Source organism: Anser anser (assembly GCF_964211835.1).
Source record: "Anser anser genome assembly, chromosome: Z".
NCBI lineage: Eukaryota > Metazoa > Chordata > Aves > Anseriformes > Anatidae > Anser > Anser anser.
In genome coordinates, this window is record NC_139723.1 from 68498140 (window position 1) to 68570228 (window position 72089).

The following is a 72089-nucleotide window of genomic DNA, read 5'->3' on the forward strand; positions in this document are numbered from 1 at the left end:
TCTCCATACCTTGGCATGGCAGAAGACCAGAGTCAGTGTCTTTGTCCTCCAGGTTACTTTCACACTTCCTCCAGTTGTTTGCAGTGCCCAATATTTCAGGTCACACACTCGTGCTTTGGAACAAGCAGCACATCTTGCACACAAAATCTTTCACGTTCCTAAACCCTGGGAGACAAGACCTGAACTAATGTCTGCAAGCTCTTTGAGGGCACTAGCTCTACCTTCTCTGGTCTTAAAGGATATTTAATATCACCACATCTTTAGGTGCTACCACCACTCCAATGCAAATATTAGACCCACAACTTAAGCATTTCACCGTCTGCCAGTTCCAGCTATTCACAAACTTTTTCCCAAACTGTGGTAGTTTTGTCTTATTTGGGGGTTGGGTTTGGGGGAAAGAGGGTTGGTTTATTTTTGGATATCCTTTTTTGTCTTAGCAAAACCATCCATGTGTCTACAGTCAAATTTTCAAGAACCTGAAGTAATCTAAGACATTTGTCTTTTTATCCATCATCTTAAGGTTGTCACCTCCACAGCTGGTATCACCCTTCGGGACAGGGAATATGAATTTCCTTCCAAAAATCATTTCCCAATCCCCACCACCCACAGGATGAGTTATCATACAGCTAACAACAGAGCACTATCGGATATCTAAACCCCAGAGAGCAGCTTCATCTGGAAAAGGACCACCTCTGAGGGGGACAAATGCCAGGCATTCAGGCCTTTTAAACATTTTTCCTACAAACTTTTCAGAGACAAAGAAAGGCCTGTTCCTCTGCCTTTGTTTGCTTCCCCTGCTTTGTTCCGTAGCCCGGTGGTAAGCACGGAGGGGGGCTGGCAGCAGTGAACACACAGCTCCCTGCTGCGGGTGTTTGTCCAGCACCTTGTGAGGACCAGGGGCTCAGCAGATACAAGCCACTATTAGGGCCAAACCCTTCTCTGGCTCCAGTTGTGGCAGAGCAACAGCCAAAACCAGACACCCCATAACTGCCAGGGTGGGTTTTTAGGCTTTTGCATGCAGCAATAATTGGGCCACTTCAACCAATCTGCTGCAGTGAAGTCAAGAGGAGTTTAAGCCTTTTGGAAAGATTTGGCTCCATTCTTCTCATTGCAGATGGGATGCATTTCAGTGTCACACCCAATGTACAACAGTGCAGCACGGTGATGCAGAGCCTATAGGGCTATGCACGGCTCTATCACAGCCACTTAAATTGGCTGCACCCACACCACAGTGGCACACAGCCCCAAGCTCATCTCCAGCTTCAGGTGCCTGGTACCACCACAGAAGGAACCTGTGGAGCATGGACCAGAAGATGGCACCCCTGGGAATGTGGGAGCCCAGGAACGCATTAATTCAGCAGGCAAAAGTCATTGTGACAAATTCTAACCCATTGCCCACCTTCAGAGATCTCCCTACATTCAAAAGCTGTATGGACGTGGTCCTGGGCATCCTGATGGCCCTGCTGTAGCAGGGGGCTTGGGCCAGATGGCCACCAGTGGTCCCTGCCAACTTCATCCGTCCTGGGAGTCTGTGAAATCTGAAGATCTGGGCCTTGTCAGTTCCTGTTGAAGACAATGGGATAACTTCAGTTCTGCTATGCTATAAAATTCAGAAAAATTAAAATGTGACCAACTCTATCTACCCAGTGCCGCTGGGGAGGGATGTAAAACCAGAATACAGTAAGAGATTTAAAACTCATAAAAAGTAAATTGTCATACTCAGATGAACACTGCCAGCTGGTGTCAGCTCCAAGAAAACCTTGTCTTTGTATGTAAATATGTGAGGAAATATTTCCGTTCATACAGGGTTCTTGAGAAGTAGGAAAGAAAAACGTTTTAATCAAGCTGCCTGTGCATGGCCAAAGATCAAGTATTACTCTCGTGCATGGGAACTGTGCAGTAATGTAACCTGCCTGTAGGAATACCTGAAAGACACAGGAAGACAAGTGAAAATTGCTTAGGTCGATACGAACACAAAAATGCTCAAAATCAATAAGAAGCAAAGTGACTTATTTTCATTGCTCAATAAACAGGGAACAAAATGAGGCTTTAACACCTGCAGGTAATGAGTTACAGCAAAACAGGCTAAAAAATTGTCTTGTCTCCACATTCCCTCTCCCCTCTCCATCCCCCCCCCCCTTTTTTTATGTGATGGGTAGGAAAGAATACAATAATATCAACACAAACCTAAGTATTAGCAAAGTGTTTTTGCATTCCATTTAGTAAAGATCTAATGCACGAAAGCCAAGAGCTGCTGATTGCTACTTCTGTTTCATGAACGTAAACCCACGTCCATTGTAGCATCTATAAAGTCAACAAACAAACAGAATAAGTTCATTGAACTAAGCATTTGCTTTAACCCCAGAATATATTAATCTGTATGTACAAACACTGCAAGAGGAGCTCTCAATTTCTAAATTACACATTGTGGCTTTTACACATATGGTAAATAACCTTTGGAAAGTCTGTCTCTGATTTCCCTGCGTAGTAAGCCAGCTCTCTGCTCAAACACAAATACAAATCACATGCTTCAGGAAAAAGGAATTGGCTTTCTTGGGAAAAATCCTGAAAAGTGGAACTGCTTGTCATGCACTCAGTGCACGCACTCGGCAGCAGTGACTGCCAGCAGCAGCCTCGTGGCCTATGATGCTTCCCAAGCTGGGGCAGAACATGGCAGAGGGACAGACCCTCCTCCTCACTTTGCAAAGATGTTTGTAGAAAGATCCGTGGGTGTCACTTGTGGACTATTAAACAAGCCGCACAACTACCCATAATCTGCTCTTCCAGGTCCTCGCTCAGACTTTTTCAGTCCGTACATACTGCACTTAAAAGTAACCTGCGAGCACTTAGCCTTCAACACGGAGTATATCTTTTGCTTCACCAAGACACAGTTTTAATCTCTAACAAGCATGCTCAGCTCTGACCAGTTGTTATGGCCTGTCTGAGGTAGCCCCAGCGTGGAGGGAGGAGGAGATGTTCTGCTTACACGAGGTAGCACGTGCCACAGTTGGGCACTGCTCGTGTTTCTTCAAGCCAGGTGCCTCCAGCAGAGGCTTCAGATACCTGTGTCTTGGTGACTGCAACGATGGTTATAAAGAGCTGAGCAATATACCCTTTAACAGGGAATGCAGAAGCAAATGAAGCACACCAAGGAAAACGAGATGGTTCAAGTGACTTAAGAACCGAAACAGGACCAGGTCTCGGAGTCTTCATAGAGCTTAAAAATATATTTGTTTACATACATAGATGCACACAGTTGTGCATTGGCTTTGAAGAGTTTTCTGTGGGGTTAAAAACCAGCAAAACCACAGTGTATATTTTAGGTATTTTTTTTAATAGATCTCCATCTCCAACAGAAGGTTACAAAAGGTTTAACAAGAAAAAAACCTCAAGCCTTCAGCAGAAGAAAGGTACGTTTCCTACTTCAGAATTCTCATCTGCAGAACATACTGCATCCTACACCACATCTCACAGTGACAGTTCTAACAGGATTGTTCAATTCTCCTATGTTACACCTTGCTCTATTGTCCAGTTTCTCTGGAAAACAGAGAATTGGAAGCACACCCAGCAGAAACCCCTTCACTCAAACCCCCTGGCAGCCTGACCCCTCACATTTTGGTCTGCTCTTTGTATTCTACTTTTATCTGTAAAGTGAATGAGTCTACAAAATGTTCTTTTGGAGGAAGGGAGAAGTTATTTGGGCCTATCTTAATGTGTCTGAAAATCATTTTGTGGGAGCGGTACTCTAGGACTTCCTTCGGGCACTGCTGCACAGTGATTCTGCCTGGTTACAACAGCGGGGTGCATGCATCGTCCATCCTGTGTGGTCCCCCTTGTGCAGCATCACTGTAACAGCCAACGTGCAAAAGATGCAAACTGCTCTGCCTCTGGCATAATCAGAATAAATCCTTAGGTTCAAAACAGTGCATGATATCATTGCTGAAGCAAAGTGAGAACAGAAATGCCCAGGCTCTTCCTACAGGGGAAAGAAGCCATTGAGCAAGTGATGGAAGATGAAGGCAGAGGGCTTGTTTTAAGTGACTATTCACAGGTGGGTTGTTGTGGATTTTTTGTTTGTTTGTTTATTGTTTAAAGAAGTGAAATTCAATGCTCTGATTTAAGTGGTGTATTTTAGATGAGCAAAATGAAGGTTTTGCTTCAGACATCTAGCAAAAACTCTTGAGTATCATCTATAACTCAAGTTAGAAGTGGGCAGATAGGGGAGTAACTCCTTCACCACAGTGGTAACAAGAATAATACCTGGAGATTTATTTCTGCCCTTTTCCCAAGGAGCTGCAGACAGCAGCAGGAAGATTTATTTCACTTGGACCCATCCCAGGACAAAACCCAGCCTCCCCTCTTGCAGTTGCAGGCTCCACGAATCCCCAGGTCTTACCATACAATACCTTTGTACCGTGGAAGTGTACAACTTCCATTACACTTGTAGCCTTCAATTTTTATTTATGGTTGTGCTTACGCAAGCTTTCCAGCTCCACACATCCCCACTCCCGACAGCAGTAGGAGTGGCTCACAGCTGCAAACAAACGTGTGAGCTGGAAATGTGACGGCATTTAACTCGGGACAGAAACACCTGCAGCATTTCTTACCTAACGCATGTGACAACAGAAGTAATTCACGAGAAGTCATGCCGTCCTGCCTCAGCTCACATCCCAGTCACAGGCTGGCATTTTAATACCTCTTACTCCCTAATTCCCTTATGCCTAGATAGTTAAACCACTTTGACTTAAAAGTCTAAAATGAAGTTGTGAAGTCTTGTTCTCAACAACGCTGATTATCTGTTACTCCTTGTGACTAACAGGAACAGTGTTGCTCTCCGTCTTTGAAAACAGAGGCAGTTTTATGTCTAAATAAAGGTGTTTCATGCTAGCCACACAGATCTGAAAGTTTTGGCCAAAAGCCACAAAAGCTTGTTATAACTGTTGATGGCTCACTTCAACAAGCATGCATTAGCATCAGAAACGCAGTGTGAGAGAGACCAAAAAAAACATCTTATAAAAATCCACTGGTAAAGAAAACTCCTTTAGTGAGCTGCAAATTGCAGTTGTTGGCTGTAGAAAGCCATCTCAGCTCAACTCCGATGACAAGCTTTCTATCTGTAAATAGACAAATAGGAGCATGTTTCATCCACTTCTTTGCCGTCCTCTAGTGTCAGCTTTTTCTGCAGAGCAGTTAGAATAAACCTGGTTTTAATTTTGATTTTTCTTTTTTTCTTTTTTTTTTTTTTTAATGAAGAAATGCCTATTCTATTGTGAACTCTGGTAGAGACAACAAAGCCTCTCTGAAAAGAGGCCAAGTTTGGATCAAAAAACACCAGCCTTCCCCAAACTCGATTGCAAAGTTTGGAACACTGCCGCCACGGCAGATGAATGTTACTGACAATTTTTAAACAGGGGATGTACTGCAGGGGAAAATCGTGGCAGAATGGAGAACACAAATGATTGTTCTCATGGCTTTTTTTTTTTTAAATCACGTATGCAGAGAGTTTGCGTAGCTATCAATATAACAGAACTGTTTCCCTCCTTGATTTACGATACACCTATGCATCCAGTGTTCTGCTTACAGCCAAACTCCATGATTTTACCAAAACAGAGCAGCTCTATGAGCAGCACAGTTGCCTCTACACAGTAAAGTACTAAAAAAAAAAAAAAAAAAAAAAGTCTAGTTACACTCGTTTAGAAAACGAATTTAACCGAAATAATAACGGCACAAAACCCGCGAGCAGACCCGCTGCAGAGGTCGGAGCCAGCCGAAGATCTCCAGCACCCTCTCCTGGCTCCGGGAGGCCACGGGCACGGTGCTCGGTGCCCGGTGCCCAGGGCACTCCGCAGGTCCGGGCGCCCAGGCGCCAGCTGCCGGGACGCCAGGGCATGCAGCGGCAGGGGATCGTTCGGCACAGGACCTCCTGGTGTCACCGAAGGTTTCCAAACGAAATATCAGCCATTGCAACGTTGTTCTCATCAGTCTGAGCAGCGCCACCGTGCCAATTAGAAGCTGTACATCCAGGGACATGAGAAGGGGCAATAAATGCACAGACAGGGGGAAGAACTGCTTTTACAGGAGACGTACGGGTGGGAAAGCAGAGGGCATCAACGTGCAGTGGGGTCTGAGACAGGCAGAGATCAGAGCAGCCCGACTTGTCAATGCTCCTCGTTTTGCTTAATTTCCTTCGGGAAGGTTTGAGGAGAGGTTATAAAATACCATCACTAGGACAGATGATGATGTAGTTTTGTTGACCTCCAGAGAAACAGCACAGAGGAAAGCATAAGTATGCCCTTTTCAAAGCTGAGTGCATGAATGACACAGTCTGACATCACTGGCCAAAGGCAGATGCCATCCTCTCAACGCCAAATAAAAAAATGACTCATTGGATGGGAGTGTTGACATTGCAGGGGGCTTTAAAGCACATTTAACAATTTAACATAACCAGGGGATAAATGGAAGGAGCAAGGAGGATCAAAACCAGGAGAAGAACCAGTGCAGTGTCAGAGACCCAAGGTAAGTTAACAATTAGGAATAAAGAATGAGGAGTGAAATGGACAGAAGATACTATTTAAAAGTAAGAAAATAGAAACCATAGCACTGATAGGTAAGTTTGTTCTCTTTGCTAAGCAGTACCACTTCTACACCATGTGGAGCCATTCACTCGTCTTCCCGTCACTCTGCTATGTCACATCCTTGGTGTCATTTGCTATGAGGTCTGGGCTACAAAACACTGAGCAACACCTTCCTCTTGGGGACCAGATGCCCCAGGAACAAGCAGCAGCAGCTCACCTCTGCTCTCTCTGACCAACCCAGGCCCTTCTTTCTCTAAAGATCCTCGAAAGCACAGACTTCCATCGCTCTGCAGAGCTAAGGTTCAGAAATGACACCACGCAGAGGTGCAGACCGAGCACCTGGTAGGGGAAGGTCACCGGCACAGCCCTCGTTTGGCCAAGGACAGACTGACCCTAGGACACTGCCAAAGTAAGCCAAAGATGAAATGAGTAGTCTGTCCCTGAGGGGTCAGGCATTCTTGCGCAGAAAAAAAGATCACCATGAGCACAACCATCAGCTCCACTTAAATTGATACCTGATGTTGACAGCAGTCAGCACATTGCTGCTGCTTGGCACTGCCAACCTTGACAGTGCTTGATCAAGTACCCGTCTTTGGTCCACTCCTGCTCCCCATGCACCACTCCAAGGCAAGGACTCCTGACCACTGACCACCAGCTCACTGCTCAGCAAATCAAAAACTATGTCACCATTTCCCCTAGCTGCTTCTGGGTTGGCTCTTTGAGTGCTTCAGTGTTGTTCAAGCCCCGTCAGACACGGACCAGTCCCTGTCCGCACCAGCTGGCAGGAGGCACAGCGGGGGTCTTCACTGCTTGCGCCACGTGGCTGTGTCACAAAGGCCTCCAGCTCCGCCACCACTGCTCATCAGCTACTGACTCATCGCTTCTTTGCTTCTGCACCACAAAGTCTGCTGAAAATCCAAGTGTGAGACCATGTACCTTTAGGATGTTTAATAGCAGCCAAGCAGATGAAAAAATTCAAGAGAAAAATGCAGATTTAACATAAGGTGCTGCTGCCCAGTTTTGCCCAAGTGAATTAAGCCAAGCTGTGCATATTCAGAAATCCAGCTCTATTTTTTAATCTGTTTTTCAGTCTCAGTTTTCCTCTCTACACAATAGGAAACTAATTTATCTTCAGGACCAGCCCTGTGAAGCAGAAAGGTATTCAGGGAAAATTAAGGTCAAGCACTTGCGCAGTAAGAAATACAGAACCTGATTGAAGGCCAGACTTGAACGCAAGACTGTGCAGCATCCAAGCTCTTGCAAGCATGTTACTGGTTGGACTTAATAGCATGAGCACATACCACTCACCTGACAGGACACCTGCCTTACTCAGCTTTTCGTTTTTCCCTACTTAACACATCACCCAAGCCATGCACAAAACACAAAACTACTCCCCTCCTTGGAAGCGTGTCTTTGGTACCCTTCACCAACATTAATTTACTTTCATGCCCTTGAGGTTAGGCCACAGTATTATCCATTGTTATCAAGATTAATTTTAAAATATTCAGAAACTATTCAGAAGCTATTCAGAAGATTTAAATCAACACCCTTCTTGCCTTTTTTTTTTTTTTTTTAAATACAGCATTTGTAGAACAATGTGTTCAAGGTAGTTTTCACAGTTCTGGATTATAGCTGACAATACAGAGTTGCTCCAAAAGTGTCTCACAGTCAACAGTTAAATTGATCTGATTTGAGCAGAGCAGCTGCACACGTCAATTCTCTTGCAAAGGCAAGGACAGGATCAATCCACATCTTCAGGAGAATTAAAGTACAGAGTGTCTTTAATCCAAGAACTACCATCTTCACTCTCCTACAGCTTCATCTGTCTTGTTAGAATAATAAAAAAAATCTGTTAAAATGTACATAGGTAATTTTAAAACTGACGTGTCCTGACGGACAGCAACCAGATGTTCTCTTAACATAGAACAGAAACATGTAAAAAAAAAAAAGAGAGAGAGAGAAAGAAATTAGAACCACACCAAGCCCCTATTTGAGCCAGCTGAGATTTTGGTTTTCTCACAGCACAACTTGAGATTATCACATAGAGCAAAGGTTGGCTGTGATCTTCTAACACAAGATTAGCCATTAAAAGCAGCGAGGAACACTTTCCAGAAAATAAGATTCTTGCTTGCAGATACAAAATCTGGATGGAAACTCATTGCAGACCTTTTATTCCCCTACATTATCAGCTTGTGCCTGCTCCTGGTTGTTCCCATTTATTCTTGCCGCAGACATTTCTTTTCCCGTTTTTCCCATCAAGCTCTTTCCAGCTCCAGGTGCCCTCAGCCTGCCTGCTGGGCTCTGCCACCCTACAGCTGCGTCCCTGGTGACCTAGTCACAGGAAAACTGTTCCCACAAAACTGAGTATTTCACAGCTAAGTGAGTGAAAACAGCTCCCTGCAGTGGGAGCACCAGGTAACCATAAACACGGCCAGTATCACCAGTTCTGCCTGCAAAAATGGGTTCATTTTTCAGCAGTTTCATTGAACAGAAGACTGGAAATTATACTCATTTACAGCTTAACAGGAACACAAGCATATTTCCAAATTGCAGTTTCAGAACAACTAATTCGTTAACCTCATCCAAGCAAAGGTTTTTCTTCTGTACAAAGATTATTTGTGCACATCCACTTTTTGGGGGGTTGGGGGAAGGGGGGGGGGGAGGAGGAGAGGAGAACAACAACAAAAAAATCAAATCAGAGATAAACACTCATGAGGACTCAGTAAAACATGCGTGCTTCACATTCACACTCAAGCTTCTTTTTGAAATAGTTTCCAATGCAGACAGAAGTATTTCCCAGATATTTTGGTAATGAAGACTAGCATAAACAGCAGCTTGATTCAGTGGCTGCCTACAGTACGTGTCAATTCCTTGCGGTCCAGCTCATTTCAAACACTATCCATTCAAACAGTATCTCTTGTTACCTAAAACAATGTTACAGGATAATAAGCAAATTTGGTAACTGATGCTCTTCAGTGTGGACATAAGTTCTGTATATCCTGGGTGGGAAAGAAAATTATACTCATGACTAGCCACCAATAACACCAACATGTAAAAACAATAATGAAAGAAAATAAATTATTGTGAACAGTTCTACGTTGTCCCTTTCTATTACATTCAAACTGCATGCGTACACGCACGTCTGTGCACATTTAGGCCAGAGCACTCAATCCTAGGTCATTTTCCATCTGTACATAGGGCAAGACTACAACCCACACTTCTTCAGCTGTCTCCCCAAACACAGGATCCTACACGAACGGCTACCTGCAGACTCTGAATAACAGGAGAAAGAAGGTGGGAGGTGAACATTCATGCAGACAACAGTTCCCAAAAATATACTACTGTAGAGCCACAGCTAGAGAAGCCATGCAGAACCCTTCACACAAATGGCAGTTGAAGGGCTTCTCTGTCATGTGTTTGACTCTAAAAATCACTCCAGTAGCACAGCATTTGGTGAAGGTGTAAATTAAGCCAGAGACAGTGAGAATGCAGACACAAGCTCAGACAGGACGCTCCACAGCTTGTGAAAGACGGCTCCGTTTTCAGCAGCCTTGCAACAGGGAGCGACATGAGATGGAAGGTGCAAAGATTAGGGTAGCACAGAGCTCCCAGATACCGAGATGTCACGCAGAAGACACAAGAATCGAAAGGAAGCCACTGTACCAAAGCTGCCACACCAGTATAAGCAGGATCAAAGCTGCACATCATTCCTTGTTATTGGCTATGCTGAGTAATAGGCAATGAGAAAAAGCATATACCTCCCTTGACCCCAGCTGAAGCACACCAAAGCAATAAACGAGGATACTGTCTGGCTTCAGAGCAGGTGATCAGGAGCTGCCTTTTGGTACTGAAGCAAAGGGGTTTGTAGACTTAGAATGTAACTCAGGACAGCACACAAACAGTCCAGTAATCTAGTAAAATGCAATAGCTCAGGCAACCAAGGTGATACAAGTCCATCTTTTAAACAATTGGAACTTGTTCCATCAGTTCTCAGGTTTGACTGCTTCCTGGCGGAGTGGACGGAGTTCAGACTTTGCTTCCAGGGCTGAAGCTCTGTAGTCCTCACCTAGCACCAGTCAAACCACGTACCTCCCTGCACCTCCTGGGGTGAACTCCAACTCTTCTGTGGACCCAGGTTCCATCAGCCTGACATGGAGATGCTTCTCCAGACATCAGCAGTCATGCTAGTTACTGACAAATATTCCCCTCCGCTTCAAAGCTGTATCCTTGACCTGTGTAGGATAAGAGAGTGAATGCCCTGCGGGATGTGGAAGGGAATGTCATTACTCTGTAACAACCATGCCATTGCCAGGGCAGTAAGTAGCTATGTACAAAGAGGATGTCCAAGGGAGAAGCATACAGAAACAAGCAAGCATGCTTTCAGGTGTCTTTGGAGTGGTTTTAGAAACACAACACTACAGGCCCTGTGAGATCTCAAATCTCCATCAAGCAATGGAAGCAGACATTGGTAAGCACTGAATTCAGTAGCAGAACAATACAGTAGCAGAACAATACTGGCAAACTGTTTGAAGGTATGATGTTAGGTGTTTGGTGTTTTTTTCCAGTCTTTGAAGGTGTTGCCTAGATGGCAACACACAGAGACAGACCCCCGAAGTCACTTTCAAATCTTTAAGAAGCACAAACCTCCTGATAGAAGAAAGCTGTCGATACCCACCAATGTTTCTCACAGACAGACCGTCTCACAAATTGCTGCCAGTGGCTGCCTAGCAAATGAGTTGCCAGCTACTTCTGGGGAAGGCTGAACAATAAGATCCAGGGAACAAAAACTTCACTCAAGCTGCAGTACAGCTCAATGATGAGGGTGCATAACAGCACGAGGAAACTGACCAGCTAGTCAGCACAGTTATCATCCTAATGAGCCAACAGTTCTTGGTGCACGACAGCCATGATCCTTAATGAGATCTGAAGTTCCATGCTGCTGAGTAAACTGCCTCACTGCCTAGCAGCAAACAGGCCAGGAAAAACAGACAGCCTTGACTCACTCCTTCCCGTTTCTAGAAGGCAGCAGTTTAAAAGTACTTCCTGAAGAACAGAAGGGATAGGAATCACTAAAGTTGAAGTCTCTGTCATAAATAAGAAGCTTTTTTTCCCCAGAGGTAATTGCGTAGGAGCACAAAACTTGATTTCATTCGTACTTGGTAACATTTTCCAAAGACTGGGAATACAAGCAGCAAAAGTCTACCTAGATTCTTGATTGGGTCCAATACGCACCAATGGACTACTTCATTGTAATCAACACTCTCTTCAGGAATGGTAGCTTCTTTTACCACCTGGGAGACAGAAAGGCCTTGCACAAATAGGTGAAGAAAGCCTCCAGTCATTCCAGATGAGGTAAAAGCCCCAGCACCCTACTATAAAAGGTACCCCTCAGAGCAGCAGACACTGCACACATCCATTGCCAACAGGTCAGCAGAAGTGATTCAGTCTTCTCTCCTTTTAAAGAGGGATGGAAAGGCGGTGTCAAGAGGAAATGGTCAATAAAGACAGGATTAGGAAGAGAAACAGAAGCAATTACTGCAAATCCTACAGCAGTGTCATGACTGCATGCAGTACTCAGTGATTACATTCATTGAAGTCAAGCTCTCCAGGCCCAATACTATCAAATTATCTCCAGCAGACAGTCTTTAATACCCAAAGCTTGAGAGAACATGCTAAAGGAATGGACAAACTTAGTCCCAACAACTTTTTAAGCTGTTAGGGCAGACATCCTTGCTGGTGTTGAGCTGCTCAGGCAGAAGAAACAAGCATGTATCCTGTGAATGGAACATGGTTCAGGTACAACAGAAGAGAAGGGCTAACTACTAAAATTGACCCGGGAAAGGAACAAAGGCAAAGAGGGAATTTACATTGATACATATCACAGAATCGAATTTCATTCTGCTTTACATCCTCATGCACAAAACGGAGGGATGCAGTGTAAACAAGTGCCTTCATGCATGTTATGAAACTAATACATGAAAATAAACTTTCTTTAGTTGGGAAGTGTCATTCAAAACAAAGTGTTTTTATTAAGGGGGGAAAAAAAAAAGAGGACCTGTGTGTTACTCAGCATTGTTGTAAGTAAACATCATAAGGCAATCCAATTCCTCAGCAGAAGCATAAAACTTCCCCACTACCACCTCTTACAACAGAGAAGGACAAACTGAAGTAACAGAGCAGACTGATAACTAGTTAAGATAAGGGTTATGCAGACCTTTGATGCCAGCTTCTGAGCCAGAATGCAAAGTCAAAACAACTTTGTCCCCAAAGGGTTAATTATAGAGATGACACTTATCATTAAACTGAAGACAAAAACAAGTAAGTTTATGTACCACTGAGATATCAAGGCTTACTTAGTAGTAAAATTAGTGTATTTATATGCAACTAAGTAGCTAGGATAGGTAGAAGATACTGTTGAACAGATGCAACAACCAAAAATGAAAAAAAAAATGGTACAAAGGTGTCAACGTTAGTTAAAAAAAGCAGAAGGGAAAGAGAAAGAAGGTGTTTAAGGCATACAAGTAGGAATGACTTCATTACTGATACAGCACTTTTCTCTTCAAAAAAACATTTATCCTCTGAAATATAGACAAGAAACCACCATATTTCAAAACATTGTGCCAAAATTACCTAGAACAACATTTACATCTGTTCCAAGAAAAAAAAAAATCTTCTTCAATAGAATCCCTTATTTAAGCTAAACCGGAAAAAAAAAAAGTATGTCTTTGGCCCAAAAGTGGTAGATGCCACATTGTAAGTCTTTCCCTTAACAATAAAAAAAAAAAGATTAAACATGGACAAAACCTCATCTTCACAACTATTTACGCTTTAGAGTTTAAAATTGTGTTACTTACTATAAAATAGTGCAATTCAAAAATACCTTGAAAGAGGAATGTCTACATATAGGCTGTGTTATAAATTTGTGTGACACCATGGAGTGCAGTTGTGCTTATGGGTTAATGCTACGTAGTTTGTACAACCTTGCAGAACACAGTTAAAACACTAAAATGATCCAAATAAACTGTACATAATACAGTATTAGCTTTAAAATACGTAAGAAGTTTGACAGAAAGCAAGCAAAACAGGTGCTTATTGCATAGACACACTTCTCCGTTGCTGTGAAAGCAGGATCTGGTAATAGAAGTATTTTTACTTCATTCTGAAATGCAGTGACTGCTGCTGGAGTACATTTAACATGAATGCAAGCAAAATTTACTAGTTTTTAAAACAATACCCTTGATGCTATGCACTGAGACAATACTCTGTAAATCAGTTTATTTTCCATGTAGTGGACAAATCCAGTCAGTGTAATTATTTTTCCGCACATGAATGGTAAATTCAAAGTGCTTATTTTTCCACAAGAGTGGGTTCATTGTGAGAATACTGGGCCTTGCAATACTCTATAAAGCTCTCAATTTAAAGGTTAGTTGTAAAAATTTGGAACTGTAACATCAAGGTTCTTTTCCATTAATAACAATGACTACACTACAATGGCTAAAGAGCAATTACGTGTGGAAGAAGTAGAACAGCACAACAGCTCAATTAAGGAAAAGAGTTTTAGTGCAGTTTGCTCATTTTAGCCAACATGCTACATTGCCCTTTTTGCATACAAAGTGGACTCTAGGATTTCCATTGTAAGAAAGAAATGACCTGGCAAGCAAAACACAGTGTCAAGCTGCCCTTTTTCCCCCTTATATATGTGGACATTTTAAGACAGAAGCTTTGCAAGACATTACACAATTCTTTTTGTTTTTATTATTAAATGAGAAAGTCTGATTTGTTACATTGTCACATTGCTAGTCAGAAATGCTGCAGTGATGAAGAAAGTCAATGCTGGGGCAACCCAAGTCCTCATTCTACAACATTCGTTAACAAAGAAATATAGTAATGTTCGACACACCCGACACAACATTCCTTGCTTTCTTCAGAGAGAAGTCCCATCATTCTTCTTCTAACAGGGTATGTTACTACATAACTTAGATTTTTTTTTTGATAATACATCCCCATATTCTCATGAGATCAAAACAAGCTTGTACAGATGGTACAGAAATCTTCACACATCGTCATCATCTGACGTATCAGTGCTGCTCGTTTCAGAATCCTCATTCTCCAGAGCAGGTTTGAAAGTGCTGTTTTTCCAGGGGCTAAATTTAAAATCACAGATGAGGCCATTTTTCAAAATGCCGTTTTTCCGGAGGCCATTTTTTTGTAACTGAAACAAGAAAACATGATACGTTTAGAGAGAAAAAGCTAAACACAATAATCTGCTGTATTTCAGTGTTCTCTACACCTTTGTCTATGGACTACATTAGATCCACAACACTACCTGTTATATACACGCACAAAGGAAAATTTACCTGAGAGCCTTCAGTTTTGGACCTGCATCCAAGAGCCTGCAACCAGACCAAGCTAAGCTTCTGCACTGTACAAGAGTTTACCCTCTTCCCATCTACCTCCTCAGATATTTTGCCCCAGTGATTACACACACACACACGGTCTCTTCTGTGATGCAGTCCCTTTTTCCAGTCTGCTATAGAAAAAAAATCAAGTCTAGATTGCCCATTCAGACTATATTACTAGTGAATTTTGTGTTCCTCAATTTACAGCAAAGACAGACAAGGAAGCCACAATAAAATCTTGCAAGAAAATTCCCTTTCCTCAGGCTGAGCTGAAGAACTGGAAAGCTTGTATAATTCTGCAACTAGCAATGCTGAAACTACTCAGAAGCCCTCCCCTCGCCTTCCCTTGATATTTTTAGCATAGGCTGTCTCTAAAATAAGCACTGCTCCCCATATCTTTTTAAAGCCACTGTTCTTCTGAAAGGGTAAGGGAGGAAAGGAAAATGGTACGAAAATGGCACTGACCCTAACCATCAGAATTACTGGAGATCCTGCTCGAAGGTAGGTATTTAGGGCATCCATCTATAAGTTCATCACAGAGTATTAACTTAGCATTACCTGTTCACTAATGACTTGGAATTCCCTCATCTCATCCTCTGTTAGTGGAGCACATGTTTCATCATTTTCAGCGTCTTCCTGCCAGCCCATCTCCTTTAACAACCTTTAAAATAAAGGGGACAACATTAAAGAATTTCTGCACACTCAGACATTTCAAGCTCTGCCTATACAGATATGTAAAGAAGTGTAATAAATATATTAGCCCACAAATATTTTTTAAACAGCCTTTTAACCTACTTTTATGTAAGAGTTTAAGAAAAGATATATAAAGCACAAAAGTTCAGAAGTCTTAAGGTCCTTCACAGCTGACCCTGTTCTGACACATTTGATTTTAAAAGCTGCCAAAACTAAACAGTAATACTTAAATCTACAGAACGCATAAGCATACATTCACTCCATTGCTTGTACATATCAAGTATTACATTTCCTGCCATCAAGTTTCACATACAAAATAGACCCTGCCACCTCTGCCAGTCCAGTGAACATACCAACACAAATGCCAAACTTCCTATTATCTCACTCCAGCATCTTTATTAATCAACTGACAGCATTCCCAGATATGGAGACTTTTAGGATAAGCTGCCCAATATCTGGAGTAAAGCCTTATGGAAAGCAGCCTAGAAAAACCCTCACTTTCTCCTAGTCTGTCTCAGTTGGATGGCTGCTGTCCAGAACTGCAGCAATAAAGCAAGCAGAAGAGAAAATAATTTGGACCATATGCAAGTTCAGCTTTTGATGCATGGAGTTTCTCTTGAAAGCTTATCTGGTGTTGTCACACCACAGTCTTTCCAGCCCATTAAACTGCATTGTCGGGTTATTTATCTAAGAAGTCATCCAAGGTAAATGAGTACAATGAAGAGACCTTGGCTACACAATGGTATCTGTCATATTCCTAAGGTTCAATCTGCAAGAAAGCAGAATGCAAGTCAACTTTCTTTTTAAGGCAAGAAATCTACGTAAGATGGAAAAGTAAGAATACATTTCCTTTGCATAAGTGCTTTGGTGGAACCATAGCATGCCTCCTCAAAAATGGTGTGGAGAGGCAAAGATGGACACTGAGGAAATGGGCAGTTTTTTTCCTGTGTAACAGAGCAACCATGACAATGCTAGCGCTGTCCCTCCATGGGAGCCAAAAGAAGAGATGGTTCTTCACCTCAAACCCACAGCATCTTCTGCATCAAGTCACAGAGACAGTGCACCTGGGAGAAGCTCCATTCCTCTTCAATAACAGAGGCATGATTCAGAATGCAATGGCCTCCTATAGTTTCTACATTTCTAACACAATTCTAGTGTCAGAGACAGACAGGCTACCATGTCTCACCTGACAGCAGATGTTGATATTACAGCACAGACAGACCACAAATAAGAGTGAGTTTGGGGATACGGGCAGGGAAAGAAACAGACACATTCCTCTGGTGATTTAGCTTGAGATATCAAAAAATGCAATAATCGAAGTGTTTTGGCTGGTGCCAGAAGTGGGACAGCAGTATCTGCATATGATGCCAGTGGTTTTAGATGTGAAGACACTGTGGTAACATGGCTATCTGATGAAGACACTGTGGTATTTAATGAAGATGGTATGTGTTCTTGCTGCAAAGTTTTTGCCAAAAGGATTAGCATCTTCCCCTGGCAAACCATTTGCTTGTCGACCTCAAATCTTAAGGAAGTAAAAGCTATTTCACGAAAAAATAAAGAGGCTTCTAAAAGTATATGCTAGAACTGGTGCAGGAAACTGACACAGAGATGAAGAACACTGAATATATTAAAATAAGTTAGTCAGCACAGAAGTAGTTGGATGAACTCAAGGTGATGAAGCCTGCCTGATACTTCATTTAGCCAGATGTCAGCAAGAAATGCCCTTCAATGGAACCCTCCCTTCAAAAAATTCTAGGTCCCAATAGAATAGGTTGTATTGCAACATCATCTGAAGTTAGCAGGACCACTGTCTCTTTACAGCCACGTTAGTTTCTAGGACAGTTATGAGGGTGAACTGTACTAAAAAAAATTACACTTTAAATTAGGAAACTTAACACCAACAGGATGAGTGTATAATCACTGCACAGTGGAAACTCCCCTAGTGGAAGGAAACCCAAGAAGTATTCTGTACAACATGTGCCAGTTCAGTTATTAGGCATCCACAAGCATCCTGTGAGTTAAGCTGGTCACTTCAAGTCCATTTTTCTACTAAAACTCCTACCCAAAGCACTGTATATACACTAGAGGACAAAGCCATGGTAGAGACACACAATGTCTCCGGGATACCACAGAGGGAAGCTTGCCCAGCAACCCTATGAAGGCCACTCAAAGTCACCTGAGTTGACAAGTGACACTTAGATTTGACTCCTACCTTATAGTCAAAAATCAGGGTCAGCAGCCACTAGCAGTCCCAACATTTCTGTCTCCATAGTCAATGGGGTGTGTGTAGGGAGCAAGGGAAATGGAAGAACAGACCAGACTGCATTTCACTTCCAACACTCACACCAAAGAAGAGATCAAGAAAGTCTCCTCTACAAGTACTACAAAAGAAGTTGTCTAGTCCAATGTATACATACAGTCTATCACTGGAAAAAGATGCTGGGTTTCTTTCGTTACTAGAAACAGTAAGAATTTAACAGAACTCATGACAAGCTCACCTCCAGACGGAGTTATGATTTCTCAGCAGCACCATTCTCATCTATACCAGCTGCTACTACAGTTACTTCTTATGAGATAACAGAATTATGTTTCAAACCTTTTTGAAGTTACTTTCTCCCTTTCCATTGAGTTGTCTTGCAATATCACTATGTCAAATAGTCAGTTATAAAAATAATCCATTTCTTTAACAACAAGAAAAAACTCAGAGTTGTACATAAGATGCAGCATTTAACGTATTGTTAATACTCATAGCAATTATATGCATTGTTCCTCCTAGATATGAGGATCAGTTTGCTTTATTTGTTTATAAGGAAATACATCAAATATTTAGTAAAGTAAGTTAAAGACGCCAGTACACAAGTCAAACAGAAACGAAGTACATTCCATTCTACATTAGTACATGTCTATAAGTTAAACCTTTTATGGTACTATCAAGTATTTTGTGTTCTCAGTTTTCAAATGCTGAATTCTGAGCTGGTAAGAATATGAGGCATGCTCACTTACCATAAATAAACATTTTATATAAGAAGTACATACCTATGCTCTGCCTCAAGCGAGCTTGAAAGAACATCTGCCTGAGGTAAAGTCGAAGATCGAATGATCTGTTGAGATGTAATTGAAGCATTGCCATTCTCTTGAGGAATTTCATTTTCGAAGTTTCGGTTTATATCTCTCTCATGATGAGGACTGTTGCTGTTACACAAGTTAAAGGAGTCATCATCCTGTCAAAATAATTACATGTTACAGAGTTTACATGTAAATTCCACTTACAAGTAAAATGCTGCAATTCACTGATTGTTTAATTTAATTTTAAATGGAGATATCCTATACTACAGAGGGTAATTCTGCTCCTTTTTTCAAGGGTTTACAATACATAGATGTTACAGAAATCTGAAGTTATACCACTGATTGACTAAAGTAGACAGCAACTCCCATGTTCTGCCCAAACATTGTAGAAAAAATGTAAAAATATCTTAAAAGTTCAAGTTTATATAAGCTGTCTTTCATATTTTTACAAATAGTAAATTATCTGTTGAACTTACAAACAAGGTTCCTTATTAAATAAACATCCTGTGTCAGGCAAAGTTTGAAAACATGAGAATTCTTATGCTTATTTGGTTTAAGGGGCAGGTCACAGCCACCATATCTCAACCAGAAATTCATCTGTCACAAGTTCAGAAAAACTCCTTAAATTCAGACAACAGCTTACCCTACACACAGGCACACACCACAGAATTTCACAGGCTGTTGTTTCAGCAATTGTAACTTACTAGCCATGATGTAAGAACTAGAGAGAGAGAGTTTATTTAGAAAGCAGATTTTGCAGATTCACTCAAATATTAAAAGCTCTTTTATCCTATAAACCTGAGATGTTTCTTTTTATTCTACTTTTTCAGCAGGTTGCAATTCTTACTCAGTAATTAGCCAGACTCAGAAGTCTTAGCAACTATGAAAATAAAGGAGAGTATGATCATTATCTAGCTAGAACATTTTTTCAAAACAAAAGCCCCAGACAATAGCATTATCCATAGCAGAAGGCAATCACTCAATCAGCCAGTTTTGCACTTGAACTCAGAAATATGATTTCTTACATCACCATCTTTCCCCTCCCATTCAGAGTTATCGGCTTCCAGAAATTTTAGAATGTTCACCAAAAATTTCTTTTAAAAAAGTATCCCAGTAAATCTATATTCAGCTGTTAAATCATTAACCTGGAGAATGTATCTCAGACTATCAGAGAAAATTCATAAAAATATCAAAGGAGTTTACCATACTAGGGCAAAATAGTTTCCTCAAAGCCTGTCTCAGCTATGATCACAATTTGCCTCATTATTTCAGAGGTGAAATCTGTCACTGCAGGCCTTCTAATTCTATCATGTTACAGAACACTGTTGTGCAGTTATCTACCTAATAACTCAGTTGCACAGTACATTGCCTACTGATGATCATTTAAATGAATGTTGAAAGTAGACAACTATTACAGTTACATGCCTTGTTAAGCTTTAACATCTTTTCACACCTGTTAGTTAGTGAAACAAGGTGCATGCAATCACTAATAAATACTCCAAGCTACACATTACATACACCTGTCCAAAGATATTATGGCTTCCACTTCTAAACACCTTTTTTTTTCCTTCCAAAATACACTGATTCAGAAAGTGAGCTGTGTAGAGTGGTACAATCATATGCATTTGACATAAGTACCATGAAGACAAAGAACTCAAGACAATTTTGTGAACAGAAAGTCCCATCGTGTTCACATAATATTTTGAGAATTCTAAGCTCATGACAATGTTTCCCAAGACCTTTTAACCTTAACATTTCTTAAACAACACTGCACTCAACACCCATCTCAGGGTGCTTAGCAACAGAATGCCTAAGAAAAAGATGAAGACCTTTCCTAACTGATACATAGTTAAATTGTACAATCCCATTACAGCAAGTTTTATTTTGCCTGAAATAGAAACAAGGTCAGAAAAGTCAGTCTGACTTTTACAAGCAATGCACAGTTGCACTGTTTCTTTTTTCGTATCTCTGAATCTGCGTAACACTTCAAGTCCTTTTTTTTTTTTTTTAATACTTTTACCACTCAGATGTGTAATCACCTCATCCTGAGTAATACATTACTTACGTTCACTTGAACTACATGAGGTAATTATGCTTATGGCTCACTGGTGGCAGGTAGCACAAACATTAATGTTCTCAGGTGCCAGCCAGGCACTACATATACAGATCGTGAATGAAAGAAACTTGATACATTAATAATATATACAGTGTAGGCCTCCAAGTTCTCAGTTCAGAAGCAGAAACAGGTTCTTTATATAAACATAAATCAAAGTATTGTTCCTACAGTAAGGCCAAAAATAGAGATGTTCTTGGCATCTAAGATTCCAATTTAAATTCCAGTTAGATTCCAAAAACAATTTGAGAAACAGAACCAAGTTTTTCCATTAATTGCTTTGCAACATAACTAACAGCTGAGGTGCAAAATGCTGCCCTCCAGAAAGATTAGGGTTAATGTACAAAGATTCTTTATTCTTTTTATTGTTGCTAAAGACAAGGTATGCACGAATTATTGATACGTAGCAACACATCCTGCAGAAAGAAAAACTACATGCACTGGAGAAACAGTAGTATTTGGAGCAACTTTTTAAAATTCATCAAAAGGTAATTCCTTTCTTACATTCAAACATCCAAGACCATGTCTTAACAGCTGGCTACAGACAAATGTAATGTATGTTACGTTCAGTCTGAAATGTGTTACTGTGGGATCTACAACAGGTATGAAGAAAATTACCTTCTCTTGCCCAGCATGATTCTCATCCTCATGTTCTTCTTCCACTCGATCTCGTTTCAATGCTTTCAAAAATTCGCTCTTCTTATCAGTTCGCATTCTTGTCAATTTTGTTAAACGAGGCTGACCAACTTTGTCAACAGGGGATGAAGAATTTGACCGATTACACTAACACAGGGGGTTAGAAAAAAATAAGACTATTAGAAGTTCACTCATTTAGAAAAGTTTGAAAAAAAGACAGTTTCTCAGGAACTTATAGTTTGGGGTTATGTGTATACCCCCAGTCAAAAGCAGAGGGAAAATATTTGTATTTTAATATATATGATTCTTGCATCTAAACAAAGAGATACAGATTTAAAGAGTACTGCTAACAAACAACAAACCTTCTGAGGTATATTAGCAGTTTTAGAAGTTTAAATTTATCAAGGTTATGCACCCTAGTGCACCTACAAAGCAAATTGTGCAGGACTTAAAGGCTGGTGAGGTAGCTTCTGTTTCCCCCCTCTCATATAAGCTTCCAAAATATACACTTATGTCATATAATTCTGCATAAAATAACATTCTCTTCACTTATCTAATCAAGCAAATTAAAAAAAAAAAAAATCGAACTATTAGATTAAGAACACAAACATTGCTTTACCTCTTTCACTGAATTTTGTGATACAGGAAATGCCTTGGCAGTTGATTTGAAAGGAATGAAATTGCCAATACCATATGCAGATTCATGAGGAAATGGATTTCCAACTTTATTTTCTTTTGCTTGGCTTTTCCACTGTGAAGGCTAAATAAAAATGTAAGTAATCATTAACAAAATTATTTCCATCAATCTTCAGAAAAACAACTAAGCAAAATGAAATCATAACTACAACCATAATTTAGAGCAAACACCTGTTTTCTTGTAGGACAGAGACTGTTTATGAGCAACTCATCCTCTCACAAATACTGTTTACACTTTCTATATAATGAGTTAAATTCAAAAACAATTATCACTCTCTTATTTTGGTTCTTAATACAACAGATGAGAGTCTTCAGCAGCTGCATGTGATGTTTTTATGCAGTAAATTCTAGAGTTAAGAACAGCTCCATCAGATGCTCTCAGTAGCACAGAAAAAATCCCCCGGAAAAGATGAACATAGGAAGCTGCATATGGAAAGGGACCAGAACAGTTCTAGTGGATTGCAACACTATCTGTATCAATAGTTGGGATAAACTCTGAAGGTATTTTTATGCCAGCTATAGGTCTCCACTTGGTACCTCTTTTTCTGTTAAAAAATAAACACAAAAAGCATTGCTATTTTGTAAGTTCAAAACATCCTTTTCACTTGGACATTTCTCACTTTTCTCAAAAATGGTAATGCAATAAATTGAGATTCAACTACAGCTTTTTTTTTTTCTTTTTTTTTTTTTTAGTGAAAAAGTGTTTCCACTTCTGAAGTATGTGGCAATTGAAGTGTTCAAGACCTGAAAGCATACTCTAGGAACAGAATTCCCAAGGGTGAAATCACCACATTTTGAATAAGAGCATGCTTAATTTTCCCAGCATGTCTTTAATGCCATTAGTATCCAAAACTCACCTTTGTGGGTGGAGTGGCAGGTTTAGGGATTAATCCTTTATAAACACTTGTGCCAGTTCCATTTTTTACTGGCTGTGAATGAAGACTTCCTACTACAGGAAATCCAGATATCTGCAGTTCTTTTGTATTGCCCTTTTTAATGACCAGCATTCTTGGAGATCTAGATTTAGGGTTTAGAGGATATTCTGGAGAAAAAAAAAGAAAAAGCATGCACGTGTATAAAGTCTTAAGTTTCTGTTTCGTAAGGTACTGTATAGCCATGTGGTCTAGAACAAACAGGCATAAAGCAGGAGCTTAGTCTGGTGATATTTCCACAAATACCACACTATACAAATCTGGCTAAACAGAAGTTCTTTTCCATTTTCTACAACCATCGTTTGTAAAATAATCCTACTTGGCAATGCAGGAATTTTACTTTCAGAAAGGATATTCTTCAAAGAAACTAGTTATACAGTAATTGTTTGGAAATCTAAAACCAAATACTATTAGTTGATACTAGACTAGTCAGTTTGAAGGGACCTCTAGTCCAACTGCTCTGGCACCTGGGGCTAACCAAAAGATAAAACACTACTGACGGCATTGTCCTAATATCTCTGGAACACAGACAGGCACGGGGCATAAACCACCTCCCTGTGAAGCCTGTTCCAGTGTTTGACCACCCTCACGGTAAAGAAATTTTTCCTAATGTCCAGTCTGAACCTCCTCTGCTGCAGCTTTGCGCCATTCCTGCACATCCTGTCATCAGTTCCCACATAGCGCAGACCAGCACGTCCCTCTCTGCTTCCTCTCCTCAGTAAACTGTAGAAAGCAATGAGTTCACCTCTGAACCTTTTCTTCCCCAGACTGGACAACCCAGGTGTCCTCAGCCTATCATCACAAGACCTGCCTTCCAGCCCCTTTCCCAGCTCCGTTGCCCCCCTCAGGATGTTTTCAAGGACCTTAACGTCCTCTTTGCATTGTGCAGCCCAGAGCTGCACACCATATTTCAGGTGAGGCCACACCAACACTGAACATAACAAGAGAATCACCTCTTTTGACCAGCTGTCTGTATCGTATTCAGTGCACCTCAAAATGTGATCTACCATCCTGGCTGCATCTTCAAAAGATAACATGCCTTTCATATTTCCCTTCAAGGTTACTAAAGGATTATTACTTGCACATTAGCCACTCAATTTATAGCCAAATATTCCACACTGAGGTCTTTATAAACATGAGAGAAGAGATGACTACTATTCCAGACCATGGCAATGACCATTTTATCTCCATGGCATGGTTTCTCTCCAAGCTCTTTAACAGCTGTAATCAGTCAGAAGCATTCTCTCACCAAGTCTTCAGCTAGCCATCACATCACTAGTTTAGGTGACCCACCTGCAGTACATTTCCTCTTGGGAGATAAATTCTTGACATCTTTCCAAAAAGATGCATACTTGTTGGGGAACAAGAACCCTAATTGTGGCTACATCTAAAGACCAACAGATTGACATCCAAACAGAAGCATTACCTCTCTTACAAAAAGATACGTTGTAATGACACTGAAATTTCCACAATTTTCCTCAACCTCTATCTGTATCCTTATATTCTATTAGAGATGTCTATGATCCTAATAAAACAACTTAGGATCTGTGCTGTATTTTCTGTACTTAAAAACATCAGAAATACTCACCCCACACACCTGCAGCTAATGATTTATTCTGGTTTGGTTCCCTCTCATATTCAGGATTCAAAGATGGCTGAAAGGAAATTTTATCATTAAAAAAAATTTAGAAGTCTTGAATTACAGAACTAACGAAATAAAGAATCATAACAGTATCAGAAATATAACCTCTGCTGCCCAAGATTTTTAAATGAAGACAGACTAGAAACCTCCCCCTGCAACCCAAGTATATCAATGCTCGCTTGTTTCTCTTCTCCAACAAAACATCTCAAGCACCAGTCAATACCATTATATGAAATGTCCACAGAAAGGAAAAAAAAACACACAGTAACATATGGTTCTTTGAACAGTAAGCTCACTCTTCCTCTTACATCCTAAAATTCTAGGTTGAATGAAACCTGGGACCTCAAATGGCTGGTAGCAGAAAAACCACTTTGTTAGTACCTCAAATTTCCAGTAAGAGAACTGTGTAGAATTTAATACATACACATGCCACAGCAAACTGTGGTAAAATATTATAAACCTAACTGTAGTTGCACTTAATCATTTAAGTGACAGTAATAAAAATACAATGATAAAAACTGGAGATTAAAAGAGAAACAGGTTAGTGGAGAAATGACTAACACCCCCTTACCTACGGGAAGGGTGATCCCTTATATGATGATCTGTAATTGGTGAAATCTCATGAAGTAGCTTGTAATGGACAAAATGGCACTTGCAGAAACAATGAAACCCTGTTTATTATAATTACAATTAACTTACAAAATCCTCAGCCTCAAACTGTTTAGGTACTTCTTTGTCTTCCTTTTTCCCAGTTTCATTAACAGGTACATTGTTTTCATGCAGTCCTTGGCTTTTTCCACAGTGGAAAGTGCTGGTACGAGCGCGGGAACCTCCGCCATGGTATCCCCCACGATGGTTTATATTTTCTGTACCACTTCTGCCTTGTGAACGCCAACCATTCTTCTCTTTTCTCCCAAAATGCCCTTATATTTTTAAATATTAAATAAATGTAAATTACAAGCAGTATTGAAGGAACATTCTAGTTTTGCAGAATTATTAGAGGAGTTAAGCAAGCAGCTCTATTCTCTGGGATGTAATAGCACAGTGAACATGTTTTCATTCACATAAGCAGCAGGGAAGAATCCCACAAAACTGTGAGAATCAGCCCCCTTTCCTGACTGCTTGTATGTCATTGGCTAGAGAATTAACTCAATATTCTTACCGTTCTTAAGAGAGAAATGCACCTGGAATTACACTACTCTTACCAGCCCTTACTCACCACACCCTCTCCCAGAAGATCCGACTTTCCATTACATATATTTTACAACAGAATACAACATTTAGCAAATCACAGCTATTATGATAAGATTCTTCTCCTAGTCAGAGGGCTACAGGGCAATGATATAGATGTATTTAAAACATTTCATGAAAGCTAAGTTATACCTCCATTAGGCCGTCCAATGTTAGGATCAAATCCATCTGAAGAGTTGTGTCTTCTGCGATTTGCTTCATAACGATTCTCTGTCCATGAAAAATTTTCAGAATGTTTCTCAAAGTTCAGTGATGACTGTAAAGGAACACAAGTAGTAGACCTGAGATACCTGATTAATAACAAAACTGATTTATCAGAGCTGTAACACATAGTATGGCAGACAATACAGCAATTGTCAAGTATGCATATGTTCAGAGTTATGTCTACCACCTTCATGCCAGTAGAACTGGAAGCTCTATATTCCACTCCAAGGACACTGAAACAATGCTGAAGACAATGTTTGTGACACAGGGCAAAAAAAGCCAACTTTTTATTTTGTTTTGGCAGCAAGATGAAGACAAGCGGTATGTGTTGCAGCACGGGAAAAATATAAAAATGGTAAGAAAGGACAATAAATCATAGTTTAGAAGGCTGGAAGGCAAACACCACAACTTTTAACCTGTAGCCTAAGGAACTAAGGCTAATTGAGCATCACCTTAGAAGAGATTGTATGGAAGGCTGGTGCTGAAGAAATAAAAGGACATGAGGAGGAGACACAAAATAAAAAACAAGGCTAAGCATAATCTGCAAGGCTATGAAAAAGGCAAGAGGTTCTCACCATGATAAGCAATTTCCCAAACTCCATAGATTTTATCTTTAACCAAAAATACCCTAAGTTTGTCATATGCTAAATGCCACGTGAAACTTAGTTTTAGAGACCTGACCATCTCAAAGGTGAGGCTCAGATGATAATCTATTGCAAAGTTTGAAATCCGCACAGCCCAGAACCAAGTACCATTAACACTGACACTGCAAAATTTAGATTAATAGCAACTACAGCTCTTCAATTTGGGGTTTGATTCCGGCCAGTTTATCAGTCAGAATGCTTTTTGGCATTGATATGTGTTCAGGTAGGTACTTCACATGTATTTATTTGTTGTGTTTGTTGCTATTAACCCACGAATTTTCCCAAGCTAATGCACCATCTAGAGATGGTATGCAACTTTAACAATTAATTTTTCAAACCTTGAAAACATCATTCTAATGTAAGCATGAATGATGCATGCCTGAAAATGAAAGCCACAAGTTTAATTTCAATGGTTATTATCCAGTAACATCTTAACAAGCTATATTAATATTTGATTCTGATCAGAGTGAGTACAAAAAGAAAAGGTAAGTCACGGTAAGAGACTTAACCACTTTGGAAAATACGTTGAAGACAATCAGTCTTCCACCACCACCCCCATCAAAAGCACACAAAAAACAATCCCTAGGTTCTTATGACAATCTTAATAACAATCATAATAATGCCTTCAGCAGTGCTCAAGGTGCTGTTCAAAATCCACTGCTTCTGTGTAATTTGAGTAAGCAAGAGATGTTTAAAATAAAAAGCACATACTATCAAATTGTACAGAAGTCAAACGAAAAGCGATTTCCCTCTCAATTTGAGACCTGGGAAGAGAACTATTTCCTTGAGAACTTGGAGAGGATGGAAAAAACAGAAAGCTATAAGAAACTGTCAAAAGATTTGAGATTTAAATATTTGAGATATTATTATAAGGAACCTCAATATCAATTCCTTACAAACAAGCTTTGATTAAGCCACCAAAAATTTAAGAAAGCTTCAGATTTTCTGATTATAGGTGTAATTTTAGAAGGCAGCTTTGTGTGTTCATATACATATGACAACCTTCTAATATTGCCTTTGGAGATTCATTTTTTGAGTAACTTTGAAGAACAATCACACTTTCACAAAACGTAAGTTGTACTTGATATATCTAAAGTTACTAAGTCATTTTCAAAGATCATGCAGTTCGTTTTTTCCCCACATGATGGAGGTATTAGTCTATCAAGCCTCTCATGGCAAAGATGACAGTAAGCTTTGTAATCAACAGGAAATCTATTGGCAATTTCTAGAAGTTGAGAAGTTATCTGACTTTATTCAGCCAGCCAAGAAACAAACCAAAACAGATTTCTGAAGTATAAGAACCCTTATTGCTTAACATGAAGTGACAGTAACCTTGCAAAAACTATTGACTTTACCAGTCTGTCTGCAATTGCTCCATATACATTTTACAGAAATCCTTTCAGAAATCGTTTGTCCATATCCCACGATGGCTTCACATTTGCCCAATTACAGTACTGCACTGATGCAAATATATTAATTCCAGACCTGAAATAAGGCTGCTCAGCAGCGGCTACCCAGCTAAGTGGACTTTGCTATGTAAATGACAGGGAGATGATATAAAAGCTTATTCTTAAATGGAAATCAGCAGCAACAGATGAGGTGGATTTCAATCAAGATATCATATAGTCAGTCACATTAAGAAAGCTCATTCCTGTTCCATCACGTTTTTCTAATACTATCTTTTACCTGTGTGAGGGAAAGCCCCAGCTATCCAGCATGGACAGGAAATCAAAATCCTGAAGATACAGTTCCTCAAAGTGCCTTCTCAGTGAAACAAGTTTAGTTTCTCCTTTTCAGTTCTAAATGCTGTTCATAACACAGCCTTATCCCAGCTTCATTCTGCATGAGACTCCTTCCCTTCTTCATCCTATCCTTCCTCTTCATCTCCATCCCTTTTATCTGTTCTTCTCTTCAACTGCCTCATTCAGGTAACATGAAGCAGAAACAAACATTCTAGAAACTGCTGTGGGAGGAGGGAAGGCTAGGCAGGGGGCCACAATATTTGAGATCTTTCTTGTAGAGGAATGACAGAACAAGCCTTGTGATGTAAGTTATGAACTATTATATGTCAGTAGGGCCAAAAAGACTGTTCAAGTGTTTAATATCCAAATGGGCCGTGTATCACAAAGCGCTCATAACTGAAGGAAGAGGTAATGGAAGCAAATAAGCTGCAATACAGACAACGAAGCACAAGGACTGTAATAGCTACAAAGTTTTTGGAAGAGATAAAAGGAAGCTTATCTAATCTCCTTCAGGCAAAAACTCATGGAAGAGAACAGAATCCACAACAGATGCTTGCAATGAAACTTCCTACTATTCAGGAAGGAGGTGACAAAAAACAACCCACACCTCAAATACATTTGAATACTGCTGGAACTTACTTTTATCCTGCTGTATTGGCATTTTAAGTATGCAGGTAAATCTCTTCCAGCAGATTCTTGGAATATGTGGAGCAAAACTTTTGTAATTGTGACACTATATTAAACTAAACTCCGATTACTATTCCTGTTGAAAACATTAAATTGGAAAGAGCAGGTCACAAAAAATCGAGTATTTCAGAAATCAAGCATAATAAAATCAAACAGATCTCAGGAACTGTCTGGAATCAGATAAGGCTGTCTCTTAACAGCAACTGACAGTTGCTGATAGACTATCCTAAACAAAGAAGCCAGCTAGTTCAGCATAAAAGGAAGATAAAAAGGTCATAAGATGAATCAGGACGTTGAATGACCTCAATAAAAAAATGCATGCGTGCATCTGTGTGTAGATACAAAAGTAAAACAACGTAGGCTACTCATACTGACTGCTGACTGTGCATTGAACAATCACACAAGCCTATTTCCAAATTTTATAAAGGCTAAATATTCTCCATGGACATGAAAGACAGCAAGAAGTTTAAGTACATGCAAGCAACGTCACTCTCATAGTTGTTGATAAGGACATTGCATTCAAGAATATGAGAACAAAGAAGGTAAACAGATAAATTGGGAAATTAAACAGATGATATGAATTTGAAATATCCAGTGCTGCCTCTACTTCTACATTCACATACACTAAGAAAGAATAGGAGGATATGACAGAAAAAGAAACATTTTATAAGATAGTCATATTCAAGAAACCCTAGAAATCACAATGGGTTCAACTGTCACCAGTGGTATTCCCCAGGGGTCAGTGTTGGGGCTCATCCTCTTTAATATCTTTATTGATGATATGGATGAGGGAATTGAGTGCACCTTCATTAAGTCTGCAGATGACACCAAGTTGAGGGGAAATGTCGATCTGCCGGAGGGTAGGAAGGCCCTGCAGAGGGACCTGGACAGGATGGGTCGATGGGCAGAGGCCAGTGGGATGAGGTTCAACATGGATAACTGCTGGGTCCTGCACTTTGGCCACAACAACCCCATGCAGCGCTACAGGCTTGGGGCAGAGTGGCTGGAAAGCTGTGCAGCGGAAAAGGAACTGGGGGTGCTGATAGATGGTCACCTGAACATGAGCCGGCAGTGTGCCCAGGTGGCCAAGAAGGCCAATGGCATCCTGGCTTGTATCAGGAATAGTGTAGCCAGCAGGACCAGGGAGGTGATCGTCCCCCTGTACTCACCTCTGGTGAGGCCGCCCCTCGTGTACCATGTTCAGCTTTGGGCCCCTCACTACAGGAAGGACATTGAGGCCCTGGAACGTGTCCAGAGCAGGGCTACGAAGCTGGTGAAGGGCCTGGAACACAAGTCCTGTGGGGAGCGGCTGAGGGAACTGGGGTTGTTTAGTCTGGAGAAGAGGAGGCTCAGGGGAGACCTTACTGCTCTCTACAGCTACCTGAAAGGAAGGTGTGGGGAGCTGGGGGTCAGCCTCTTCTTGCAGATAACTAGTGATAGGACTAGAGGGAATGGCCTCAAGTTGAACCAGGGGAAAGGTTTAGGATGGAAATTAGGAGACATTTCTTCTCAGAAAGAGCAGTCAGGCATTGGAACGGGTTGCCCAGGGAGGCACTAGAGTAACTGTCCCTGGGCGTGTTTAAGAGAAGTTTGGACACGATGCTTAGGGACGTGGTTTAGTGGGTGACATTGGTGGTAGGGGGATGGTTGGACCAGATGATCTTGAAGGTCTTTTCCAACCCTAATGATTCTATGATTCTGTGCTATTTCTTGTTCTTAAGCAAACTATTCCATTTCATAAACTGAGTAATCGCAGTCTCGATTGAACAACCGCAGTGAGGATGCACAACTATTTGAAAGCACCACACATTACCACCACCAACCAAGGAGACATTTCAGAAAGCCTATTTCAAAAGCACTTTTTTTTAATCACTTGGATGATGCAGTACGAAAAAGCATTCTCTAAAACGTGTAAGACACAAAGCAAAATCAGAAGCAAGAACACCATCAAGCACACACCTCAGTCTCAGTTTCTTATTTTAAACTACCTATGGAGGAAGTTTTAATCCAACAACAGTTCTGACAGTGTGTCCAGGTGCTTCCTTCCTTCAACTCAGCTGTTAAAGCAGAAACCCCTGCTGAAGATAGGAGCTTGAGAATCAAGGTTCAACTATTTACATCATGACCGAGACTTGGTAGGTATCTTATTATCACCCTTCTCACATTCAAAAACATATATGTATTTTTACTGTAATTAAGGTTATGACATTTAGACTTCTCTAATAGTGAAACTGACTGATCAGAAGAACAGCAAAGAACGTACCTTTGTTGACGATGGCGGAGTAGGAAAATTAAGCCAGGCTGGAGCAAAGTCATGCTGCGCCATTTAGGTCCAGTCTCTCCGAATCAATGAAACAAGGCTTCAGCACCTCATGGCAAGTCCCTGCAATTGGAAAAATGAGAAATGAGTACTTTTCAGATGTTTAACTTACAAAAATATTACACTTGTGGTGTTTTCATCATTACTTCCCTTCTGTTTTCTGGTACTGCCTTCTCAAACAGATATGGTTTGAAATCTAACTAGCCTTATCTCATCATGGCATCACATTTGTTCTTTTATTACAGAAGTGTCACACTAATCAAGTATTTCCCAAGGATCATGGAAATAAAACTGTAACATTCATTCCTCCGTTTCCTTTTACAGATGGGATGAAGCATCTTGTGTAAGGTCTGATCAGAAACGTCAAAATTATTGCGTTGAAATATTTTCTGTTACTGTCCAGAATGGACTGCAGGAACCATTTCATCAGCTTCCTAGAAGCTGATTTTTCAAATTAGCCCATCAAAGTTAACCTCAGAGGCCATATTAGGGTTCCTCATGAAAAGACTAGATAGTTAGAGCCAGCAAGAATCCTTAATTTTCTCCAGATTGAATGTAAACAGAGCCTAAGTATCCAGAATACTGCCAAAATCCAGTAAAATTTTCTAGTTTGAAAATGGGCAAGAGAAGGTAATGGCTTAAGGCAAAGCCCAAGAGTACTTTTTCTGCCCCTTGTTCTCCTCACAGGCAGGCAAACATCTCTCAGGAAGCAAGAGAATGCAAGATAATACAAACTATATTACTTAAAGCTGAACTATAGCACTAAAAGGAAAGAAATGGATGAAACACTGCATGGACTATAAGGTTATGTGAATCATGCTCTGCAGCTAGATACTGCAAAACTGTCAGTGATTCAAATATATTTTAAGCGTGATAATATGCATTATTAGAAATTCAGCTGGCAAAAAAAATAAACATCCAAGTGCATGTCATAGGGAAGCAAAAACAAGTATTCCACGTCTCTGAACAAGAGAGTGCAGATTTGTTAGTCAGTATGCACAGATGTGGGTCTCTTTAATCTAAAAATGCTATAATTTGAGTAAGTTTTAGTAAGAGCTGTGGAATCTGAACTTCATAACTAATAATTATTGTCGCATTCTGGCCTGAATTGGGCTATCGCAAACTTCCAGTGAAAGAAGAGAACATTCCAAAAACTAAAAAGAAGCTTAGCAGATTTCTAAGTGTTAATCTGCACTGCTTAATTGAGTTGCTGCTTCTTTTTTATGCTAGGAGTTCACACAAAAGGTTTTGTAGGTACCTATGATACCAGAGTTAAATTATGAGGTAAGATGCACCTAATCAGCTGGAATTCAATAAAGACAAGTTTAGAAGTACATGTCACCCAAATAACTTGTTGTAAGTTAGTGTGCTGACATCATCTAACATGCTTTTCTAAATTAACCTCAACAGAAATTCCAGAAAAAAAAAATCTAAAGAATCCAATTATGACAGCCTGGAATATAACAAAGGAAGTTCTAGAGTCACAGAACCATAATCAAAATAGCTTCTCTTTTTTTTTTTCTTAAACAGGAACCAAGTTCCTGTTAGGAACTTTTGCTGATTAATCATGTTCAGTATTGATAGAGAAAGGGAAAAGGATGTAAGTTTTACCATATAAGCCAGCAAGAGATGCTAAATTAAGTAACAGCAAGTTAAATGTGAACTGACTAAGAAGGAAAAAAAAAAAAAAGATTCCCCTCCTTCCCTCGGATACAGTTCCCCACTCCAGGATGGAGAATCATGAAATCTTTAGAAAGGAGCAAAGAGGTGTCAGTACTGGAAGATCAACACAACAACAAAATAATCTTCAGACCAAAGCACTTACAGTCTAAAAACCAGACAGATTCAGTACAAACCACATAAGAACATATGAAAGGATCCATGAAGTATTACCAAGTTATTGGTGAACCAGACATTAGGAATGGGACAAGGGCACTAACAATGTGATTTCTTAATAAATTATTTTTACTGTTTTTAGAAAACTAGTCGAGGATAAGATAAACATTACTATTTACCCAACTGCCATGAAGAGAGTTTGTGCTTTAATTCACTAGCATTCCCAGCTTTTATCTTTTGCTCAATCACACGGGCTGAGTTGAGACTTGGTGTTCACCAACTACCCCAGGACTAGAAAATATTTTTAAACCACAATGGTAGTATTGGAAAACTGTGGGCAAAGCAGTTTCTTCCCACAAAAAATTGTTCTGGAAGCAGATTCAAATCTTACCAATGTTCAGTTAAAGCTCTAAATAGGTTTTCGTTAGTGCCACTAAGTCAGATGAGCCAATCCCTTTCTCCCATAGTACAGCAAAATTATAGAGAAACAAGTTTAGTCACAATTTTCCAATAGGCACAAATACCCTATCCATAACTAAATTGGCAAACAAACAGCAGATCAGGAAAGGATAGATATTAATATATTTTCTTTTAAGCTACATTGTGGAGTGCACAGCCCACCCAGCTTCAAGCTGTCAATCCCCATGTTTAACCACACTTCATCAAATTCTAACAGTTGCTACCTTTCTAATGTTGCCAACAAACTTGTCCTAGAATGTATTTTAATACCAAAAAAAAAAAAAAATCATTACAAGCATGAGCTCTGTTTTGATGATCTGGCAAATACGCAACAGTTCTACAGTACTCTTCATTCTCAGGAATATACTTTTGTTAAACTGAAAACAGATCACAAAGGGAGAACGGAAGACTACTCTGTTGGCAGGCAGGACTGGTACACTTAAACCATTTATGCTCTGTTTGATTGTTGAACATGAGTTTGATTTTTGATTGCTTTCAAATCAAGTTGCACCAACAACCAAGACTACTACTTTCTTCTGCAACACATCCCAGTATTGAGCTGCTCTTGGATTATTTTTGAAAGGTCATATTTTCTACAAGATTTGTCCTAAGGTGTTTTTTTCCCCTTCTATTCAAGCCCATTACTTCTTAAGCTATCCAGTGTTCAGAGCCATTTCTCCGTTCTGTATCTTCCAAAGCAATTGGAGCCTCTATTCAGTTTGTACTACCTTCAAATTTAATAGCCATATACTTTATTTCATTATTGCAAATATTAATAAAAATACTGAAGACATCTATTTAGAAAGTCACTTGATATATCCATCCAGCTTAACATCCAACAAGATCTGCCTCTGCAGAGACTGAACAGCCTCTAAGGCAAATAGGTAGCACGTATAATCAACTCATTTTAAAATAATAAATCTGCCTTTCAGAAATACATGACTGTCCCAGTTTCAACCGAAAATTCACATTAAGAATCTGAAAAGAATGAAAATAAACAGTAGGCACTCATACAAGCATTAACTAGAACCTGCTTTAATTACACCGACAGACCATGAAGAACTCATTTGTCTGCTAGCAAGACTTCTCTTATCACGTACACACGACACAACAGATCAACCCCTGTTCATTAACACTGATAAAACAGCTTTGTACTCAACATTAAGACAGCTATCAGAAGTAAGTGTATTGAGGTAAGCTCCATGGATCTAAACGCAGCGATTCCAATGCCTTCAGAAGCTCTCTTGGTAACAGATGATTAGGCCCAAAATTTATCACAATGATGAATTCATCGTTCTGTCATAGCACAAACTCAAAACATACCTGCCATTAATAGAAGTATCATAAATGCTAACTTTGCTTGTGTTGTCTATCATTGATACAGAGCTGCGCAGTTCTAAAAAGGCTAGAAAAAGACACTGACGTACTGCTATCCTCATACTCTTACTATTCAAATGCATGTAAGTTTCTTTAATCAGACTGCTCACAATATTCAGACTCATGTCAGCAACACTTTTGATGTCTGATTCAAGTAGTGCATAGTGACTTCAGAAAAAAAGCCTTCCTTTGTCAGCCCATAAATTTAGATGCAAGTCTTTGCAAGATTTGTTTTGCTGTGTATGTGGACAGCAGAACAGATTGCAGAAAAAAAAAGTTCTTCTATTTTGCTTCTTGTGGATCCATCTGGGAAAAGTCTGTTTTAGGTAACATGCAACAATTATTCCAGTATTTAATTACATCAAATTTAATTCTATTGCTGTTTTTTTTTTTTTGAAGTCAGATCACCAAAGATAAGGCAGTGAATTCAAAGCAATAATGAGCAGCTAGTTCCAAAGAAGGTACAGTGAATACAGTGAAGAGATTTGTCATAAAGCTAACACAGTCACCCACTTTGATCCACGTTAGCAGATGAAATGAGAAGACTGCATCAAGTACAATCAACAAATACTCAAAAAAGCTGTAGGGGGCTTGTTGTTGTTGTTGTTTGTTTTTGGTTTGGTTTTTTACAGTTGAGTTGATAGGGTCCTTTGTGACAACCTATTTTACTCCAATTTTAAAGGAGCTGGAAAAACTCATTTTTTATACAAACTGATTTGTCCTATCTCAAGAGTATCTGGGAAAGCTTCGTATATTGCCTCTAGAAAAAGAAAGTTTTTTAGAAAAAGAAGTTGCAGATTGAGAAAAGGGAAGCTTAAAGCAGCTGCACGAACCAGAAGTCAAGACTTCTGTGAAAAGACTAAGAAAATCATCAAGTCAACTCCCAAAATTCTGTACTAGGAAAAAAAAATCAAAAGATGGAACTAAAAGAGATATCATTAGATTAGTTTCTGCTTACTGCATTAAATGGAAGAATCAAGCCTTAAACAGTATAGTCAGCCTTCTCTACACTATCATTTTTTTCTTTTTTAAATCATCACAGAACAAAATGCAAGACCACATTTGGAATACCATCACAGAAATTCAAAACTTTACGGAGTACAAATGACTTCAGTATTCATGGACAAGTCTCTAAGAAAACTTCTTGACTTGCTTTGCCTCACAAAATGAGGACCTAAAACTGGTCATAACCCTGGTCATAAACATCTGAGGAGTAAATTCCACTGAGAAAAAAAAAAGGCGTTTTAATCCCAAACACCATGAGAATACAAGAAGATACCAGTCATGATAGATTTAGGGTGGAAAAAGAGTTCTGAAGGTCAGAAGAACAAGATTCTGGAACATCTTTAAGACTTTAAACAAATATTTGAACCTGCCAGTTCCCATTATGCTTAGAAGTCAGAAACTGGTGTATGTTAAACTGTTTAATTACACAATGTGTGTACACAAATATAACACTGTAATAATTAAGCCAGTTTTTTCCTCCTCAGGTGGTAACCACATGAGACTACAGATCCCCCAGAAAGATTTTTCCTCTTTCCCCTCTGAAAATTCTACTTTGAATCAACGGTGTTTAGAAAACAGTCTTTCTAAATGTGAAAACCACAGTGGGACCAATGTATGAAAAGAATCTGCTTTTTTTTCCTGCGATAAAATAGAATTCATCATAGTACAAAAGGAAAAGACAGCCTGTATCCGTGAACTTTCAGATTAATATACAAAATTCTTAAGTTTCATTCTATATTACAATTTTCACATTATATACAACCTTTAATTTGTTGTTAATGGGAAAAACTATGCCATAGCCAAAACATCTAACTTTTAACTTTTGTCCGCAATGCTTGTTAGCTAAAAACCTCCAAGCAGTCAGCACATAAAATAGGGACACAAAAGGTCTCCCTGGGGACAGTGACGGGACCCAAGGGAATGGCATGGAGCTGGGACAGGGGAGATTCAGCCTGGGGTTTAGGGAAAGGTTCTGCACCCAGAGGGTGGCTGGGCACTGGGACACGCTCCCCAGGGCAGCGGTCACAGTCCTGAGCTGCTGGAGTTCAAGAAGTGTTTGAACAACGCTCTCAGACATCTGGTCTGATTTTTGGGTGGTCCTGTGCGGGTCATGAGTTGGACTCATGATCCATGTGGGTCCTTTCCAACTCAGGATATTCTGTGATTAGACGAAAATAGACCAAGGAGATCCGCATGAACAAACTACCCAAAACAGTGCTATGGAATACATCTCAGGTTTAATATCGACTCTCATATTCTAATAAAATTTGCATAGTTTCTTGCAGTCAAAAAAAAAAAAATACATATCTCTCCCCCACCCCCCTGGGCTTACCAGGAAGTGGAAAAAAAAACATAGGATGCTCACTCATTCTCAAACCATTTGTCCTAAATTAGAGACTCCTGCCATGAGAACTACGTTGGTTAGAGATTTTGCCCTCCTTCACTCCCGAAGGATTTCACTAAACGGGCAGGCAGACTGGCAATATGTGGCAGTTGCTTCTAACTGTGAAGCATAAGAATGCTATAGGCTAAGCATGGTGCTCAGCCCTGGCAAGCATCTGTTAGCCCAGCTCCCATCTCTGCACAGCACGTCAAAAATGGGTGTACAGTGCAGACACACAGCTGACTCATTACAAAGTAACTGTAGAGTCACTACAGGCACAATCAGGTGAATTTACAGATGACTTGGCTGCAGAGATAAACCAGGAAGCAGTTTTGCTAACAAAAGCCATGGAACAAAAGGGTAAGGCATGCAATCAGACCTAGTAAAGGCTAGAAACAATTAAAAGTAAAAAAACTTTAAATTAAAAGACAAGTCTCCAAAACAAATACTCTAGTATTTGATTCCACAATTTACAATCTAGTCTGACTTCCTCCATGTATTAGAAACCCATACAAAAACGTATAGCACTGCACCTGCTAATACAGTTGAGAGAGAGTTATTTTCTTTACAATCACCTCCAATCTGGCATTAAAAATATCAGGAAAACAAAGGAAACTGAAGTCTGGAGAAAATTAATGGTTATAGTTAGATAAAAATTAAAGTGATCACTCCCACTCTGAAGATGATCTTTTATCCAGAGTTTCTTCAAGCTTCACTTCCATTCATCAGCTCTTTGTAGCAACAGAAATATTTCCTCCCTGTTTGTCTACTTATAACACATCCCAAACAGCCAAATGGCATCTCTGAAGTGTGTAATACAGCTCAGGCATTGGAAAAGTGACTCCCATGAAAACTCCTCTCAGGCAATCAGTACTGGCTACGTATGGGGACGTGGGAGCCTGCAAACAGTGAGGGGTGAGGAGTCGGGGAGAAATGATCCTCTGGGACACTGCAGGCGCAAATAGCAGGGGAAGCAGCTGTAATTGAAGCATTCTTCGACTGCTTCAACTTACAAAGATACCATGTTTCTATCTTTTGTTGAACAGGCCAAAACAGAAAAAATAAGCACGATTTTTAAACTACAAAATCCTGAAAAGACAGTAGAAAGTAACATAGTATCTACTCACTTCACTGCTACTAGGTTTTGAAGCTATTTTCATTTTTTTCAATGGTTTAAGTTTCTCATAAGAGAGCAAGACAAACTACATAGTATCTCATTTTAAATGCATTAAACTGTAACAGTTTTGTGACTCACTGGAACAAAGCTTTAAAACATGTAATGCTACCTTTTGTTTTCCAAGGTCCACACCCCTTACGCACTAGAGGTGTTCTAGCAATGAAAAGCAACTCTTTGGTTTATCAGACACAGTTACGAATTTCAAGCATTGTCCTGTAATGAAACATTGCTATCATGTAACAACCTTTTGACAGTATGCTGTCTTAACGCCTGTCTCAGCAGCCTCCAGTCTTTCCAATAGCATTAACAAAGATAAAGTCCTCCTCCTTGTTGGCATCCTCACAAATTTTACATGGAAGAACAAGAGTTTGATGGCTTACTAGTTGTGAATCTAGGAAGTATCTTCTGGAAAAGATAAAACATCATTCAGAGTTCTGAAAGAATGATCGAGTTGTACTTCCTTAGAATATCAAAATGTTTTATCCTGCAACTTCAGTTTACACACGTCTTCAAAAACAGAACCACATCCAGTTAGGTTTTGAATACATCCATAGACTGGGTCTACACCACCTCTCTGTACAACTTGTTCCAGTGTCTGACCATCCTCAAAGTTTTTTCTTCTGTTCAGACTGAATTCATGTGTTTTACTTGTCCTTTTTGCTTCTCTTTCTGTCATGGCACAGTGGAGATAAACCTGGCTCCCCTTTCTTCATTCACTCCCATCAGTTGTTACGCACATGGATAAGATCCCCCCGAGCCTCTCTCCTACAGGCCGAACTGTCCCAGCTCTGTCAGCATCTCCCCATATGAAAGACGCTGCAGTCCCTTCATCATCCTTGTGGCACTTTGCCAGATTCCCTCCAGTAAGTGCATGTCCTTCTTGTACCAGGGAGCCGAAAACTGGACACAGTGCTCCACGTGTGGCCTCACCAGAGAGTGCAGTGTCGAGGGAAACGATCACCTCCCTTGACTTGCTGCCAGTGCTCCTCCTAAAACAGCCCTGCACGCTGTTGGCCTTTGCTGTTGCAAGGACCCACTGATGGCTAATAATCAGCTTGCTGCCCACCAGTGTCCCCACATCCTTCTCTATAAAACTGCTTATCAAATCCCCAGCATGTATCAGCATGCATGGTTACTCCTCCCCACATGCAGAACTTTGCATTTTCCCTTTGCTGAACTTCACAAGGATCCTCTCTCTCTCCAATTCTCCAGCTTGTCCAAACAGCTAGTGTAACAGCCACTCCTCCCAGCTTTATATCATCTGCAAATTTGCTGAGAATAAACTCTGCCTCATCACCCACATCATTAATGGTGTTAAATAGTACTGGCTCCCTGGATCCTCTTTCTGATGAGAGGAATTAACGTTCCATCTCTTCTAGAACCTCTCACAATCACCATGACTTTTCAGAGATGACCACTGAAGGGCCTTGCTCCCTCAGCACTTGTGGGTGCACCTGGTCAGGCCCCAAGCACTTCAGTGAATCTTGTTAAAGTGTTTCCTAACCCAATCCTCCTCCACTGAGGGCGGAGAAAAAAGCACAGCAGAACTTAAAGATGACAAGGACATGAGATCAGAGACTGTCCCCACCCATGCCCCGTAAGAGCTTGTTGTTTAACTTGTCTAACCAGTACTCAGTAGGCAGAGGAAAGACAGTCCCACTAGTGCTGAAGAGGTCCAGCTGGAGGGAGGTATCTCCAGTCAGCATACGAAACATTTGAGCCCACAGCAACACTAGTTGTCTCAACTACCAGAATGAATAAAAACAGCTTTGCTTTTTCATCATGTCCTAGCAGGAAGAGACAGATAAAACCAGTGGCATCACTACAGTAAGAAAAAAGCTGTTCAGAACGATAGCAAAATAGCTCAAACCCCAGAATCTAAAAATCTGATTTACTGAAAGATTGTACGCTGTTAACCATCAAGGATTTATCGTATTAAATACAGCCTACTTAAATAAAGTCATCTAAAATTTTATAGGAAAACAAATTTTTACATTAATGCTAAAAATTAGGAAAAAAGCTGACAGATGAAACCATCTCACCAGAAACTAGATACAAGGAGAAAAGTTAGGCATTCTCAGCTTCTCTACTTCTCATGCTCCAAGGATAGCCTAAATTACTTTACATAAAACAGTTTCTGTGACACAGCGTATTGCAGAGATTGCTAGAAGATTATAACAAAATGAAATTATAAACTCAAATAGGTAAAAATGCTTGAAGCTTGTGAGTGGAATAATAAAGTCAGTAACAACAACAACAAAAAATTCAGCCATGAATTACCAAAGTTAGATTATAAAGGAAGAAACAAGTTTAAGTTTTCTGATGCTCCCTGAAGACCACTTTAGAATTTGTCTGCTGATTTGCATAGAGAAATCCACAAACAGAATAAAAGTTAAAAGTGTGTGCATGTATATACACATATATAGTTTTCAGAAAAAATTAAAATTAACATGTACACGTATCTAAGTAGCACATACCCTGCGATCTTTTACGTACTGCCTCACAGATTATTATTACCTTAAGTACAGCACACCACAAACCATGTGTGGGAACATTAACTCCACCCCTCTGCTATAAACTTCTTTGATAATCCACCCTCATCTTGTCACAGTAATTATAATATATTTATAAATGGGGTAAAAGAAGGTTGTAAGCCACCAGCATTAAAGTGTACTATAGTGTTATTATGACAATGTAAAAAAATAGTTATATATTATTCACTGCCTCAAGTTTGTCGCTACTGCTGCTGTTTTGCTTCCTTGGTAATAACCTACAGCAAGTATATCAAATCCTTCTTACTACGTCAAGAAGGCAAAACCAAGTGTATATGAGTTTCATAGGGGACCAATAAGAAAGTCTACATGATATCTTAGAAGAGACTGATCATCGGCAGGAAGAAGGAAGAGGGAAGCACACTATTTTCTATGGCAGAATTAAAACAATGTTCATACTATCAGAGATGTCAAGCATCAACTTACTGCATTTCATGACAACAAAAAGAGAAAGCCAAGGTCAAAGAGCTTTCTGGAGAAGCAGAAGACAAGGCAGAGCAACTCTGAAATAACCAAACTACAGAATAAATTGACCCTACAGTTCTCCCATCTCGGGCCAGCTTCAAACATTTCATGTGCCTGATACATTAGCCATAGAACAACTACACAATTGTTCTCTCAATCAGGCAAGGATACTACATATCCTAACCATGTAACTACACAGTCCTAACCACCTGACTTACACAGCCTCTGTTCTTCGTAAACTGAATTATTCAGGATTTTTCTTAATTAAGCAGACAAGTAAGTCAAAACTTCTTCTGCTACAAAACCACATTTTCTTTTAAACAGAAAGTTTCCGGTGATAACATATCCTTCCCTGTTATCCCCAGTCAAAATAGTGCTAATTTAAAGACACGTGGAAGCTTTAAACAGTACTTTTGCTTAAACCCTATATATCTCAATTTTTATTCCCTTTTCAGAGGCAGCTTATCAGAGAAGTTTCTTACACTGTCATTTATTTAGTATGAACAATGAGAAACAAGCTAATTTCAACTTATTTTGCTACCCAAAATCTGTACATTAATAAAAGAATATTCAAACTATAATAAAAGCTTTACAGTTTTTGAAAATTGAAATATTTCTACTGATCACAAATTGCTGCAAAAGCATAACTATTTGAACAAAAGATTATTTTCCCTCATTTTCTCTCCACACAGATGTACAGACACAGACAAAACAGAGTAAGCAAGGTTTTCTGTGCTGGGAATAGGATGAAATCCTCTGTCAGACTTAAACACCTCCAGAACTCTTAAGACACACCAAGGTATTAAAATTGTATGGTGTCAAACTGTATCGGTCCATTTTTTTCATCATCTAAGCTAACACATTCTCTAGAAAAAATACAGCCCCCGAAGACCTAACATTACAGTGACTTGGCAAAAACAAACAAAACAAGAAAAACACATCTTCGTGTCAACTTAGGGCCCAAGTTCCTTATGTGAGAATGACTCAAGTGAAGAGTGCTTACTGCTCTTGTTTAGCACAAGGACCTAGAATGTTAGTAGACAACAACTAGTAGATGTTCTAAAAATCCCAACTACTGCTCTGTATTGTCTTCTTTCTCTACATAGATATGGTTTACGAGTAACAGGGCTTAGGCCACTCCCGGGAATAACGTATTAGTGTACCAGGATTCAAAACATCTTTTAGGAGATATTTTAGAAAGAGACAAGTTCATAAGAAAGGTTAGAATGTCTTGATCCCTACTTTTAATGAAAAAAAAAAAAAAGGCTTTTCCTTCTCAGACTGTACCAAAACCTAAATCTAAAAACAAAAAAATAATTTTGTAGCATAGAATACCTGCTTATTTGAAGGTAAACTACAAGGTTCTTTCTGCTCGAAATCCTACACTTGCAGTACCATTTAGTGGAACTCTAGACAGTCATTGACCTTCTTGCCCTCTGCAAGGTTCAGAGTCCAAAAGCTGAAGTGTCAGTGCAGTAACATTGCCCTTCAGTTCAGAATACATTATAACAAAATCACTGGGAATGTTTTCACACTTTGGAGTCTTCATGAGCAATCTGAAGAAAAAGCAGTTATAAAAGATGGCAGTTTTCAAATATATCCCTAGCATATAAAGCAGAAAAAAAACATCTATATATTTCAGCTCTTTCACAGAGTATGCTTACCTCAAGAAAAAAAATAAATAAATAAATGATCAGGGAAGAGTTGGTAGCAGGACATACAGCATTGTCTTCAGTCAGTGTGTAATGCTACTGCTCGAAAACACAGTTACAAAACCAAAACAGAAAGTGTGCCAAGTCTCATTCAAGTTTGTCTTTAATCAGTTCTGCATATAGTCCTCCTTGTAGGATAAATTTTACTACTAGTACTAAAAGAAATTTGAGCAACTTCCCCAGAAGTCCTCGATGAAGTATTACTGTCAAACTGCGTTATCCACGCATTTTAAACAGAAGAAACTCAGTAGAAGGGAGGAAAAAAGGAACCTAAAGTACATTACCTTGTGAAGTACTAAGAAAGCTAAGTATCTGCACAATTTCTCTATACTATTTTACATATTTAATTCCACTTCAGCGTTGCTGCAAGTTTCAACTCTGCTTACACTTAAAAGCTTCCACTAGTGGCTTTTTTTTTCTCCCCACATAGAGCAACCTACTCCATTCACAACAATTTCTCAACACAAATTACCCATTTTAGGATCCACCAGAAGCAATGTAACCATGGAAGAGCTATGCTGCTGACAGTTATTCCAGTACAAAAGCTATGTTTACATCAAGGCTTAACGTATAAGCTCTCTGGGGCAAGGACCTTATCTTCATACTTGTCTGCAAACCACTTACCAGACTGTCAGCACTATACAAATAAAAGCCCAAAGAAGGTATAGATGTGAACCAACACGCTAGGCATTTTATTCTCAGTGCGCCTCACCCAACTATCAATTCTGCTCAGGATACAAGGGCATAGCCATAAAGCACACACGCAAATCTACATCAAATACATATGCATGCAAATTAGACAAACAACTGCACTTACCAAGTGCAAACATTTTAAAAAGGAAAAAAAAAATCCTACCAGCAGCCAGAAAGATGTAAAGAAAGAGATAATTTAATAAAGCTGAAAGGAAAACTTTTTTAAACATCCAGAAGAGGGAGTAGAGATAAAGATGTGATTCCAAGAGTAGCTGGTGGGATGCAGCTCCTCAATTTCAGTGAGATCTCCCCATCAAGAGGTAAGTTTCTCATATCACTGAAAGTAAACAGCTTGAAAAATAACATAGGCATCACTTTTTCTATTATTTATGAAAAAGTACTTGTATTACTACATTGTGGGCACGACAAAATCTAATGAAACGGCCACTTATGCATGAATTCTTTCCATTCACCAAATGGTTTTCAAGCAAAACACAGACTACTCCAACTAAAAGAATGAAGATAACTCTTCTGTGTTGCTCTGGTTCCTTTAGATGTGGTTCAGTTCATTCACTCAAGCCCCAGCCACACTAAGCAGAAAAGCCCCAAGCCACAGCCACAGGAGATTACAGAAAGACTCCTATTTATCATCTACAGTTTCCATGTTTTCCTAACAGCGAAACTGAAATAGAAGTTAAAATAACAAAACAGCAAGGCCATTCACAGACAGCAAAATACTGAAGCTAGATCAACATTTAGATAACTGACAACTCGCAGAGTAGAACTATTTCAGTGATCCTGAGAAGTCATGTAAAAATATCTATTTAGATGACAGTCTTTCATTTGTAACTTTCAATAGAAAGTTACAGGGGAAAAATCCACTGTAGCAATTCTGAGATACAGTTTCCCATGGTTAAAATTACTTTTTACCAGGCTTCTTCCCAAATATCTTGGTAATGCTGTTATAGAGGCCAATTTTCCTTATCATCTCCGTGTTACTAACATTTCGGTATTGCAGAAGCTTTGAAAAAATTTTGAAAAGGTGGTGGCTATGGTAAATGTATCCCCCTTACCAGACACTCTGTTTATAGTCTACCCAATAATGCTTTAATTATTTAAAGCTTTTTGAGTAACCCAAGGGAGGGGAGAGGATTGTATTTAGTAAAATTACCACTGACTCTTGAATTAAGTTGTTCTGTCCATCTTAATTTTCTTCGAGGCAGTAGCAATTCAGCTGAAAGCACACCTGCAAAGAAAATATTGTAAACGTATATTAATTTCCAGATTTAAACTTTATCTACATGGAGAAACATTTACCTACTACAAGGGAAGAGGGCAGCAGTACATCCAAAAATGACACGTAATATCGGTTAGCTAGCCAATATATTTTGGTTTTGAACCCTTCCCTAACACATTTATTATTACAGTATACTTTCAAACCAGTCTCATTCCCACTATAGAACAGGTAATTACTCTGAACGCAACTTTAAAATATCCATGCATTAGAACACCAGTTTGCACAGACAGTAAATTAACTTTTGGTAATAAATAACTGACTTCCATACATGACAAAGAACAGTGGAAAGAAACAAAAGAGCAAAGCTACACTCTCAGTACCCTCATGCTGCAAACATGCCTAACAAAAATGGAAAGACAAGCCATCCAGCAGTCTTGTTCAAGAAGCATAACAGCTCATTGTTGAGTTTACAACATTAATACAAGGGGTAAGTTACGTATGGATTCAGTCTACAATTTTTTTTTTGGGGGGGGGGGGGAAGGAAGGGTTGTTTTTTTTAAGTCTCCCAGAAAAACCACACTCCTGCTTAGAAATTGCTCTTTGTAGAATTGCATGCATTCTTCAAATCCTTGCAGATATTCCATTTATTATTAAAAACAACAAATTGGTTGTTTTTAATCTAACAAAAAAGTTAGATTCTGCAAGCTCATTTCAACGCTAAAAAAAAAAACTACATCCTCCAGGCAATAGATGTTACTGATTTAAGCATTCTACTGACAAAATGTTCTGGTGTAAATTGACTTATGAACACTACAATACTTACCTAATCCAAGAGGACCGCACAAGGTGTTAGCACTGTGTGATTTGTATTCTTCCAGTTTGTCTTCCTTGAGATAATATCCCAAATTCTTGTTGATACTACATTTGTAGCTGTTTTACATAGATTTGACCTCACAGGAATCAGCTACCCATCCTTCTTGCTTATAGATTCTGCAAGGCTATTTCCGAAATTTTCCAAGTCTCTGACTTAAAAGGCTTGTTTTTTCTCTGAAAGATTCTTCTCTTGTCTATTCCATGTACATATCACTATAGAAATCATCAGCTCCAGGTGAAATAAATACACTGTTTATGCCACCAACTGTAAAGCTGAAAATCCGAATTTCACATCTGAGCTGAGGAACATTTCCTAGCTTCAGGTAGCAGAGGCATTTGTAAACAACAGCTATCTGGATACCGCCATATTGCTTATTGGCAACAACATTTTCCAACAAAAATATTAAATAAAATATAAAAGAAAAAATGATAAACAAATTTCTGTTAGACTCTTCATTTAGAAAATATGTCTCAATGTAACATGACAAAAGGCTAAGTCAGAAAACCTAAAAAATAAAATAAGGGTAAAAATATATGCCATGAAACTTTTCAGTAATGTCTACACAGTGACTCAGGCTACATTTAACCTGGAGCCAGTCCACGAAACCAGTTACGCCTGTGACTCAGACAGAACGTTGCTTGGAAAAAAAAAGGTAACTAAAAACCTAAAAGCACTTTATTTGACAGCCGAAGCATTCCAAACTTGACAAATTCAGCTGCGTATCCATGCCATGCGGACAAAAGCATCCGAGGGTGAGGTGCTGTGCACTTCTAGAAAGCTCACGACTTCAAATTTCCAATTCACTTTCCCAGATGCCTAGTGATTGCTTCAGAAACCTTTGCAGGAGGAAGCACTTGGACAAATAATCCCCGAGCAGCGTCCGGTGTTTCTCCGCTCTCAAAGGAAGCAACTGCGGCAGGTCGACTTCCACCGTTCTTCCTCCCTACCACCAAAAGGCTCCAAATATCCCGGGCTCCCTCTGTGATCCGGATTGCCTAGGGGAAAAAGAACCAGAGCCATCAGCGCTTCTGAGACGCGAACCGGCGTGAGACAGAGCGGCGAAGCCGAGCGTTAGGAAACGAGCGCGCGTGCAGCCAGCCAAGGGAACCCTGACGCTGAGGGCCGCCGAGACCTGCGCTCGCATCCCCGGGCCGGCAGCGGGCTCGTTCAGCGGGGGCAGCGCCGCGGTGCCAGCGCTCTCCTGCCCTTCCACGGGCAGCACGCGCTCCCTCCGCTCTGCCAGGAGCGGAAACCACCCGGACAGGAACCGGCACCGCCGGGTTTTACTGGGGGTGACGGAGCCGAAACAAACCCACTCCGCGGCTCCCCCCGCGGCGCCTTCGGAGGCCGTGAGGCGGCGGCGGGGCCCGGGGGCGGCTCCCGCTGCCCCCCGCGCGGCCGGGGCCTGCCCCCCGCGGGGCGCCCCCCTCACAGCGGCGCCGCCCCGGCCCCGCCGCGCCGCCTCCTCCTCCTCATCCTCCTCCTCCTCCGGATCCCCCCTGCCCTCCGCCCCCGGGCCGCGGGGGCCCGGCCGCCACCACAGGCGCGCGCACACACACACACACACACACACACACACACACACACACCCGCGTGCACGCGCACACACTCACACACACGCGCGCACCCTCACACACACACACACACACACACCGCTCGCCTCGCTCCCAAAATGGCGCCGCTCCGAGCCGCGACAGCGCCGCGCGGGCAAATCTCGCGAGAGCGTGCTCGGGAGGGGAGGGGAGGGGGGGTGAGAGGAGAGGGGAGGGGCGGGGCGTCCCGCCGGTGAGGGGGGGGGTGGTGAAGGCCCCGCGCCGCCCCGCCCCGCCCCGCCGCCGAGAGGGAGCCCCCCTGCCGTGACGTCACGGGAACGATCCCGAAGGTTCCGCACGCGGGGCGGCGGGGGGAATCCCCGGCGCGCGACGCGGAGAGACACGCCCCTGCGTCATGCCACGCCCCCTGCGTCATGCCACGCCCCTCCGTCATGCCACGCCCCCTGCGTCATGCCACGCCCCCTCCTGCCACGCCCCTCCCCTAAGCCACGCCCCCTCCGCTAAAGCCACGCCCCCTCCCGTAAGCCACGCCCCCCTCCAGCACCGGGCGTCGCTGCAGCGCCGCGGTGCTGCTGCGGGCGCTGCGGGTCCTGCGCCTGCGGGGGTCGTTAAGCTACGGCGATAAAAGCCGGGCGCGTTCTGATTGTTCGCTGGTAAGGGAACCCTGGCGTGAATACAGGCACCGGTCACAAAGAGCAGGGGGAAGGGCGGGAGGCTGGCGGGCTGGTAAATCTGTCAAGTGGTGTTTTTAGTGATTTTTTTGCTGTAAAACATCCGATTTCTGAAGGAAGATTGTGCCCGGACCTGGGAATATGCTGTCACAGAAGGGGGTGACAGCCTAGGAAAGTCCTCGGGCCGATAATGCTTTAGCACCTAGGGACACTTTAAATTTAAAGAATCAAGGGCAGTGCGACCACAGCGTTTGCTCCTAGTTCTGCCTTGCGTGGCCAGGGACCAGAAAGCACAGCGGAGCGGGCCATGACCAAGTCCTCACATTTAGGAAGGAATCCTTCCCAGTCTTGCAGACCTTGTCTGGAAGAAGCCGTCGCACTGCAAGCTCTTGGCTCCCCATTATCCACACGTGTTTTCCAGATTCCTGAAACCAGCTATGCCAGGAGCAAAATGTATAATTTCATAACGTGCTGGCTGCTCTTTGCAGCGTTTTTACCTCCTTTGCAGGCAATAGGCCACGCCATCACACTGTTCCCTATTCCCATTTCGGATATTTTAGCAACTCCCACCCATGACAGAAGATGACTAATTTTAAAAAGCTACCACCTAAACTGATGGTCACTTACAGCAAAGAAAATATATAAAATAAAGCAAATAAATTCATTTATATTTTGGCTTTTCAAACATTTTTTTCTATTTTTCATATAAAAATATAAATCAGGATTCCAGATCCTATTTCATCACACTAGTAGCATTTCTGACTGTACTGCCTACCTGGTTGCTCAGAATACCTGTGAGGTCTTGATTTCCAATGTCTAACCACTTATACATGAGAAATGTTTAGTCGAAAGTTAAAACTGTTCAATTTTAATTGCATTTACTGAGATAAAACTGACATAGGTCTCAGGGACTCATATAAACATAAGAATTTGCTTAATAAGACTTGAACATACTGGGAGATAAAATAAATGTAATGCCATCAGTAACAAACATAATAGTACGCCATGCTAACAAGCAGCTTGCCTCAAGCAATAAACATTTAATATCAGACACTAAAAGTTAAAGCATTAAAGTGGCCTAATTTTAACAGAAGCAGCTTCTGAAACTAGGTAAGCTGAGCAGAACAATTTTGTCATGGAGAACTGAGTATGTGGTATTTTCATATGAATGTTTCTCTTTTGTTAGGCAGACTTGGACAAGTAGGCCCAGATTTTTGCCACAGATGCTCCCCCATGTTTTTAAAAGGCCTTCCACTGAGCCATGATAAAAGCAATGAGTAACTCGTGGAATTTGGACAACAACTGACAGTTAAGAACAAAGCTAAAAATTACTGGTTTGGAATGACTGAGGTACTTCCTGTAATTTGATGAAGAGAGGGGAAAAAAAATCATTGAGAACTTTAATCCAAACTTATTGTTCAGGATACTATATATAATTTAAGGTTCAGTTTGGTGTAGATCAGACTACATACTCTGAGATAAGCGAAGAGAGATGTAGTATAGGTGAAGCCATATTCAGGGATTGTCTATATCAGTATATGAGAGCTTTTGTTAAATACAATGAAACAAAAATCTACTGGAAATGCTGAGGTATAAGAAATAGAAACATTTTAACTCCCACGAAATACTAGCCATCCCTACTTAAAATACAAACCTCAGGGCTCATTTTAACATGAAAAAGAATATATATATAATTTAAAATTAAATCTTTTGCTCATAAAATTTGATGGTGAGATGAAGTACTAAGCCTAAAGTTTAAAATGTTTTTTGGCAGGCACTGGAAATATCTTTGGCTTTAATTTGTTCTAGAGTAGAATACAAGATATATATAAAATTATATTATATACTCAAAAAGTTAATACTGTAAATATTAAAGAAAAAAGAAGAATTTTAACTTCTTCCTATTACACATTTAATTGTCACTCCAAGATGTACAAAATACTTAACCTTGTACTAAAAACCCAGTGTGCCAAACACACAATCAATCTGAACCAAAGAATCAAGCAGAAGGACAAAATCAAAATATTTGTGTAGAAGCTTTAGAACCTTATTAATACAGATTTGACCCAGAAAGATTCTGACACAGTAAGCCCAAGATTTAAAAAACAGAGAGAAAATGGCCAACTAATTTTAATAGTAAAAAACAAGTTCTAACGCACGTTTTTCTCGGTACAGGAGTATTTGTACAATTAGATTCCAAACATGGCAAGAATTTATCATGACAGACACAGATAATAAACAGTACTTGTTTCCAAGTTTTAAATATCTTTCAGCTGCATGATCGCAATGTAAAACATTTTAAGGAACATAACCCAAAAAAATGTAAGTATTATACAAACGTACATAGCAACATCCAGACATTATCATTTGCAGTAACACGATGAACACTAGTATAAAGAATTTATGCTTGTCTATTTATATTTATTATCCCTTCCAGGAAAGGAAAGATGACTTTTCTAATTGCTTCAGGATTTCAGGGGTTCTACTTACAAAAATAAGAGAATGGGATTTGATTATATTAAATTAACATCATTATTTGCATCATAACATGTATATGTTAATTATTTCATTTTTCTGAGTATTTCAGTGTCCAGTGCACTTCAGTACACCTTGCAAATGCTAAAAATGTCTGAAAATTACAACATAAGGGCTTGCCAAATTGTTCTTTTCTCAATTATTTTAATCTTAAAAATAGATTGATTTTGATAAGAACAACATTCAGTCTGTGCAGACTTCAATAAAGCTGTAGGTGACTGAATTCATACTTTGAGGTAATACTGAGGTATTGCCAATGACATGTAAGTAAAAATTTTGTTCTATGTTATTGAAATCAGTCAATCATTTCATATTTCTAAAGGTAATGACTGTTTCTACTTGGAAGAATCGATATCTTTATGACACTAGTAAAAAGCCAGGACAAGAAGTCATACTTTTTTTTTTTTTTTTTACTAATTGGAAGGTAAAATCTTTATTAAGAATCAAGCTTTTAGAAGAATAGTTTCTCCATTTGAGTTTTTCGCCCACATTGTAATCAAAAGCAGCCCAACCATTAACTTTTTCCCTTTTACCAGTAAAAGCATTAATCTCTAAGATTGTTTCAAAAACACTAGGAAATACTATACCAAGGGTAACATGAAACTGTTTTTATTGGTTTTCTACATTAAGCAGCAATGCTTACTTGTACATTATCCTGCTAATGAATTGAAGTTAAAAGAGTACAACCAGTTCTTTAAATACGTTCTGAAAGAATGTTACTACATGATATTTTTTCTAAGTATAAAGTCGTGCTATAAACCTTCTCTAAGATAATAAGGAAGCAAATCATAAACATACTCAAATTATGTGCTGTTTCTCCCAGGAAGCTGAAACAACAGCAAATTAATACACACTGTTCTAAATCTCACAAAGAACACAAAATAGTAACTATTAATCGCAAGGGGCGATTTAGATGAAAAGAGAAGGAACTATAAACAACATACAATAGTAAATCACTAATTTTTCATAAGCTACTTATCTTTTCCCTATCCTTTTCTCTATGAAATTAAATTCCTATGTTTTTCCTAAAATACACCTGAACTTAGGAACTTACAGCGTGTTGATTTTTGAAAGACCAGGTGACCAGTATGGTGACAAGATCTTGCACATATCTGAATTAAATCAGATCTCATATTTTAATGCAGGTTCATTTCACTGCAAAATCTATTTGCTTTATCCATTTTTTTTCTTCTATAATCTGTATTGACAACAACTTAACATTTTATTTCTTTCCTGACTAAATGCATTTAGGAAATTTTCACATCTGAGTAAAGTGAACAAAACAGGTTTGGAAGGATTTTTTGCAAGTTTTGCCCACAATTAACATACAAATTTTCATGTTTTTTAAAAGTATGTGTATTTACTACTGATGGTTCCTTTAGGAGACTGGCCCAACACACCTATTACTTCCATACACAGACAAATCTGATGAAGAAATCGCATGTACAAAAGTCTGTCACTGTCTTCTCAGCTACATGAACTGAGATTAATTTAATAAAGATTAATTTAATATTAGTTATAATTTTATAACTAATAATAATTAGTTGTTTTGTTATTTATTTATTTATTTATATTATTTTATAACTCATATTAATTGGTTATAATTTCATAACTAATATTAAATCTCCTACACTCCCCTCCCCCCCCAAAAAAAAGACACAGCTGTACTGCTTTTAGATCTATTTACTTGAAACCTAGATATTTTCTTATATACCAAACATTGTGGGAGATAACTCACGCTTCAAAGATCTTCAGTGTTTTGTAATGTGATCTCCAAAACAAATGACTGTCAAGGCCGGTACAGTAGGTTCAGCTTTTGCTACCAAACAGCCTTAGAAAGAAAGAAAATAAAATGTATCACATATGACCCACCTAAGACTCACCTACAAGTATTTTCAAGAGAGACCAAAAACATTTTTCTGACTAGTGGAAAATTTCTTCCATGCTTAAACCAGACTGAATTGCCACAGGATGCTCAAATATTCTAATGCTAAATGCAAAAGATTAAAAAGAGTGAAATCTACCTTTTTCTCAGCTGCTCTTCTTTTTCTGTTTTTCCTTTCATGGGCAAAAACAGGCAGCGGAAGTTTCTCCTATCTCTTGCATGGTTCTCTCACCTTAAATGATGAAAAAAAAATACAAGGAGTTGATGGAGTAAAAGGCTGAGAACAGTCAAGCACAACTGAAATATTTTCTAAGACTTCTCTTCCTGGAGATATCTAATGCTCTTTTCCAGATTCTACTGAACAAATTTCAGAGAGGCCCTCTTTTATTCCTTCAGAATTGATAAGTAAGAGATACGGTTCCTTCTAACTGGACACCCACCCAACATAAGCGATACTCATACTCCTATACAGTGTCATTTTTGCATGTTGCTAGTAGATACTCTTTCTATTTGTAAATAAGTGGAAAATTAGTCAAAATGAGAAATCACCAAAATGCTAGCTTCAGTCTACACAGATGATGCAATTGCTTGAAATCAGCATTGTCTTGTTTTGATTTTCACTTCTGCCAGAGATCCTGCATTAGGCTTTGGCTGAGTTTTTCAACTTTTCTGTGCTTTAATTTCCACGTCTGCATAATATAACTGCTTATGTATCTTTGTGAACTTTTTAAAAGTTAGTGATGATACTTTTTATAATCTTGCTAATTATTATTACTTGGCTTAGAGGAAATGGGCAAAACACCCTCAACACACAAGTACTGGGCTTCCTGTTTAGGAAACATTCCTTCTCATTCCTTCCAAAACAACAATATCATATTGCACTATACTAACTTTGCCAGAATGGCTAGTAGCATTACTTTACTAACAAAAGCAAATTTCCTGCAAATATTGTTCAAATTATGATGGCTATTATGTCAATGTTTAAAATATTCTGGGAGACACTGGAAAACACGATGTTTTTTTCCTTCCTGTAAATTGACACATCTGCTGATGCTATGGAAAATAAATTGGCAAGTTGCAATACTGTTCTTACCAGAAGATGATTTTTGTCATGCTCTTAATTGTTTATAGTTTAATCACACACCTACCCTTTCATTAAAAAACTCCTACACTCTTCCTTGCCCAACAGCAAGGCATACAGAGGAAGCAGTCGTGTTTTTCTACATGCAGTTGGCTAACAGTTGTTTTCAGTTAGATTGCAAGAGAAGTCATGTCCCAGCACACAGACATGTTGTGCTGACCAGAAAATCAGAAAGCAGTTTTCTCTAAGCAAGTTGCCTTTCCTGGGGAAAGCTGGGCCATCGAGGGTGCATGGGGCTCTTCCCCTTTGCTCATCCCCTGCTAAGGACTTACCACTCAGGAAGTGAGGAGCCATGTCACAGATGCATGGAAAAAGATGGAGAAGACTTCAGAGTCTAAAAAAAGGGAGAAATACAATATAGGAGCTCTGTAAGCAACATGTGAAGGGCAAACTGAACAAGATATTGGCTAGCTACAAACCCCATGGCGCTTGAAAATGAATGATAATAAATAAATAAAATTAAAAAAAAAAAAAAAAACAGCACAAACTTTTCCAACAGAGAATAATTGTGAATAAAGAGCTCACTGAAAAACTGCTGCTTCTGGTAGAGAAGAGAGATGAGAGAGTAAACTGACCAGGAGAGCCAGGCTGCACAAGTTCCTGCTACAACCACTACCCTTTTGTTTCCAACCTTTTATGATTATATACAAATGAATTCATTTCAATTCACTAAAGAAACCATAAAATGTTCCCTAAATTAAAATATTAATTATGCACACATTTCACCATCTCTTACATACACCATCTCCATGTGTACACGGGCTGTATCTGTCTGTCAGTCTGGGTAAAATATATCCTTGCTGTAAATCTGCTGCCTGGTGGGGAACCTTACCAGGAAAAAAAAAAAAAAGCTGCTTTGCCTATTACTAAAATTAAACTAAAATATTATTATTACCATGAATAACAAATCAGTTAAAAGTTTTTCTCCATGTTCTTTAGGGAGAAATTAAACTTTCTTTTTCATAAAAATGGTAGAACACTTACTGGCTTGAGGAGGAGGTAAGGGAAACTATTTTCTTTGAAAATTTGGCATGGGAGTAAGTCAGCAATTCTGATGAAAAAAGTCTAACTTCCTTACATTATATGCAAGTCTATTTGGTACTGTAAAACATTGTATTACTTTGACTTATGAAAATTAAAGCACAGGGAGACAGACACATCTAAGGGATTTAAAAATTCCGTGGTATATCTATTCTTTATTGCAAATATTATCCTCAAAACCATGTGTTGTGGTTTAACCCAGCAGGCAGCTCAACACCACACAGCCATTTGCTCTCTTCCCTCGTCCCTCCCTCCTCCCCTCCCCCCCGCCCCCCCCCTCCAGTGGGATGGGAGAGAATCAGGAGGGAAAAAAATGTAAAATGTGTGCCTTGAGATAAAGGCAGTTTAATAGGACAGAAAAGGAAGGAGAAATAATGATAATAGTTATGATAAAGGAATATACAAAGCAAGCGATGTACAGTGCAGCTGCTCACCACGCGCTGACAGATGTCTAACCAGCCCCTGAGCAGTGGCCTGCCAACTTCCTCCTTTCCCCCTCCAGTCAAATCCCCCAGCTTATTGTTCAGCACAGCACCACACGGTGTGGGACACCCCTTTGGCCAGCCTGGGCCAGCTGTCCTGGCTGCGTCCCCTCCCAGCTCCTGGGGCACCCCCAGCCTCCTCGCTGGCAGGGCAGCACGAGGAGCTGAAACGTCCTGGGCTCTGTGTGAGCACTGCTCTGCAACAACTAAAACATCAGGATGCTATCAGAGTTTTTCTCATCCTGAAACCAAAACACAGCCCCATACCAGCTACTAGGAGGGAAATTAACTCTATCCCAGCCAAATCCAGGACAATGTCCACCCCTTATTTCATACCATAGAATCATACCATCTATGTCATGCTTGGGTGTCACTCTCTCTCATACATCCCAATTAATCAACACCACCTCTTCTGTCTTTTAATATACACACACACAGAGATATAATTCCCTTGGTCTGTGGGCCATCCCTCTAATATTTCCACTGAGTTCATTTGGTCCACACCTTCAGTCCTAATCTGTCATAACAGTCCTTCAGGGCTGGAGAGGTGTGTGATGTTGGATTGCTGCATGCTGAAGCCAGTTCTGGTTCCATCACTGCTGCACTTGTCTGGTTCTATCACTGCTGCACTTTGCTTGGTTCCATCAAAGTTCATTCATCATTTATCTGCACGATTCTTATTGCAATACCCTGGACGTGATATATAGCAAACACAGTGATAACATACAGTATTGTACAGCAATTAGTGTCATACAATTTAAATCATGGGCAGTTCTCACCCAGCATCAAACCCCTTGAGGTGCACATCTGACTTCATTATTCTTCTGCATTACCCACCAAATGAACCCAAGTCCATGAGCAAAAGCAACCCCATAGATGGGTTTGCCTTTGCCTGAGGGAGGAATAACACAGACTGTCTTCCCAAACATGTTTTTATGTGCACTTCCAGGGAATTTATCCCCCTCTACCATACATAAATTTTTTTATTGGGCAGGCACAGATCAATTGGCAGAATCCCTCGTGTTGACTAACCACGTGGCCTTTGCTAAAAGTGTATCCCCATGTTTGAATGTCCCAGCACCTATTGCTCTTGGCGTAGTCTTCAACAGCCCATTGCATTGTTCGATTTTCCCAGAAGTTGGTGCATGATAGTGGATGTGGTTCACCCGCTCATTGCCATGCTCTTTGGCCCAGGTGTCTATGAGGTTGTTTTGGAAGTGAGTCTCATTCTCTGAATCAATTCTTTCTGGGGTAAGACTTGATTTTCGTAGCCCAGAATAGCATTCTGTGCAGTGGCATGGGGCACAGGATGTGTTTCCAGCCATCCAGTGGCTGGTTCCACCATTGTAGCACATGGCACGTGCCCTGGTGGGTTTGTGGGGGTGTGATAAAATCAATCCACCAGGCTTCCCCGTATTTGCATTTCAGCTGTCATCCTCAATACCAGAGAGGCTTTAACTCCTTGGCTTGTTTAACTGCAGCACCATATTTCACATTTATGGATAACCTGTGCAATAGTGTTCACAGTCAGGTCCACCCCTCGATCACAAGCCCATCTGTATGTTGTGTCTCTGCGTTGACAGCCTGAGATGACATGGGGCCAATGCCCGTAACAAATAATTCAGCCTTATGTTTCCAGTCCAGATCCATCTGAGCCACTTCAGTCTTAGCAGCCTGATCCACCTGCTGGTTGTTTTGATGTTCTTCAGTGCATGGACTCTTGCGTGCATGAGCATCTACATTTCATACTTTTATAATCAGGTTCTCTACCTGGGTAGCAATATCTTGCCACAATGCATCAGCCCAGATGAGTTTGCTTCTGTGTTGCCAGCTGCTCTACTTCCATTGCTGTATCCACCCCCACCAGGCATTTGCCAGCATGGTTAATTCCCTCAGGTACTGGATAGCTCTCTCCCTCGTGGTCCACTTGCCTGGGTGGCACACATCTTCCCTGAAGGCATATCCTTCCTTCACACCTGACAGGAGGCCCCTCCAGAGGCTGAGGGCTTGTGCCTGTTTTCCAGTCACTTGTCAATGCCGCCTTCGTAAAGAAGGATCCCAGCTGCTTGGCTTCCCTGCCCTCTCATTCCATGCCACTGGCCCTGCATCAGAGCAGCCAGGTGACAACATGCTCACCTGGATGACAGCTGAGAACTTTTCACATATCTCACAGCTCAGGGACCGGGATGGGGTTGTGACTGCCACGTTTATGAGATATGCCTCTTCCTTCATCTGTTCTTGTGATGGCCATGCTTCAGAGTAGCCTGTCTTGTCCTCTTCTTCCTCCTTCCTCTTCATGGTAGGAGTTTCTTCCCTTACTAAATGAGCGTTGACATCCATAGTTTTGTCTTGCATGTAGGGGCGACTGACACCATCTCGGGTTGGTTCTCTGGCCCAGCATCAGGGCCTCTCTCCGGGGTTGGAGTAGCCACATTGTTTATGTACTCCCCACACTCCATGAGTGGTATTCTTGAATAGTTGTTTAACATTAAGCAAAGCCTGAAACACATTCAGGAGACATAACAATAGGAACACGCTGGTTTGAACATCTGAAGGATATTCAAAATTCTCAAGGGTTATTGTGGCTAGCTTGGAGGAGAAGGGGGAGAGCAATGAGAAAGGGAAGGTGAAGGAGCAGTGGGAAAGCACCCCCCCTTGCCCAGTGCCCAGCCAAACCCTGAGCAGCACCCCCAACTCCACCCTGACCAGATCCCCCAGTTTATTGTTCAGCATGACACCACATGGTGTGGGACACCCCTCTGGCCAGCCTGGGCCAGCTGTCCTGGCTGTGTCCCCTCCCAGCTCCTGGGGCACCCCCAGCCTCCTCGCTGGCAGGGCAGCACGAGGAGCTGAACGTCCTGGGCTCTCTGTAAGCAGAGCTCTGCAATGACTAAAACATCAGCATGTTATCAGAGTTATTCTCATCCTAAATCCAAAACACTGTTCCATACCTGCTACTAGGAGGAAAATTAACTCTATCCTAGCCAAAACCAGGACACCATAGTATCTGAACACTGAGCAATGTCTAGCACTCGTAAGTGATGTCAGTAATGCCTATATGGGGTTCCTTCCTTCTTCCTTTCCTGAGAAAGCGGTGGTACAATTGCATCCTTTTTCATTTCCACCTTCCTCAAACAAGCTTACACCAGAAATTTCACTCTCCTCGCTCTTAACCTTGATTTGCTCCCAGTGAAAACCACTGAGAGACAAACCATGCTGTAACAGCATAGAACATAATCACACTACAGGTGTTGGTAGCAAAATGCAGCCCCCACTTGGATACAGAACCATAGCGTCCCTTTTCAAATCTTCAGAATTCAGTTATTCATCAGATTTTCATATTTCATTTTTTTAGATATTGGAATCTGCAAATATTTGTGAGCTTTTCTCTCTCTCCTCTCTCTCTCTTTTTTTTTTTTTTTTTTTTTAATAGATGTAATTTCTGATTGCAAAACTTGACAAAATCTCAGGAAAAGACCAGAATATAAAATGTTATTTTTTCTCTCAGATTCATTTTAGAAGAAGGTAAGTATTACATCTTTTTCCTGTTTTGTAGCCTCCTGTCCACTACAATTCTGGGAACAGTAGTTTTCCAGAATCCTTTCTGCCTTCTATGACAGCTCAGGAAAACACCTAGTGACTTTCTGTGATAGAGCTATGAATTCATAATATTTTATCAAAGTGGTCTGAATTATAATTAAAAAAAGATCTTCCCTTTGATCTACATCTGATAAAATATTTTAACTGGCAAATTAGCAGAAGATTTGGCACAGGATGCTTTTGACTGTGATAACATTTGTAGGACATTGTTGTCAATTTCTGTATTTCTGCAAAGTGTTGGGATTTTTATTTTATTAAGATCATACCACCAGGTACATCAAAGGTAGGTAGTTCTACATCTTAAGGTGCTGTGTAGTTTGGAGGTACAAGAATAGTTTATACATTGGAATTAGAGTGAAATCAGCAGTGCAGCAAGCATTTGATAATTTACTCTGTTTATCAGAGCAACAGGTGCAGTAGAATAAAACAAAGAGTACAGAGCTTGACTGCTTAAGTACCTAATCTAGCTGGGGATCACTACACCATCTGCAAACAGAACTCAGGCACATTTTATTGGGTTTACATGGCAAGGTTTTTGTAGCAGGGGGGCTGCAGGGGTGGCCTCTGTGAGCAGAGCCCAGCAGCTGCTCCATGTCAGAGCAGAGCCAGCTCCAAAAGGGACCTGCTGCTGGCCAGAGCCGAGCCAGGGAGCAGCGCTGGTTGGGCCTCTGGGAGAGCAGATTGAAGAAGGGGGAAAAAAAACAACTGCTGCACAACAGCAGCTGGGACAGAGGAGTGATAACCAGCCCTGGAGAGACCAAGGTCAGTGCAGAGGAGGGCAGGAGGTGCTCCAGGCAGGCAGCAGCAGTTCCCCTGCGGCCTGTGGAGAGGCCCCTGGTGGAGCAGGCTGTCCCCCTGCAGCCCACGGGTCCCACACGGAGCAGATCTCCACGCTGCAGCCCGTGGAGGAGCCCCCGGTGGAGCAGGTGGATGTGGCCTGGAGGAGGCTGCGGCCCATGGAGAGCCCCCGCAGGAGCAGGCCCCGGGCCGGAGCTGCAGCCCGTGGAGAGGAGCCCACGCAGGAGCAGGGGGCCTGGGGGGAGCTGCCGCCCGTGGGGGACCCGTGCTGGAGCAGTTTGCTCCTGGGGGATGGACCCCGTGGTACGGAGCCGTGTGGGAGCAGGTCTTGAAGAGCTGCTGCCTGTGGGCAGCCCCCGCAGGCTCAGTTCGGGAAGGACGGCATCCCGTGGGAGGGACCCCGCGTGGAGCAGGGGCACAGAGGGACCGAGAAGGAGCGGCGGAGAGGAAGCCTCAGGGACTGACCGCAGCCCCATTCCCTGTTCCCCTGTGCTGGTCAGGACAAGGAGGTAGGTGAGGGTGGATGAGGGTAAGGTGTTTTTAGTATGTTTTTCGTTTCTCACTGTTCTATTCCACTAGTCATAGGGAATAAATTACATCAATCTCCTTATGCTGAGTCTGTTTTGCTCGTGACAGTAATTGTTGAGTGATCTCCCTGTCTTTATCTCAACCCTTGAGCCCTTTCCATGGTATTTTCTCCCCAGTTATCCTTTGAGGAGGGGGAGTGAGAGCGGTTGTGGTGGAGTTCTGCTGCCCAGCAGGGTAAAAGCACCACAAAGTGGGATTACTTTGTACATACAATGCACCCGTTTTTAAGTAGTAAAAACGCACTGCGAAGTAAATACCCCTTTCTCTGTTTAAGCCACGCTGCACAATCAAGAACAGCACGGTTCCTGGCATTATGTTTCCTGCCTCGAGACTGGTGGCACTTGAAGTGCTGCTGGTAACAACTCAGCTCTCCTACACCGGCACCGGGGGCCGGACCAAACTCGGGGTTAACGCACAGGTAACTAACACGCACCCCTCCTCCGCGGGCTGACACTTCGGCGCAGCCCTGCTGCCCGGGGACGGGGCTGTAAGTTACGGGACCCGGCACACGGGACCCGGCACACGGCACCACCACCGGGGCTCCCAGCGCTGGGCGGGGAGAGCCCGGCGGGGGCCGCGCCCCTCCCTCAGCCCCGGCTGCGCGGCGGCGGCGGGGCGCCCCCTCCGGTCGGGGCAGGCCCGGCGGGCCGCTGCCGGGACGCTGCGGCGGCGCTGCCGGCGGCGGAGGCGGGGTCCCGGCGCCGCCTCCTCCGCCCCATCCCGGTGCCGCCGTCCCCTCGGCGCCCTCCCCGGCCGGCTCCGGCTGGGGCTCGGCGGCTGCCATTGGCTTAGCGGCCCCATCCGGGCACTCGGCGCAGCGCCGCCGCTCGGCCCCGATCGTCCCAATATGGCGGAGGTGAGCGGGGAAAGCGGGCCGGGGCGCCGGGGTTCGGCCGGCTCCCCGCCGCCCCCCGCCGCCGCAGCGCCCCCCGCGCCCGCATCGCCGCCGCCGTGAGGCGCCTGCGGGCCGGCCCGGCGGGGCGGCGGGGCTGGCGGGGCGGCGGGGCGGGCGGACGAGCCTCCGGCGCCGCCGGGGCAGCGGGAGCCTGCGCGACTAGGCCGCGCGGCGGGTGCCGGTGCGCAGCCCGCGGAACGGGGCCCCCCGGCGGGCCGGGACGGGGGAACGGGCGGCGGGGGGGGGAGCGGGAGCCAGCCCCGGGCTGCCAGGCGGGGAGAGGCGGCGGCCGGTCCCGGCTGCCTCCCGTCGCCGCCGGCCCCTGTCACGTCCCGCCCCGGCCGGGGTGGGAGGGAAGGAGCGGGAGCGGCGGGGCCGGTGCGGGGCCTGCGGCGGGGTGAGTGGGATGGAGGGGAGCGGGGGGAGCCCCGGCGGCGGAGGGGAGGGACGGGCGGCCGCGAGATGGGGAACGGTACCTGCGGCGGGACCCCGCGCCTCACCCCTCTCTCTCCTCTCCCCACAGGCTTCCTTTGGGAGTTCGAGCCCAGGTTCGTCCTCGCCAGCTTCTGCCCGGCACCCTGCCTGCCTGCCTGCCGCACGCCGCGCTCTCCCTCCTGATCCTCCCCGCAGTTATCTTCTCTTGCCTCGTAGTTTTTCTAGCGCAGCACCTTCACGTAACTAATCGCCTGCATGATTTCCAAAGAAAGGGATGCGCGCCGAGAGTTCATCCCCTAACTCCCGGTGCAGTTAGTAATTGCCAGCTGGGAGCTCCAAACGAACACAAAGTTTTACAGTGCTTTTAAGTCAGCATCTCAGGAAAGCCATGTAGTCTGGGTAGAGAGAGAGAGAGACTGTTCCTCTTCTTGCTGATAACTACAGGCCTGTGTGAATATTTGACTTCTTAATATTACCAGAAAGCACTTAAAAGCATAATTATATCCGACTGTTAAGGCTTGAACCACTGTTAAGGTTCTTTGGAATACCTTCCCTTTACACAAGCAAGCGTATTTAACTTCATCAGGGCTACTCATGAATAAGTATTCTGGGGAGTGCCTTTGCTTCTGTCCTGCTTCTATTCTGCATTAGCTACTTTTCTTCATTTTAACTGCTCTTACTGAATTTGGCAAGTTTGTGTTACTTGAGTATGGGTTGGATATTGAGTGCTCAAAGACGCTGAGGGGGGACTTTTTTTTGCCTAAAGTATGAGTTGTGTAGATCTTCCAATTCAGTTATTCAAATGTAAAATTAGTTACAGCAGTGATTAGAAACAACAGTCTTGAGCATATGAGTATATATGCATGTGTATGTATATAGACACATGTATATATACTAGATTAAGATGTTTCTCAGTTCTTGAAAAGCTATGGGATCAGGATGTAATAGCTCACAGTGGAAAAAATTCAACACATAATGTAGTTACTGTAATTGGAGTAGTAGTATCAGCTATGCTGGGAGATCCATGAGACCACAATACAAATAGCATGTGAATAAAAAGCATTTTTGGCCTGAATGTTTCCTTATTGTATGGTATTATGAACTTGCACAGTATTGTCTTAAGCACGCTAAATGGACAACGTTTACTTTAATTACCTGCATGTAAGGAACAAACACTTATCGTAATTGCTGAAAATTAATTAGATGCTCTAAGACTCAGCAGTGTTAGTGTATACGAATGTCTCTTTGAAGGCTAGAATCAGTGCAGTGAGGGATACTGCTTTATTTTTTTGAAGAAAAGGATTGAAAATTTGTAGGTATTTCCTTGATGCTCAAAAGAAGTTCTTCTGAGGAAATAATTCCTAATAAACCTTTTCTTTGCTTCTCATCAGCCAAGGATTGCAACAGAGCACTAGTATGTAATAACTAGAAGGCGAAACCAGAAGCGAAAGAAATATCCTAATCTGCTTACTTTTTCCATCCTGAAAGCCCTGAAAGCAAGTCCGCATTGAAGTATAAAACAACCCCGTATTTCTGTAGTTTTCTTTGACTTTGCAGTGCAGAATTATTTACATCTGAAAAACTTGTCGAATCTAATGATAAGGTTTCTTAGAGTTGACAAAATGCACTTAAAATAATAACAGTACTTTTGGGTGACTTACCTCCTTGAGTAATGAAAAAGTCTCTGTCGGACCACCACAGGGCTGTCACAATGGCTGGTTAACTAAATGTGATCCATTAGAAGCATTTTGTTATTTCCCATATATTTTCCTCTCTATTTCTTGAGACTCTGCAGAGTTTGTTCTTTCTTTCTAGATCAAGTGCCAAGACTTGAGCTAAACTAAGTGTGAGGCTAAACTAAGCTGAAGTGAGTCTCACTGTGTATTTTGCTGTTAGTAGAAAGGTGGTTCGTCAGCTAAGGTAGCCATTTACCAGTGAAAAACTAGGCTAGTTACCATATAAATCATTATAAATAGAATCAGAGACTATAAATCACAGCCTCTGGATTTGCAAGGTACAACTGGCATGCCTGCAGCACCTGATATCTTGTGACATGCATGCTTTATACTTCAACAGTGTTTTCAAGGATGATTTGAATGGTCTTTTATCCAGCAGAATACTCATTTGGGATTGTACTTCTGAAACTGTTTCAGTAGTTCAGATAGTTCTTCCAAGTACTGCAAGAGAGAAAATTATACCTATTACTTAGAAGTATGAAAAGGGAAGGCCAACTAAAACAGCTGAATTTGTCAGGTAGCTAGGTGTTTGTTCCAGTTATTCCATTGAAAGTTTTGACCCCGTATGTAAAAGAATACATGCAATTTTTTTTTTTTCTGTGTTGTAACTTCATGTGTTGATGTAGAAAAAATAACTCAGATTAGGGTTTTTTTTATAGTTGGCTCTTTATCATCTGAGGATCATGACTTTGACCCTTCTGCTGAAATGCTGGTACATGATTATGACGATGAACGTACTCTTGAAGAAGAGGAAATGATGGAAGAAAGCAAAAATTTCAGCTCTGAAATTGAAGATTTAGAAAAGGTAAGAGTGACTAACCCTCTTCTAAATGTCCATATGTGTTGTACCCTTTTTACTGTAAAGAACACTCAACCTGTTCTTTAGTTTGCATTGTATAATGCAATTTCCTAAAAAACGCCTTTGCAGCTTGTTTAAAAAGAGGAAAAGAAAATCAGGTTTAGTTAGGAGATAGCACTGCGTTCTCACAAAAAGACTGAATTTGGCTTTTCAAAGGAATTAGTGACAGGTTAAGTTCAGACTCTTCTTCATTTAAGAACGCTTTTACTTTGGAGGAGAAACCACTGAAGCTGGCTTTAAAAGTCCTATTATCAAATACCACTTCTTATCACTCCTGAGTTTTAGAAGTTGGACATAAGTAGAGATTATACATTGTGAGTGCTCTTAAGTTGACAACTAGCTGTATTTCATTCTGTTGGTCATTTTTTGCTTTTCCAGTCTGGAAACAAACATTTATGTTTTAGGCGTGATGGATCACATTCATTTGCTATGTAAATTGTAGTTTTCTGTCTCTGTTTTATCAGTTCGGCAGTCGGTGGGTGTACAGAATGACCAACATGCTCCTTGGCTTTTCATATTGTGTATTTTACACTGTTTAATTACATGCTTTTCCTGTTTACACCTCTTGTTCATCCGTGTCAGTGCATCACCCATTTTAAATGTCTGTTGAATGCTGAACACCCACAAATTGACGCTACTTGAATTACCATTCAGTGACCCACTTATATTGCTCAACATAACTGCAGATTTTGGTCGAGTTTCAGGAAAGTGTAATTTCTGGCATCAGATATGAAGCTGTATCTGTGTAGCCCATATAAAAAAAATTAAATACTGAATTGACAGTGAATTCAATGAACTCCTGATTTTTTGTCCTTCTACATGTACAATTACTTTTTTGCTGATTATGAACTTGTAGTTACAATAACAAAGGAGCTTGCCAAGTCTAGTGGTTAAAATGGAGTTATTACTCCACAAAATGATCTTATTGCCTCTATAATAGAAGGAAATAGAACTGAGAGCCACTCATCTTAAACACTTTATTACTTTAGGTCCCGATCCTGGAAAGACTTGGACATGTGTTTACGTTTACCCATTGTGAAAAGTCTTTGCAGGACTAACACCTTAGCTGACTAAAGAAAACAAGTAATTTAATCAGTGTATGAGTTCAACAAGAAATTTTTAAAGGTAATATAACTTTTAAAGGTATAAATATTGGAAAATATTTCTTATTCTTTGATGGCTTGAATCAGGTAAATTAATCTCCATGGTTTGTTGTTTTATTAATTGTCTTAGGTTGCAAATATGGTATTTAGTAGAATCATTTGATCAAAAACTGTCTGAAAAAATTATAAATCCAGCCTTTCTTTCGATTTTTTTTTCATTCTAAATCGTTAGCTGTCTTTCTCATATTAGCTGCTCAGCAGTCACTACCAAATATGTTGTGCGGAAAATGGAAATGAGGAATAAAGAGTTGCTATTTTGGTTTACTTTTGTGGGTTTTTGAACTTACACATGCAGCTGTAACTATGTAGGACTAAAATCTTCAAGTTTTTCTGCAGTTCTCTCTTGTAGGGGGGTTGTATTCCTAGTGTATCTTCTCTTGAAGAAATACAGGCAAATCATCAGATAAGGATCAATGTTTAGTAATCAATTACTATTTAGTTTCATCTAGTAAAGATTTTTCTTGAATAGTATGATTGGACTTCACTATATGCCAATAGAGGTGGTGATGAATTATTTCAATTCTGTGCCTGAAAATACTTAAAATCGTGATTCAAGTTTTCTGCTTTCAATTAAGTATTTCTTTGTTTGTTCTTACTTTTGTTTTTCAAAATACGTCTTATCCGTTTAGGCCTGAACTGTTCACAAGTATTTGGCAATATGTTAAAGTGTTTGTAAATCCTCTTGTATTAGGAAGGAAACATGCCATTGGAAGATTTACTGGCATTCTATGGCTATGAACCCACAATTCCAGTTATAGCAGGTTCCAGTGCGGATAGCTCTCCAAGTGAACTTGCAGATGAACTTCCAGATATGACTCTAGATAAAGTAAGTTGGAGAGCCATCTTTACCGGTATTACAATTTAAAAGCAGAAATCCAAGTGACCTCAAATTATGTTTGACTACCTCTTTATGTTACACAATGTGTATCTTTGTCAATTTCAATATGCAATTGATAATTACTGTATTATTTTGAATTCATTAATTTTCAAGGACATTGAAGATCTGATTCTAGTTACACTTATTGCACTTAAAAATGCATGGCAGTTTCAATGGCAATTTTTAACAGCAAATTAGAAATTTTTCTAAAAGTTGAGATGAGAATGAGAAGTTTTTCTAAAATACGTCCAAAGAACTGTAGGGTTTTGTTTGTTTGTTTTTAAAGAGAAGTGGGATTTTTCCCCAAAGCTCTATATTTTATTTTAGTATATGCAACATCCAGAAATAATAATTCTGGATTCCAGCATACATGTTGCATATAAAAATTTATGTGGATAACTTGAAAATGCTGTCGTGGATGTTTGGAATGTTCCTTTCAGATATGTATCATTTGGGAAGATCTCAACTTCAGGGAGTGAGAGAGAGACTGTATTTACCTACAATGACTATATGCATTGCATTGCTGATGTAAAAACTTGAGCTTATGTGATTTGCAGGCTAACATTGAATTCTGAGATTTTAAGCTGATTTTTGGTTGTAAGGAGTATTCAGACAGTAATTTGGATTATAAAGTCTATAGGTAGTAAGTATATGCTTTTTTTTAATACTTTCTGAAAGTATGATGTAATGGTAAACTCCACGGAAAGTAGAGTATAACGATGGCTCTGCACATCTGATTCTCATTAGGATTCATGATTGTGTTGAGGCTACAAATATGTAGTCAGCTTGTTGTCTAATACCATTCTTCCCCTCCCTAACCTGCATTCAGAGGGATTCACACGTCTGCTAGTTGAGGAAGTGAGCTTTTTCTTTCTTTTTTTTTTTCTTTCTTTCTGTCTTCTTCCTTTTCTCTTGTTTAACCCATGGAAAATTCAATTTTTTGTGTATTTTGGTAAGATACTGGGTTGTCTATTTTCTGTAACTGTCTTTTCAGCAAAAGCCTACCAAAGTTCCTGGCAATTTTTTTTTTCAGAGTTTAGAGGGTAGCAGGTTCTTAAAGTTTCAATGTATCTGTGATGTAAAAAATGGAAATTGTCTCAAAACTTTAGAATTCTGTCATTAGTGTTTTTCAGTGGAAGCAGTTGGAGGAATGTCTGAGATTGATAGTTGCAGAGGTTTTTTCTTGTACCTTTACTTTAATAGAGGACAAAAGGGAAATGAGCCCCTATGTCAACTCTGAAATAAACAGTTATATTTGTTCTTGGATTTAGGAAGAGCAAAGCAGCTTTTTAAGGAAGGGAATACAATCTACTAAATGATTTCCTTCTGAATATGAGAGGGCACTTCTTTACTGTGAGGGTGGCAGAGCACTGGAACAGGGTGCTCAGAGAGGCTGTGGAGTCTCCTCTGGAGATAGGGAAAACCCGCCTGGATGTGATCCTGTGCAGTGTGTGCTAGGTGACCCTGCCTGAGCAGGGGCTTGGACCAGATGATCTCCAGAGGTCTCTTTGAGCCTCAACCATCCTGTGATACTTAGGGTAAAATAATTCGTTTTAATTAAATTATCAAAATGTGATGAATCTGAATCCTTGCTGGTCTGTACTTAATAGATATTTTGAGGTTTTTTTATTGTTGTTTTTTAATATTATTTTGTTATTATTTTCATGATACAGGAGGAAATAGCTAAAGACCTTTTGTCGGGTGATGATGAAGAAACACAGTCGTCTGCTGATGACTTGACACCATCGGTTACTTCACATGAGGCTACAGACTTCTTTCCTCGGCCATTAAGATGTAGGAAAACTAATTTTGTAACAGTATTCTAAAGAGTCCTGGCATTATATACAGCTTCCTAGCTTAACTGTCAAATTTGCAGACTGCTAACTTTACTGGGAGCTAAGAAATAGTGCTTTGGGGGATGTTGGACATGAATGTTGTCTTTCGTAGTTATCACTAATTACCTGAAAGACCTATACTTGGTACCATGCTCAAAGAAATAAAATAAAATTGATTAATTTTGCTACAAATACAGTAACTTTTTATAATTACTATTTAGTGCTGTGTTGAGGAAAACTTTTATGATTTTCGGTATTTTAGTGAATGACATGAATATTCTTTTAAGTTAGTGTTTTTCTACTAAAACTTTGCTGCCATTTTTAAGCCAGTGAGTCCTCCATTCAGCCTGAGGATGTGAACGGGGCTGTGATTTCTTTGTGATTTTTTTCTTTCACAAATACAGCACTTTTCTATAGGACTTCATGGGGTGAGCCAAAGGATTTTTATCATGGTTTTAATTTGGCAAGTGTCTTAAGCTATTTCTGGGGGAGTTCAGCCTTCTAGAGATGAAGGATGATAAAGGTGCTGCCTCAGTCACCTGCAGTTGTAGTTCTTCACGTTTCTAAGGTGTAGTCTAAGACATTCATATTGAAAGAGATATTCTAAACATTATATCCTAAAACCCTATTCTAAAACCTTAAAAATTACCGCGCACTCGTTAAATTAAGCAAACACCAAATTTGGTGGCACTTAAACGTTACTCATGAACCGTTAACAAATACGACACTGAAAATGAGGCAGCTTTATGGAAAAACCCTCATCTTGCTTAGGATTAAGAAACAGTTATCTTTGTTTTCAGCTACCATGTTTTTTCTATTAGAATGTTCCTCTTTCTCTATTAGAACTTTTGGTTGGTCATTTTAAATCAAATATTTACTAATTGACACCATTTTACTGTGTCTGTCCTGTTGGCAGTCTTCTCTTTTTTTGTGTTCCCTTTTCATTTCTCTAATACTAAGGTAAAGTTAAGTTAAACATTGGATTAATTGGAAATAAATAATTGCAAGTGATTATCCAGGTATAACGTTATTTCATAAATTCGCGTTAGCTTCTTATCTGCTTCTTCTAGCAGCAAAAAGAGAGAGACTAGTGATTCTAATAATGACGGAAGAGGAGCCTCTGTCAATATATTCTTGGATTTTGTCTGTGATGTTGACAGTTCTAGTAAGGTGTGACAAAGTTAAAAAATGCAACCCTATTTTTGAGCATGTTGTAGTTTGAGAATACAAAATAGCTTTAATCTTATTATAATGGTAGATCCCGTTCTACCAGGGATTGTACATCTATAAAAATAGAATTACTTCAGAATACTGTAGCAGACTGTTCCAGATTCTAAAATATGTGTTATTCTGTGAAGTACTGTATTTGAATTACATAGACCGCTCTGCTGTCTGCCTTCCCAAGGAGAGGAAAAAAAAAAGAGTAAAAAAGAGTAATCAGTGAGCTGTCTTTTGCTTATTCTGTTTTGTATACTGCTGCTGTATCTTCATGTTGAAGCAGCCTTGTTTAAAATAATGTTTTGAATACCCATTAAAACTTCTGGTTAAAGTCTTTGCTAGGTAAAAAAGACTTACCTTATACATTACCTTTTTTTTGATTAACTGGGGCTAAGTTTTAGCCCTGGAAGTTTTTTTATTTTCCCATACCTTTTCAATAAGGTACAAGCCTTAATTGAAAAAAAAAATGATGAAAAGAAAATGATTTTATTTCCTTTATCTGTTAGCAAATTGTTTCAGTTGCAGCGAGGATGAATGTTTCAGTTCTGTAGCATACAAGTACCAGTGCTTTCTGACTTAATGCTATAGTTTGCTATGGAAGGGTAGATCAACAGAATCATGATCAGTGTCTTCCTGAATAAAAGCAAGTGTTCCTTTCAAAAGCAAAAGATAACAAATTTCTTGTAGTTGTGTTTAAACTGAAAATGCTTCCCAGCTAAAACAAAACTTTTTTGTGTCTGAAGCAAACACTACGTGTGATGGAGATAAAGAATCAGATGGTGAAGATGTAGAAGCAGACAATGGTAATTCATCTGAAGATTTGAGAAAGGTAATTATTGTTTCTTAAAACAAACAAACAAAGTTAATGTATTTTTAGTAGTACAGTTTCGATTTTATATTTTCAGTACATATTTAAAATAATACCTTCGTTCTGAAATTCCCTGCTGAATGCCAAGTAAAGGGCATTTTTTAATGCTTCCTTATGAAAAAAAAATATTGATCATATTTTTCTCCTTTTTTTTTTTTTTTTTTTTTTAAATCTTCAGGAAATAATGGTTGGTTCACAGTACCAGGCTGAAATTCCACCTTACCTTGGCAGGTACAGTGACGAAGAAAAGGGTAAGTTCTTCTGCCTATTTTACTTTTTATCTTATGCTTTTATGTAGCAGTTGATGGAAAAATATTAATTAAATTTTTTATTGTAAAGTCAATGACATAGTTAAAATCTCAGAGGCTTTAAAAATACTAAAAATGTGAAGTGATGCAACCACATAATTACTGCTCAGAAATGTGATTCTACAACTTCGAGAAGACATTCTCAAGAAGACATATGAGTGTGGATTACAACGTTAATTCAGAAGTAGCTAGTGATCTTAGGAGGAAGCAAACACTGGGTCAAGAAAGAAATACTTTCCTCAGAGAATCATAACTGGGCCGTGAGTTTGTAACTTAGTTTACAATGAAGATGTTCAAAACAGTATTTTTCTTTAATTGCTTTTTTTTTTTTTTGGCAAGCAAAACTGCGTGGGCTACAAAATGGATATAGAAAGCATAATAAACTATTTTTAATTTCCATGGTATGAGAAGGAGATATAGGTCCTGATACATTTTGTCTTTTACAAAACACATTTTAAGTACAATGTTATTCCTGTGTAAATTTGGATTAAAAAATGCAGTTGTGCTTGAATAGAAAAAATAATCTAAGAGTTTTATTTGGTGTCTTTAAAGGTTTTCACTATGAGAAAAGTGTAACACAGTTGGCTTTGATAATAAAAAAAAAAAAGAGAAATTTTCTCATGGCTAGAACAGCTGTGAAATTAAGGAACAGTTTGGGAGATACCTTAATAAATTTTTTTTCTGTAAGTTTTCAAAATTCTGTCAGTTACTTGCTTTCAAAACGACACATTTTGTGGGAATATTATTCTAATGAAGCATATCAAGTCTTTTCACCATTGCCAATGATTGTTTCTAATAGAGAAGAAGGCTGTTAACTGCAGAGCTGGAAGCATTAGTGAGTGCTGCCTAAGAGCCGTAGGGCAGCTTCCTGTTTTCGAAGATTCAGGCACGATGCTTACCAGTTGCAAGAAATGGAGGAATAAAACCAAGATTTTTCTGGATAGCCCTTATACTATGTATACTTCTTGACTTTTTATCAACCAAGAACTAGAGAATAACCAGAGGATGACCAGGAGGGAGTTAATCTAACAACTTTCAATGGAATGAGCTGATGCTAGAGAGAACTGGTGAGAGTCATGTCTGCTGGCCTTGCCAGCAATGTGGTAGCTGTCAGGATTGGAGAGCCCACGGAGCTCCTCTTGAGAATGTCAGGCATGGACTCCAGCAAGAAATGCTGGATTGTCTTGATTAATGAAAGAGGAAAAAAATAAAGGAGGTAGAACCTGAGGG

The 72089-nt window shown here is 40.5% G+C and overlaps 2 protein-coding genes across 17 annotated transcripts in view; one reads left to right on the plus strand and one right to left on the minus strand.

Annotated features, from left to right (window-relative positions):
- Positions 1–14310: 14310 nt before the first annotated feature.
- GPBP1 (GC-rich promoter binding protein 1) lies at positions 14311–48176 on the minus strand. 8 transcript variants are annotated; one of them, XM_083816970.1, is made up of 13 exons: positions 48025–48176; positions 46321–47366; positions 45439–45506; positions 31544–31663; positions 26136–26259; positions 25452–25675; positions 24699–24765; positions 23036–23220; positions 22102–22242; positions 21465–21629; positions 18704–18888; positions 15533–15635; positions 14311–14787 (listed from the first exon to the last, which is right to left on the minus strand). In XM_083816970.1, exons 4-13 carry the CDS (start codon positions 31604–31606, stop codon positions 14629–14631), a joined length of 1416 nt encoding a protein of 471 aa, XP_083673096.1. In that variant the 5' UTR covers positions 31607–31663; positions 45439–45506; positions 46321–47366; positions 48025–48176; the 3' UTR covers positions 14311–14628. The 8 variants fall into 8 exon arrangements, with proteins under 8 accessions (XP_083673096.1, XP_083673101.1, XP_083673098.1 ...); XM_083816975.1 differs by having other exon boundaries at positions 45432–45506; XM_083816972.1 differs by having other exon boundaries at positions 48032–48162.
- Positions 48177–59858: 11682 nt separating this feature from the next.
- The window catches only part of MIER3 (MIER family member 3), a 23185-nt gene continuing 10954 nt past the window's right edge, over positions 59859–72089 (plus strand). Inside the window, exons 1-9 of one of the 9 annotated variants that reach the window (XM_083816958.1) lie at positions 59859–60041; positions 60431–60586; positions 60940–61083; positions 62084–62234; positions 64391–64536; positions 66445–66579; positions 68304–68424; positions 70427–70512; positions 70730–70802. In XM_083816958.1, coding sequence (XP_083673084.1) covers positions 60979–61083; positions 62084–62234; positions 64391–64536; positions 66445–66579; positions 68304–68424; positions 70427–70512; positions 70730–70802 — 817 coding nt within the window. In that variant the 5' untranslated portion in view covers positions 59859–60041; positions 60431–60586; positions 60940–60978. The other 8 variants (XM_083816957.1, XM_083816960.1, XM_083816961.1 and 5 more) reach the window with 8 other exon arrangements.

Bases quoted from the DNA above. Each gene is read 5' to 3' on its own strand.
- GPBP1 (XM_083816970.1), bottom strand. From the start codon at position 31,606: ATGGCGCAGCATGACTTTGCTCCAGCCTGGCTTAATTTTCCTACTCCG. The intron at 25,676-26,135 runs GTATAACTTAGC...TAAAAATATAAG, and splicing joins CATTGGACGGCCTAATGGAG to GGCATTTTGGGAGAAAAGAG. The intron at 24,766-25,451 runs GTAAGTTAATTG...ATTTCCTTTCAG, and splicing joins AGTTTGAGGCTGAGGATTTT to CCATCTTTGAATCCTGAATA.